General features: G+C 48.1%; 4 protein-coding genes and 2 pseudogenes across 5 annotated transcripts; 5 read left to right on the top strand and 1 right to left on the bottom strand.

The window, feature by feature from the left end:
* The first annotated feature begins 20,462 nt into the window (after window positions 1–20,462).
* Window positions 20,463–31,023, top strand: LOC112895172 (ATP-dependent helicase BRM). Of its 2 annotated transcripts, XM_025963089.1 has the most exons (15): window positions 20,463–20,887; window positions 21,506–22,753; window positions 22,895–24,217; window positions 24,405–24,517; window positions 24,741–24,828; window positions 24,923–25,009; window positions 25,153–25,245; window positions 25,360–25,443; window positions 26,049–26,252; window positions 26,706–26,951; window positions 27,035–28,576; window positions 28,674–28,890; window positions 28,975–29,195; window positions 29,640–29,888; window positions 30,011–31,023. In XM_025963089.1, the coding sequence occupies exons 1-15, from the start codon at window positions 20,750–20,752 to the stop codon at window positions 30,671–30,673; spliced, it is 6,516 nt and encodes a 2,171-aa protein (XP_025818874.1). In that variant the 5' UTR covers window positions 20,463–20,749; the 3' UTR covers window positions 30,674–31,023. The 2 variants fall into 2 exon arrangements, with proteins under 2 accessions (XP_025818874.1, XP_025818864.1); XM_025963079.1 differs by having other exon boundaries at window positions 20,750–20,887; window positions 28,674–29,195.
* A 664-nt stretch (window positions 31,024–31,687) lies between these two features.
* LOC112883513 (F-box protein At5g49610-like) lies at window positions 31,688–32,962 on the bottom strand. Its single transcript, XM_025948817.1, has 2 exons — window positions 32,632–32,962; window positions 31,688–32,532 (listed from the first exon to the last, which is right to left on the bottom strand). Exons 1-2 carry the CDS (start codon window positions 32,960–32,962, stop codon window positions 31,688–31,690), a joined length of 1,176 nt encoding a protein of 391 aa, XP_025804602.1.
* Window positions 32,963–41,575: 8,613 nt separating this feature from the next.
* Window positions 41,576–43,526, top strand: LOC112879839 (high-affinity nitrate transporter 2.1-like). The gene has a single exon (XM_025944257.1). It carries the CDS (start codon window positions 41,576–41,578, stop codon window positions 43,163–43,165), a length of 1,590 nt encoding a protein of 529 aa, XP_025800042.1. The 3' UTR covers window positions 43,166–43,526.
* On the top strand, window positions 43,206–45,145 carry LOC112883505 (annotated as a pseudogene).
* A 5,601-nt stretch (window positions 45,146–50,746) lies between these two features.
* On the top strand, window positions 50,747–52,609 carry LOC112878773 (high-affinity nitrate transporter 2.1-like). The gene has a single exon (XM_025942992.1). It carries the CDS (start codon window positions 50,818–50,820, stop codon window positions 52,405–52,407), a length of 1,590 nt encoding a protein of 529 aa, XP_025798777.1. The 5' UTR covers window positions 50,747–50,817; the 3' UTR covers window positions 52,408–52,609.
* Window positions 52,610–53,198: 589 nt separating this feature from the next.
* Window positions 53,199–55,593, top strand: LOC112883491 (annotated as a pseudogene).
* The last annotated feature ends 38 nt before the right edge of the window (window positions 55,594–55,631 follow it).

Below are 55,631 nucleotides of genomic sequence, written 5' to 3'. Positions count from 1 at the left end.
GTGGGTGGAAGCCAGATCACCGGTGGGAGGCGACAGCCACCTCCGGCAAACAACCTGAGGCAGCCCAACCCTCCACGTCACCAACCTGATCTTCACCAGAAGATCAATGAGGGGCGCGATGCCCGGTCAGTCCTCGACTCGAGGCGACGGGAGCGCGAGGTAGTCGAGCGAGATGATGCTGACTGCAGCGATCGTTTCCCCGCGTTCACTGCGAGATTCAACAACTACAAGTACCCGGAGGGTTTCAAGCCAATTGGCATTACCAAGTATGACGGCAAGCAGGCCCCCAACAATGGCTCCGCTGTTATTCTACTCCATTGAGGTGGCTGGTGGCTCCAACACTACCAAGGTCGTCTACTTTCCGATGGCTTTGAGCCTGCACCGTTGACTTGGCTGGAAAGTCTCCCCAATGATTCCATCGACTCCTGGGAAGGCCTCAAGAAGGTCTTCATCGACAACTTCCAGGGGGCCATATCTCGAGCAGGAACCCGGCACGACCTCGCCCAGTGCAAGCAAGAGCGCAATGAACTCCTCCGTTCCTACACCCACCGTTTTTTTCGATGTGCGGGCCACCATCGCCAACATCTCAGAAGAGGACATTATCGATTGCTTCTACAACGGCCTCACTGACCCAGGTATATATCGTGATTTTGGGCGTAACAGGCCAAAGACGGTTGCAGGTTTACGCGACATGATGCACGACTGGTCTGAACAAGAAGAAAAGATGCGCGAGAGGTTTCCAAGACGTACCGACCTCAACCAGAAGCGCAACAACGACAACCGGGCTGACAAAGGCCAGCGGGATTTTTCGGTTCTTCCCAAAAACGCAAGCCAGACGATCTCGTCGCGGCTGTGGACCGTCCTTCGCGGGGCAAGAAGTCGACCACGCAGGAGCAGTTTGAAAAACTCCTGCAGAAGAAGTGCCCGTGGTGTGTCAACTCCAAACACGCAGCGATCGACTGCTTTCAGCTCAAGCGCACCTTCGGCTCTCCTGGGAACGGCAAGAAGAACAAGTCGACGGGCAAAGAGCCTGAAGACGAGGAACAGGAAGACAAATCTGAGACACCTAAGTTCCAGGATGCCTCCAAGACCGTCAATGTTATCTTTTGGCGGTGACGAAGATTTTTGCTCCAAGCGGGAACAGAAGTTGCTGCTACGAGAGATCCTATCAGTTGAACCAGCGGTACCACGACCACTCCGATGGTCGGAGGTCCCCATATCATTTTCCCGTGATGATCAATGGACTAGCTTTTCCGAGCCTGGGAAGTTCCCACTGGTGCTGGATCCCGTGTCGCAGAAGTCAAGCTTACTCGGGTTCTTATCGATGGCGGGAGCGGACTCAATCTTATCTTCGCCAGTACACTAAAGAAGATGGGTCTGGACCTCACCAACAAGCTTACTCCGAGCAAAGCTCCTTTTTACGGTATTGTTCCTGGCAATGCCGCGCATCCGCTTGGGACAGTTGTTCTTCCAGTCACTTTCGGGACGAGGGAGAACTATCGTACCGAGTTCATCAAGTTCGAGGTGGCCAGCTTCGAATCTTCCTACCACGCCATACTGGGAAGGCCGGCGCTCGCCAAGTTCATGGCGGTGCCACATTATGTCTACTTGCTTCTCAAGATGCCAGGATGTAACGGTGTGCTCACGCTCCGAGGCGACTTGAAGAAGTCCTATGATTGTAACCAAGAGGCCATCCAGTATGCATCGACTTCCCGCGTGCCAGATGCTTCCGCTGAAGTACTCACGGCCGCACAGCAACTCTCTCAAGCTGAGCTGGACATCCCGACGAAGAAGGCGAGTCAATCGGGCGTCAAGTAGACGGGCGAGATGGCTCTCAAGACGATCCAGCTCCAAGAAGGCGATTCATCTAAGACAGCCATCATCGGCGTGGGCCTGGGTGACAAATAGGAACTCGCGCTCGTCAGTTTCCTGCGGGCTAACCGAGACATATTCGCATGGAAGCCATCGGATATTCCAGGGGTGCCCAAGGAGCTGATCGAGCATAGTCTTAATGTGTACCCACAGGCTGTACCAAAGAAGCAACGACTTCGTCGTTTTGCCCCCGATAAACGGGAGGCTATCAAACGGGAAATAGCTAAACTCCTCGCGGCTGGATTCATTAAAGAAGTAATCCACCCAGAGTGGGTGGCTAACCCCATCCTTGTATTAAAAAAGAACAAAGAATGGAGAATGTGTGTCGACTATACCGATCTCAACAAGCATTGCCCAAAGGATCACTTTGGGCTCCCTCGCATCGATCAGGTAGTCGACTCGACCGCAGGTTGCGTATTGTTATGTTTCCTTGATTGTTACTCAGGTTACCACCAGATCGCTCTCAAGGAAGAAGACCAGATCAAGACCGCGTTCATCACCCCGTTTGGGACTTATGCCTACAAGACGATGTCTTTCGGGTTGAAGAACGCTGGCGCCACCTATCAGCGGGCAATTCAGATGTGCTTCGCTGATCAGTTACACCGGAACGTGGAGGCCTACGTGGACGACGTGGTCGTGAAAACTCGAAGTCCCGAGGGCCTCATCACGGATCTGGAGGAAACTTTCGCCAGCCTAAGGAAGTATCGATGGAAGCTTAATCCGACCAAGTGCGTTTTTGGTGTTCCGTCAGGAAAACTGCTCGGGTTCATAGTCAGTAACCGGGGCATTGAGGCCAACCCTGAAAATATTACCGCCATCACTGATATGGAGGCACCTGCCACAATCAAAGATGTACAGAAACTTACAGGGTGCATGGTAGCTCTCAACAGATTCATCTCCCGGCTCGGGGAGAGAGGATTACCTTTTTTCAAACTCTTAAAGCGTCAGGACAAGTTTCACTGGACAAAGAAAGCCGAGCGGGCTCTGCAGGATCTCAAGCAACACCTACAGTCGCCCCCGATCCTCACAGCACCATTGTCGGGTGAGACCCTTTTACTTTACATTGCGGCAACTACCCACGTTATTAGCAGTGTTATTGTTGTCGAGCGCTCCGAGGAAGGCCATGCTTTTGGCGTGCAGCGGCCCGTGTACTTTGTCAGTGAAGTACTCTCGGAGTCTAAGGTGCGCTACCCGGCGGTCCAAAAGCTTCTCTATGGCATATTGATTACTTCGAGGAAATTACGCCACTACTTTGAAGAGTACCAGATCGTCGTGATCACAGACTACCCGTTGGCGGATATCCTACACAACCAAGATGCCACGGGTCGTATTTCAAAATGGGCAGTGGAACTGGGGGCTTTGTCGATCAATTTCAAGCCACGCACTGCAATCAAGTCCCAAGCTCTAGTCGACTTCATGGCGGAGTGGAGGGAAAATCAAGTCCCAAATCCAGTTGACAAGCCAGAGCATTGGACCATGTACTTCGATGGTTCTCTCAAGCTCGATGGCGGCAGCACTGGAGTTTTATTCATTTCCCCAAGAGGCGAACAACTCAAATACGTTCTCCAAATTCTCTGGGAGGTATCCAACAATGAAGCCGAGTATGAAGCGTTACTTCACGGGCTCCGTTTGGCGATATCACTAGGGATCAAGCGACTACTTGTATATGGCGATTCACTCTTGGTCGTTCAGCAAGTCAACAAGGAGTGGGACTGCAACAAGAAGACCATGGAAGCCTATGTACAAGAAATACGCAAGCTAGAAAACAAATTTCTGGCCTAGAAATTCACCATGTGCTGCGGGAACACAATGTTGCTGCCGATGCCTTATCCAAGCTGGGATCAACCCGAGCTCAAGTCCCGGCAGGGGTATTCGTTCAGGAGCTGACGCACCCGTCCATCAGCCCTTCACCACCGGTTTCCACCGCCACTGGCTCCGTACAGCCAGAACGGGAGGTTCTGCTGGTCGGTGAGGACTGGAGAGGACCTTTCATCGACTTCATCCGAGATCTCGTCTTACCGACTGGGATGGACCCCAAAAGCGCTGCCGCCGCCCGCCTCATGCGACGGAGCAAGGGGTTTGTCCTAGTCGAAGACAAACTTTATCGGCACGGCGCACGATCCGGAGTACTCATGAAGTGCGTCACAACAGAGGACGGTCTGGACATATTGCGAGAAATACACGAGGGCGTGTGTGGTAACCATGCCGCCTCAAGGTCACTGGTTGGCAAAGCATACAGAGCCGGTTTCTGGTGGCCTACCGCCGTGTCCAACGCTGAAGATCTGGTACGTCGATGTCAGAACTGCCAGTTCTTCGGTAAGCAAACTCATGTCCCGGCCCACACCCTCATCACTATACCGCCTTCCTGGCCGTTTGCTTGCTGGAGTCTCGACATGATTGGGCCCTTCACAACGGCGCCAGGAGGTTTTACTCATGTTCTGGTGGCTATCGATAAGTTCACCAAGTGGATCGAGTTCAAGCCGATCGCCAAGCTTACCCCAGACAGGGTGGTCGACTTCATCTCCGACATCTTACATCGTTTCGGCTTCCCCAACACTATTATCACTGACTTGGGTTCAAATTTCACGGCCAACCAATTCTGGGAATTCTGTGAAAACTCATCCATCGAGGTCAAATATGTTTCAGTGGCTCACCCAAGGGCAAATGGGCAAGTTGAGAGGGCGAATGGTTTGATTATCGACGGCCTCAAGAAGAGACTTTACGACGTCAACAGCAAAAAGGGCGGGAAGTGGATTCACGAGTTGCCACACGTAATCTGGGGGCTCAGGACTCAACCTTCAAAAGCCACAGGGCAGACCCCGTTCTTTCTTATCTACGGCTCCGAGGTGATTCTCCCAGCAGATATCATGTGGAAATCCCCAAGGGTTGAGATGTATAAAGAAGGCGAGGCGGACGAAGCACGACAGCTGGAGTTGGACTCTGTCGAAGAGGCTCGCTGCTCTGCTCTCGTTCAGTCAGCCCGTTACCTACAGGGAATCCGGCGATATCATGATCGCAACATTAAGGAAAGGTCGTTTAGCATTGGCGACCTTGTCCTTCGTCGCGTTCAGGACGAGTCGGGTTTGCACAAGCTTAACTCAAGATGGGAAGGATCGTTCATTGTCAAGAGGGTTACAAGACCGGGATCTTATCAACTTCGGCACCCCGATGGTCAGGATGTACCCAACTCGTGGAACATCCAGCACCTGCGACGGTTCTACCCCTAAGCAGACTCGTGTCCAATTTCTGTATGCGTCAATGGCAAGTTTTACTTTTCTGGGTCGATTTGGCGGCATTGTGCCACACAACTCGAAATGTAAATTCTTGAATATAATGGTGGCAGCTGTTGGCCACGCTTAAATTTTATATAAAATCGACTACTTGCCAGTGGCACAGGGGTCGTCGCGATGCTAATCGTGCTCTTTCAAACTGGTTAGGCCTGTCTGGCTCGGGTTCTATCTAACTCGTTTGGCTACTCCTGCGGTGGTTACACCTAAGGGTAGTTTTCGACTGTTTGCCATGAGCATCCTAGTCGTTGCGCCACAGACTGCGCGTTCCGGGTCCGAGTGGATCCTTTTTGGCAGGATCTTATTTAGCTCACCCGATGAGCTCTCGTGAAGGGCTAAATCGACTACTCTCTGAGTCGATGCACTCAGAGGTAGCACGCCTATGCTCCAAAGCAGATGGGGCTCTTCGTCTGCACATAAGGCTACAAAGGAACAAAAGTGGTTTCTTATATTACAAAAGTCTTAAGCACTAACGGTTCAATCCTGGACCATGTTTCCAACAATTTTTTCAGCTACAGGCCGGACCTCTAGCAAATACTCGCGGAAGCTTTCATCAGTACAATCAGCAGCTGCACCCTCCGCGAGTACTTCTAGCCGAGCCTTTGGCCAGAAGGACTTTACAAGGCCTAGGGCATGGCCCACGTAAGATGTGGCAGCCTCGGTGACAAAATTGAGGATCTTTTGTGGCGCCCCACGAAGATGATCAAGTAGTGGTTGCCCATCTTCAGCACCGTCTTCTCGGGGATCTACCATCTCTACGAGTTCTTGAGCTGCCACCTTCAAATCATCGAGTTCCTTCTGGCGCTGCTTTTTCTCCTCGCCCAAAGTCTTGATCTGCTGGAGGCAGTCGACGAGTTGCTTCTCTGTGTCGGCCATCACCTTCCGCAGACCCTCGACTTCATCTGCGCGGCGATATAGCATGTTCTTCAAATCAGTAAGCAATTCTTCTTTATAATTTAACAGCTACTTAAGTTCTGCGATGATAAGCAGGTTTCAGATCATGAAGTTATCGACTACGGGTATGACTCCGACAATTGAATTCAACATACCTTGATGGGTTTTCCGCTGTTCCTTGAGTCGGCCTTGGAGCTCGATGATATTCTGCTCGAAGCCGGCTCGCTCCTGCAACAGCTCGTCGATACGCCTGGTGGACTCTTCCAGCTTCGTTGAAGTTTTTTGGTTCATGTCCTACATGTTTTTGGGCGTCAGAGGATATCGACTTAATCATACAGTTACCAGCGGTCTAGTCAAGATTTACCAGAGCAAATGAGTCGATCGCCTTGATCATTTGGCGCAGGCGGCTCAGATTATCCCCCGGGAGGTGCATCTCTTGGAGTATAACGGTGTTTTCCCCTACAGGGGTCGGCAACCCGGGCGCCTCGCAAGAAGCACCCGCACCCTCCAAGGCTGACGGCTGCGAGGTCCCTGCAAAGGACGAGTATTAATATAGCAATGATTGTGGCAGAAGGCAGTGGGATCATTTACCTGCACCGCCGACGGGTACGGCAGTGGTGACCTCGACTTGCTCATTGCCGGGGGCTTCGGGTTCTGTGTGCTGGAGCTCGGGTAGTGGCGAATCAAGCATGATTACATCTGCCCCCCCTGCTGGCTCCAGCGTGTTGGGTTGCCCAGGCGACGGCTCGGAGGCTGGTGGAGCCAACTCGAGTTCGGGTGTCACCGCAGCTGTTGATCTGCTCAAGACAACAGCACAACATTTTTACTGTGATTTTTACACATGGCTAAGGGCAAGGTCCAAGGCATTACTTACCTCTGGGATCGGATCATTGTCGGTTTCCTCCACACCAGCTTCAACGGCTTCTTTGTCACGGTACTTGTGGCTGGAGGAGTTGGCGTACAGGATGAGGGGGCTGGTAGCTCTGGCAGGGCGATGTCCGGGGCACCTATTGCCGGCGGCGGCACTGTTTCAGTCGAGGGCGTGAGCTGCCCCGACCTTGTGCCTGCCACGGCGATAGTTACATCGTCTGCGACAGAAGGTGACGGATCGGCCCTATCGACCTCTATGGGCTCGGCTTCTGGTGCACCTTTTCTGGTGGGGGGCACTTCAGCTACCTTTTGGCGCTGGGAGCCAGGCAAGGAAGACGAGGGGCTGCAAGACAGGGTTGTCATCAGTGTTCAGCAAAACAACTCGACAGTTTTTATAGTTCGACAAACACTCACCCGGCAAGGTCAGTGGCGCTGGCTTTGCGTTTCCTCATATCCCGACGTCGCCGGGGAACGAGAGGTGCGTCGTCCGACCAGTCCACGGATGATCCGGAGGAGTCGTCGGCTTGCACCCTCTCCCCAGCCGCCCGGCTGCCCGTGGCTGATTCGCTGCCAGCAATTTGTTCTTTCTGTGCTTTGGCGGCGGCGCTGGGCAGCATATGGTAAGGCCGGGGCAGATCGGGGTGTGGCGGGTAACTCCGATACAATGCTGATGAATCCTGTATTAAGACAATCAGTTAGTATTAACTCTTCAGATCAAGGGAAGAAGTCGAGAAGTCGAACACTTACTGCTGGTGGTCGATTCTGGGCTGTAAACCCTGCTGAAACATACGGGACAGCATCCACATCTAGTAGAATTCGCCTGACGCGCATAAGTGCAGCATCGTCCCCAAGCTCTTCTGCGCACATACGGGATGGGTCTTCAGTTCCCAAGTACTCGAATCCTAAAGTATGGCGCTGCTGAATGGGTTGGACCCGGCGTTTGAAAAATGATAGCATCACTGATGCCCCGGTTACCCCTGTCTCTTTGTGCGCGGCAATTAACTCGAGCAGTTCTTTGACTTGGTCCATCTCGGCTTCATTTGGCTCCAATGTCCATTCGCCACGCTGAACAGGGGGCCTGCCGGACCGCACAGGGAGTTGGGGGCATGGTTCGCAATGTAGAACCAGTGTTGTTTCCACCGGGGGACATTTGACGGAAATTTGTATGATATGTATTTGTCACTAGCGTGTTGCCTAAGCTGGATTCCAGCGCCCCCTATTGCAGAAGGATTTTTCGAGGTGGGCTGGGGCTTCACACGGAAAAGATAGCGGAAAAGAGCCCAATGTGGTTCAATTCCGAGGAAAGCTTCACAGAAATGAATGAAGATGGAGATATGGCAGATCGAATTGGGGTTGAGGTGTTGCAGCTCAATCCCATAGAAGTAGAGAAGACCACGGAAGAAGGAGCAAGTGGGGAGGGTGAATTCCCGTTCAGAAAAAGAGCAGAAAGAAACGATTTCATCGACATTTTCCATGGGAAATGGATCGCGAAGAGGAAGGCGCCAATTGATGAGATCCCTTTCCTGAAGCAGACCCCCCAATACCAAATTTGCTAAATTATGGCGTGAACACTTACTAATTGCCCATTCTCCAGTTGCTGCTTGCGCCTCTTTCAGGTCCTTCTGGTTGTTTTTCTTCGGGGCCATTTCGAATCCTTGCAGCCACGAGTTGTTTTCACAAGGGCTCGGGGGCTGCGGCGGTGGGCTCGAAGATCTTCGACTATGCTAGGTGGCGGAAGGGCTCGGGCAGGTCAGACTCTAATTGGGATTTTGTTTCTCTCTGATGGCGGCGTCAGATCTGAAGGCACAGGAAAAACCCTAACTGACTGCGAGGTTAAATAACCAGCGGTCAGGCAGTGGTTTACTGTGTGTAAAATGAAGCATCGCGCAATAGGATTAATTGGATACAGGCGGTTTTTTGGCAGATTTTTGTGACCGTTACCCGATTCACCATTTTTTTCTGGGTTAGTTGTCCCGAAAAAAGAGGTTTTTCGGGTTTCGAGTCTAATTTTTGCTAATTGCCTCCTTTTAGACTTTATTTTTCAAAAGGAACTCTTTTTTGCCACGACCTTTGGGATCCTTTTTTTCCAAAAAGATTTGGACTCAAGGCTCGGGGGCTGTAAGACACGTGGCATCGACTACTTATTTTTCGGAAGTACTCGAAGGATAAGAAGGAAAGATTTAAGGCTAGTTTGACCCTCAGCTTGATTCTTTGATTCAACCTGAGGCTCGGGGGCTACTCCATATGGAGTGCGATTGTTCATCGCACCCCATATAAAAGAAAAAATTCGGGGCATGAGCACCTCATAGCTTCGATACAGTCAGAAGAGTACTCGAAGAGAAGTATCAAGATGGAGCTTCGAAAGAAGTCGAAGACAGCTTCGGAAGTACTCGAAGAGTCTGCAGTACTCAGCTACGAAGAGCTCGGGGGCTTGTCAGACCCGGGGCCATGGGGCTGTGTACATCAAAGAGTCCGTATTGGACTAGGGGATAGGACGTGTCCTGTACCTCATTTATGTTGTATTCTACCCGCATGCGGAGTAGAACTAGTCGATACAGAAGGAAACTACTCGAGTTGTACTTGAGTATGATTTCCATGTTAGTATCAGACTAGGATTCATGTAACCCTATCCCCCCGGATATATAAGGGCAGGCAGGGACCCCCTCAAAACATAAGATCACCAGATCAACACCAAGGCAATACAAACCATCATACAGGACGTAGGGCATTACGCATATTGCGGCCTGAACCTGTCTAAATCTTGTGTTGTCTGCACCTTCGAGTTCCTGATCTCGGCGCATCCCAACCTAAAACCTACCACCTTGGGTATACCCCTTGGTGGGCAGCCGGATAAAACCCGACAGAATAGCCCTGAGGGAGTCGAGAATTAGACTGAGAATCAGAGAAGGGATTGGGGAAACTAGAGAAATTGAGATTAGGGTTTAGATATGCAAAATAGTAGATTAAATGTGTTTGGGTTCGATTGGATGCCTTCAATCGGCCTTACCCCTTCATATATATAGGGGGAGGTCTGGACCCTGTTACAAGTTAAAATCCTCGAAGATCCCGCACAAATCGCGAGTTTCCTCTTGGACTCGCACATACCGGACTGTCCGGTAAGCCCCACCGGACGATCCGGTGGCGGCGGACTGTCCCACCTCGAGCCACCGGACTGTCCGGTGGGCGGCCGGCAGCAGGCCTGCCCAATCTGGTGCTCAACAATAAGGGTTCCGCATGCGTAGTAATTTGAGAAAAGGAGGGTGTGACGGTACTTATTCGTGGTGTAGGTATATCTCTATGATGATGAATGAAGTCAACATACGAATGAAAGCAGATCTAGAAAAACCCCAGTCTTTTATGAAGCTTTTTTACAATTTTGGAGAGATCCGCATAAGTAGAAAAGGAGGGTATGATAGTACTTATTCCTGGTGTAGGTTTCTCATAGGAAATCGAGGCCCCACCTTCCTTCTCTAGGTACTTGGAAAGGTAGGTGGGTGGGGGAAAGAAGAGTGGGTAGGTGGGCTTCTTTCACTTGAGTTTCTTCTGTTTATAGAGATCCTTAATGTTGCTGTATCATCATCGTGGCACTGGCACATAGCTAGTGCGGCTTCAATGTCTTCTAAGACGTGGGAAACTTCAGTCTGAAGCAGAGATACCTAAAAAGGGCGTATGGACGTTTCTTCTAGCGCCGATAGGACAACCATAATTTTGCAAACTGGCAGCTATCAAATTGACCACACCTGATCGGAAGTGCTTTCTCCACGTTCTTTCCTTTCAACATATCGGGGCATAGGAGGCTGGTCATCTTACACACTTTTCGGGAGACGGGTGCCATGCTCTTCTTCTGTTTCAATGCCATGCACCGCATAGTACTGCGCGTAGCCTCTTATTCTGTTCGTAATTTTCTTCAAACACAGGTTCAAGGTCGAGGGCACCATTCAGTTTTCATGTAACCAAGGTCCCAGGCTTGGTAGGAAGTGCCGGCGTCGATGACATAGAATTTGACCAAGGTCGGAATTGAACCGAATTGCATGGGCAGTGTAATTGCCCCCAGAGCTTTCTGAGAGTTTTGATTGAACCCATGGACCCTATAGACTTGCGCTCAATGTCATTTGTGATTTTCTTCAAAGGGAGAATGTTTATGTTTGTAGACAACACAACCTCAACTTAAGTGAAGTTAAGCTCCTTGACATACAAGGGTTTATTATGATTAGCGGATCTGTTTATCAGGTCCTCATCCTCAAAGGTAACGGTCGCTACTTGGTCGATGTGCATTGTTTCCATCATCTTTCCTTCGGGGCTTGAAATTCCTCTTGTTTTTCTAGTGCTTGAATGAGGAAATAGGAAAATGAACTCTTTAGTTTAATGAGCGTGCTCGAACCGACTAAATAGAAAAACCATGTTTACGAAAATTCGTAATTTTATCTGGCTCTTTTTCCTGTACTAACTCGAATAAGCGGTGGATCACTATGTTATGTTTTGGCCTTTTTTTTCAACAGAAGCAGTCAGAATCTATGAGTGAAAGCTCGAAGAAAGGGCACTGGGTCTCTAGTCTGGAAAGTGAATCAGCCCTTATGGTCCTACCAGGATGCATGCTACAGAATAAATCCCGTTTGCCTTTCGGAAGATATATTTCTTACTTCTAGAGTGAAAAGTTTTTCACTACTTTATCTTTATCACATGTTGTAATATATTGTAAAGCATCTTGGAAAGCCCTTGATATGCTTTCTTCCTACTTGCCCGCATCAGAGCAAGCAGAGGTGGAAACAGCAAAGTCAAAGGTCAGATATAGCCTTCCCGCGCGGAATCGCCCTAACTAGTCATAATGGTTTGCGGAGGTATGTAAGTCTTAGAGGGTTTTTTTTCTGTAGAGTTTTTTTCACGATGCAATGGCTTCGAGAAAAAAAAAGCTCTTCCACTGCATAAATGTGTGCAGTGAAACAGCCACTTGCTGCTTGGCACAATGTTGAGTTACCATGCCTGGTGACTTTTTTTATAAAAAAAACATATGTATGCCATTGCACACATTGTGACTCCGAGGTTAGGATGTAGCTGGAGAGACCTAGATAAGCTTGGCTGCTATGACAGGGTACGTAAGTAAACCGTCGAAGATGTGCTATCGTACCAAAGAAGAGGGCAAAAATTGCAGCAGCAAAAGGCGAGAGTTGATGTCTGTCAGGCTCAAGATCCAGGTGGTAAGGTGCAGGAAACAACGGCAGTATTTTCAGAGTAGAGTGCTGGCCTGTCTCCATGGAGGTCTCCGATCATGGCGGCGCCTTATCCCGGTCGGGGCCAAACACGCAAGTCGCACTCCACCTCCACCAACCTCTCCCCCTCGATCTCATCGGAGTTTGTTCGTGATCCTCGAAGCCATTGCCGTGGATTTGTTCATGAATCATGATTCTCACTTTCTCAGCGATGCGCATCACACCCTCCAATCAATGTCGGGCGCAGACGGCGAGCGCGTGCCGTCTCCCTGAAGCCTCGGAACACATCGTGCACCAGTATGTGCCTCTCGCCGAGGTGCTTGTCCTCGACCTCCACGCTGTTGACGCGGACGGATCCCGCCGGGTGTCGCGGGCGCGCGACAGCCTTGCTTGGCGAGCATGGCCGTCTTCCCGTTCCAGGCGGGACGGGCTGTATAGAGGTTAGAGGCAGTCCGGCGGCAGCTCGACGGCCTCGCGGACCTCCTGCATATACGCGGCATCACGTGACAGAGGTCACGGCGGCGTGGTTGCCGCCGATGATGGCGGCCAGGCGCCGGCGGCGGACCACCCAGGGCTGGACGGTAAATGAAACACCGTCCACCCCTAGGTTCGTTATGGACCGTTGGATCAGGCTTGCCCCGCCGAGATTGACAAGCGCTGTCGCGGAAGGGTCCCTTCCCAACCTTTCCTCGCTCGACCAAGTCCGCGCCGGCCGCCCACGCCACGCACCGGTCGCCGCGCATCCCCGGCAGGCAGCCGCCCCGCCCTGCTCCAGCGGCCGTATCCCACTATCCCAGGCGAGCTGGAACACGTCCCGGCGCACCAGCACCATGGTGAGCCCGTCGACGAGCTAGCAAGGCGCCGTTGGTGGCGCGGGTGAACGTAACGCCGCAGAGGCGGCGGCGTACGATGGCCTTGGTGGTCACTCGGCGAGCATGGTCCTGCGAGTGCCGAGGGCGATGGAGCTAGCACACCGAAGCCTGCGAGGAGCTCCGGTTGCGTCGGCGGCGGCTCGACGGCCTGGTGCTTACGTGCCTCGCACTCGCACCCAGGACCCAGCGATCAGATGTCAACAACTACTCATCACGTGGCACGCACCCGGCGTCCCTGCTGAACTGAACAGGGCAAAGGCATGTCTGTACACCTCGCTACGGCCCTGAGAGCAGCTGCAAAGGCCAAAGGGACGACAATGTCGTTGAAACATGCAGGCTTTACTTTGCCCCAAGACTTGTTCACATAAACTGTGTCTGTGTGTGGTTACTGGAATGAGAGACGAACGAAGTTTCAGCTTTCACAAGCAGGAGCACTAGTCAGGTGTCCCCACTGCATGCCGACTGAACAACCAGCCAGCTACTGCTGCCAGACCAAACTGATCTCTGGGGTCTGGGCTCTGATCTGGCCAAGAAAGTAGAGAGCTGAGCCCAGATTATATGTCGTGTGGGCACGATAGAAACGTACAGCAGGTCATCATGTCCAAGAACACAGGGGGACATGACATCCCCCTTCCCCATCCCTGCAGAGGCTGCAGCCATGGGCCGGAGTCATTTGTGATGAGGCAGCTGCTGCTGCTGCTTCCTGCCTGAAGCAGCCAGCCACTGCTGCCGCCGGCGACCTCGGAGTCGGAGGCCGTGTGATGCACTCCTATATACTATGATCCTATCACAGGGCTGCTGGAAGCCTGAAACGTAGTACTGATGCATCTGTCTCGCGAAAATGTTAGGCTAATAATTCACCCATCCACCACTAGCTTTGCATTGGCTACTGCAGTAGTTCAAGTGCTTGCTACTACGACCGTACCCTTTTGTCAGTAAGTGTAGCTGTATTATGTCCGCCTGCAGACTGTAACAATCGATAAGTTTCCCTGTTGGATCAAGAGAGTGTCAGGCATGGAACATTCTCAGATGATGCTACTACTCTTACGTGTATACCCCCAGCACGCGACAGACCTTTATTTGAGATGCCCCCAGCTTTAAGCGCAATTTTAGTTGAAGATGGTGGGTACCATGCAACAACCAAGAGGGTAGCTAAATTAGGACGACGCCACGCCACGCCACTTGTTCAATTCAGCACCATGCCCAAACACCTCGACTAGCTCATGAGCAGAATTCTCCGGAACAAAGCAAGGAATGATCCTGATGACCAAAAAGACAGGGCCCATCCCGTCAAGATTGACGCTGAGAAAAGAAAAGGATTAGTATGTACTAGGAGCCAAAAACAAAAGAAGAGCAAGCAACATCTTTGTTGGCCCTAAAGGAAGAGCACTCACTCACCAATGGGGCGCTGCGCTCCACTGTAGTGTTAGCAGGGTCCACGAGGGAGAAAAGGAACAAAAGCTCATTCCTCGAACAACACCCGCCGCCGGCACACGATCCAACGAGAAAAAAGGCAGGCAGCGTCAGGCCGTCAGGGATCCAGGAGAAGGGAGGTGGAGTGAACTGTGAAGCATTTATTTGAGCATATCCATGGAAGATGCCGCCGAAGCAGATGCTCCCTCCCTCCTCGACTCGACTCACTCGTGTCCATCTACCCCTCTTTCTCTTTCTTTCTCGCCCCAAATCTCTTCAGCTATAAATCCAGTACGCCTCGATCTGGATCCAGGCATGAGATGAGATGAGATGAGATAGATCCTGGCACGGTGGTGGTGGCCGCCATGCCAATGCTGCTCTGCTCAGGAGGCTCTGGCGCATCGCCGGCCTTGATGATGAGCTGCTGCCGGCGTCGCGTCGGCGGCACCGTGGCTTCCGCTCTTCCCCGGCAGCGGCGGCGGGGACGCCGGAGCGGAGGAAGGGGGATCTGATTCCTACGCAGTTCGTCTCGTCTGTGGCTTCTCGCTTCTGCAGGGCAAGTCGAATCCTTTGGCATGTACTAGCACGTTGAGTACTTGAGTGACATATACCCGTATGTTCTGAACAAATACACTAGTGCTTCAGCTGTGACCTTCCTGCTTATTATGGTTTCTGAAGATACATCTTTTTTTTTCTTCTACAAACATTCTAAAGATGCAAATTTGTTCAGCGCCCTAGATTGCCGAATAGCCAGCCGTTCGGGGTTGTAAATCTAGGAGTTCATTAGGCCATCAATTTAGATGAAGAAAGAAAGATCAACAGTTTGCAGAATAGTAGTATTAGCAACTAACAGTCTTCAAAGAAGAAAAAAATCGAGTTTTTACTTTTCTTGGACGGGGCTTTTACATTTGCATCAAGGTCAGTTCATCAGTTTTGAGTCACTTTGTAGATCGAGTACGACTGGTCTGAACTCGGATGGAACGAAACAGCTTCATCAGGTTCTGAAAAGCATGCATTCCCTTATTACTCATCGTCGTCGTGTTCACGCACTTCAGCTGTCAGTCTGCCAGCTTCAGTTTAGGGCTGTTGGAATAGCTAGCTTGTTTCCTGTGCCCTAGTTTAGGTTGTTTGGTTCCTTAGAATTTATTTTAAACCATGTCAGTCACATCAAATGTTCGGATACTGATTAGAAAAACTAAACATAAGCTAATTATAAAACTAATTGCATAACGCATAAGACTAGACTTATTCATAATTGTAGCATCATATGAGCTAATCATGGACTAATTAGGCTTAATAGATTCATCTCGCGAATAAGGCTAGTGTTTTGAAATTTATTTTATCATTAGTCTATATTTAATACTATTAATTAGCATCTAAACATCTAATGCAGCGGGGCCGGTGAACTAAACACACCTTTAGACCAATCCTAGAAGTTAATGCACTGCGTGACGTGACACTTATAACTGACAGAAGAAGCTGACACGAAAACTGCGCCAATCCATTGGCCGCCAGAACAAACAGTTGACAGTCCGACAGAACCGTTGACCTGCGATGTACAGCTGGCAGTTGCAGGATCCTTCTTGCCTTTTCCCGAGGTGTACAGCTAGTCAGTGTCAACTCAGGAGACTGCGATGTACAGCCAGTATGATTTCTGTAAAAAAAAACAGAGGCCTAATCTGTTTATTCTCCCGCGCTTATTTGCCCTTCCATACAAAAATGCTACTGTACAGTACTCGTTAACGCAAAGCTAAATAACACGTTTTTTTTCGAGACAGTTTCACAATTCGCAGGGAGGCATCGCTTCACACTTGTTCTTACGTTTGATGTCTATGGGTACACCTACGAAACACGATGTCGTCGTCTCGATGTAACCATGATACAACAACAACAACCACCACTTAGCCTTTTGTCCCAAGCAAGTTGGGGTAGGCTAGAGATGAAACCCACAGAAAACAAGAATAAGAAACACAAAAAGGGCACAAGCCAAAGGAAGAATTAGGGGTTAAACAAAAAGTAACAAAGGTCACGGTTCAGGTACGTTAATTGCTAATCTCCAAGCGCTCCTATCCATAGCTAATTCCTTAGCGATATTCAACTCCTTAAGGTCTCTCTTAACCGTCTCGTCCCAAGTCAGTCTAGGTCTACCTCTACCTCTCTTTACATTATCGCCCCGCTTTAAAACTCCACTACGCACCGGCGCCTCGAGAGGCCTCCATTATACATGTCCAAACCATCTCAACCGATGTTGAATCAACTTCTCCTCGATAGGTGCCACCCCGACCCTATCTCGAATCTCTTCGTTCCGGACTCTATCCCTTCTTGTATGTCCGCAGAACCAACGCAGTAGGCCAACATTCGGCACCGTATAGCATCGCCGGACGAATCGCCGTCCTATAGAACTTACCTTTTAGCCTCTGTGGCACCTTCTTGTCACAAAGGACGCTCGAAGCCTGCCGTCACTTCAACCAACCGGTTGAAATTCTATATCTAACATCTTCATCAATGTCTCCATCTTTCTGAAGCATTGATCCTAGGTACCGAAAAGTATCCTTCTTGGCCACCACTTGACCTTCGAGGGTAACGTCCCCATCCTCATACCTAGTCGGGCTAAAGTCGCACATCATATACTCGGTCTTGGTCCTACTCAGTCTGAACCCCCTCGACTCTAACGTGTGTCTCCACAGCTCTAACTTCATATTAACCCCTGCTCTACTCTCATCAACTAGCACCACATCATCAGCAAAGAGCATACACCAAGGGATATCACCTTGTATGTCCCTTGTGACCTCATCCATCACCAAAACAAATAGATAAGAGCTCAATGCTGACCCCTGATGTGGTCCTATTTTAATTGGAAAGTCACTGGTATCGCCATCACATGTTCGAACACAAGTCATCGCATCCTTGTACATATCCTTGATGAGGGTAATATACTTAGTTGGGACTTTGTGTTTTTCCAAGGCCCACCACATCACGTCTCTCGGTACTTTGTCATATGCCTTCTCTAGGTCAATAAAGATCATGTGTAAATCCTTCTTCTCCTCTCTATATCTCTCCATCAACTGTTGTACTAAGAAAATCGCCTCCATGGTCGACCTCCCAGGCATGAACCCAAACTGATTTTGGGTCACCCTTGTCAATCTTCTTAGACGATGCTCGATAACCCTCTCCCACAACTTCATCGTATGGCTCATCAGCTTAATCCCTCGGTAGTTAGTATAACTTTGAACATCTCCCTTATTCTTGAAGATCGGTACTAATATACTTCTCCTCCAATCCTCCGGCATCTTGTTTGACCAGAAAATTAGGTTAAAAAGCTTAGTTAACCATACTACCGCTCTCTCGCCCAGGCATCTCCACACCTCAATGGGGATGCCATCGAGACCCATCGCTTTACCTCCCTTCATTCTCTTCAGAGCCTCCCCGATCTCTGCCTCCTGAATCCTCCTCACAAAGCGTCTGTTGGTATCATCAAATGAGTCGGCCAACTCGAAGGTAGGACCCTCATTTTCCTCATTAAACAACTTATCAAAGTATTCTCGCCATCTATCCTTGATCTCCTCATCCTTCACCAGAAGTCGATCTGTCCCATCCTTGATGCATTTGATTTGGTTTATGTCCCTTGTCTTCCTCTCGCGGGTCCTAGCTATCCTATAAATGTCCTTCTCTCCTTCCTTCGTACCTAGCCGTTGATAAACGTCATCAAAAGCCTGACCTTTCGATACACTTACAGCTCGCTTTGCACACCTCTTCGCTAATCTATAGCCCTCGATGTTGGTTGCGCTCTTGTCGAGGTGAAGGCGTTTGAAACACTCATTCTTCTCCTTAATAGCCCTTTGCACCTCGTCATTCCACCACCAAGTCTTTTTCACTTCCTGCTTGCCTCCCATACTCACACCAAACACTTCTGAGTCCACCTTCCGAACACATGTCGCCATCTTTAGCCACATATCATCTACATCTGCTCCTTCTTCCCAAGGCCCCTCGCCTAGCATCCTCTCCTTAAACGTTTGTGCCTCTTCCCCTCTAAGCTTCCACCACTTCGTTCTCGCAATCTTGGCACGTTTGTCCCGGTGGGCACGTACCCAAAAACGAAAATCCGCCACCACAAGCTTGTGTTGGGGGACAACACACTCCCCAGGTATCACCTTACAATCTAAGCAGGCACGTCTATCCTCTCTCTTAGGAAGGATAAAATCGATTTGGCTCGAGCATTGTCCACTATGGAAGGTCACTAGATGGGACTTCCTCTTTCTAAAGAGGGTATTCGCTAATAGCAGGTCGTAGGCCAACGCAAAATTCAAAACATCCTCCCCCCTCGTTCCTACTACCATACCTGAAACCCCCGTGTACTCGCTCATATCCTACATTAGTCGCACCCACATGGCCATTGAGGTCTCCTCCTATGAAGAGCTTCTCACTGATAGACACGGTACTAACCATGCTATCGAGATCTTCCCAGAACTGACTCTTGGAGCTCTCACTAAGACCTACCTGAGGGGCATAGGCACTGATCACATTCAGAATCAAATCTCCAATAACCAACCGCACTAGGATAATCCGGTCGCCTTGCCTCCTAACATCTACAACTCCATCCTTAAGGGTCTTATCGATCAAGATGCCTACACCATTCCTACCCGAAGTTATCCCCGTGTACCAAAGCTTGAAGCCAGAACCCTCCACCTCCTTCGCCTTTTGGCCCTTCCATTTAATCTCCTGCACGCATAGAATATTTACACGCCTCCTAATTGCTACATCGACTAGTTCTCTTAACTTACCTGTTAGAGACCCTACGTTCCAACTACCTAGACGAATCCTAGTTGGCTCGGCTAGCTTCCTTACCCTTCGCACCCGTCGAGAGAAATGCGAAGACTCTTGCTCATTTTTCACTACACCTGGGCGCAGATGTAGCGCGCCACAGAGGTTGCGACGACCCGACCCTTGCTCACTTATCATCGTACCCGGATCACGATACGACGCGCCCCTAAGGGGATGACGACGCGACCCTTGCCCATTTAACACCACACCCGGGTTCTGATGTAGCGCGTCGCTAAGAGGGTTACGCCCCAACGAATTTCTTATGGGTTTCATTTCCATTAGAGTGGCTGATTTTTTACGCTAGTTCGCCAAACCTAACACAACCCTCCACATTTTCTCATCGCGGGTTTGGGACCGGCAACGACAGTGTTTCGGTGTAACCATGATACAAACGGAAATCTCCACGTGGAAATATATGGAAATCTTTTTTTTTCTGAAAAGAAAAATGTATGGAGATCTCCACAGAAAAAGATCAAAATTACTTCACCATAATGTACATTTAGGAACTGCCAAGGAGTTTGTTGCCCATCCCTCTCCTTTTAATTACTCACATGATCATGACTTTACTCCATGGTTGTGGTGTAGTACCACAATGAGCTGTGACCTAGGCTCTGTTTGGATCCCATCTTATAGACTAAAGTTCCAAATAAAATAACTAAAAGTGACTTATACGTTTTAGTTCCATTAGTCCCTCCCCAAAGAGGAGCTAAAAGGAGAAGTCATGTGGGCCTGCCCCTCATTTATTAGTCCCTCCCCGTTATTTTCGTCACTCGATCCAAACAGGAGGTAACAGTTGTTTTAGTTGGTGGGATCCAAAAGTCTAAAAAAACCGAAAAACAAATAAATGGATACTAATTGTCGTATATTTATGGCAATCCAATTCTCATGCGGAATTCAACACTCCTACTAATACTTTAAGTTAATACCATTCGCTCAGACGTGCTATATGGAGTATACCGCTGTCCTTGAAACTCTAAATCTTAACCGTTTTCTTGTCGCCTTGTGCCATTCCAAACTTATCCCAATTTTTAAGGAAAGAAGTAACCTGGTTAGGACAATGCCATTAGCTCGGACAAGCTGCCCGAGCCACAAAAGATCATGGTCACAAGGCTCAGTATAAATTTATAAATTTTTTGAGGGGCTCCATGAAAATATCCCTGTATCTCCCTTTTAACTTAAAGACCCTCGAGCTCGATATAATTTAAGATCCGAGCACCCAAACTGGGTCTCCTTCCCCTTCCCCGGCTTCTCGCGTTAAAAAAACCAGTCGAATCCAAGGAGACAAAAGACACAGAAATCTCCATTCCCAAACCCGGATTAGGGCTTGACTGCCCCCACCAGCCACCGGAGCCCCGCAGCCCGCCTCCGGGGGGCCATCTCCGGCGACGATCCGGCGACCCGCGGCGCCGCGCGGGCCCGGTCGACCTAGATCTGCCGCGGACGCATGAGGGAACCCCGAATCGGCCAGATCTAGAAGCTTGCGCGCCCTCCCGGGACCCCCGGGCCTGCCACCATGCAGCCCAGCGGGGGGCCCTCCGGCAGCTCGCGGAGCTCCCCGGCGACGTCGCCGCGGCCGGAGCAGCCGCAGCCGGGGACCCCGGCGTCGGCGCAGCAGCAGTCCCAGCAGCAGCAGCTAGGGTTTAGGAGCCAGGTAGGCCTTGCCTTGTCTGCCCCACCCCGGCTCTGTGGGATTCGAATTTATTTTGGGTGGTCGTTTTTTTTGTTCTCGGGGGCGATGTGATTGGTGGGGAACCGTGCGCCTGCGCGCGCGTGGTTGTTGGGATTCGGGAAAAAAATCTTGCGGCCGTGGCGAAAAGCCCTCCCGTCTTTACATGGCCTGCCGCAAACGGCAACGAGGTCTTCTCAACCCTCCCGCAGCGCAGGAGTGTCAGTGCGGCTGGTTGGTTGTCTTGTCTTGTCCCATGGTGTTCTTCCGCTGGTCGGGTTCCGTTTCGATTTGGGTTTGCATGTGTTGTGTGTGTCTCCAGGTTCCCCAGCCCGTGGGGTTTCGTGTAGTCCCCGGTTTCAATTTAGAATTGTTGTCTGATTCTGATCCCGTCTCAATTCAGTTTGTTTTTTTTCCCCGAGTGATTTGGATAACCTCTGCTCTTTAGTGTGGTTGATGCGAATTTTTGTTTGCTTTTAGAAAATCCCAACCATTCAATCGGTTTTGTTTGCTTGTTGTCTTGATGCTGTGTTACAACTGGGTTTTTTCGGTTCTTGGTTTTGCGAGGTTTTAGACTTCTGAACGGGTCACATTCTGTTGCAGGGAATGATGCATCACCACGAACAGCAGCAAGCATACCAATCCGGTGCGCCACCTGGCATGATGGGACCAGGCGGCAGCGGTAGCTTCCCTCAGTCCTCCAGCGCAATGCCACCGTTCCAGGGTCAGAGGAACCTGCCGCTATCTGGCGGACCACAGGGCATGGTTGGAGGTCAGATGCACAACCAGGTGGCAATGCAGCAACAATACCTGAAGCTTGCGATGCAGCAGCAGCAGCAGCAGCAGAAGGTGGCCCAGGGTATGCTCCTCCAGCAGCAGGCCAAGATGAATATGCCGGGGTCATCATCAAGAGACCAAGATATGGTTAACAACCCTGCCAAGATGCAAGAGTTTATGGCCCTTCAGATGTTTAAGCGACAGGCTGAACATATTCAGCAGTCGGAGAAGCAGAAAGAGCAGGGACAACCAAGCAGTAATGAGCAAAGAACTGGTGATATGAGGCCTCCTATGCCTCCTCAAGGAGTACCTGGACAGCAGTTGCCGTCAGTGGGTATGATCAGGCCCATGCAGCCAATGCAAGGCCAGGTGGGCATGGGCAGTGCCGGTGGTGGCCCATTAACGCCATTGCAGTTTCAAGCCATCCAAGCCTGGGCAAAGGAGAACAACTTCGACCTGTCCAATCCTGCAAACATGAGTGCGATTTCTCAACTCCTGCCGATCTGGCAGTCCAGCAGGATGGCAGCCATGCAGAAGCAAAATGAGGCAAGTATGGCTGCGCAGCAGCAAGCAACGTCCTCGCAAATGAACAGCGATGCCCCAGGGCATGGCAATGTTGCCAGTCAGGGTGCCCCATTGAAGGCTAGGCAGCCCATTCCCCCGAGCTCAGTTTCTGGTGGAGAAGAGGCTAAGATAGTGAATTCGAGCAACTTGCAGTTGCAACAACAGTTATCTGCCCATAACAGGGATGGCTCAAATGCTGTGAGGCCACCTATGACAGTGGGTAATGGTGCACAGACGATGCATATCCCACAGAGTTCTGGGCATGTGAATAAGGTTCCTGAGCAATCCAATCCAAAAAATGTCCTTGCAAATTCAGAAGCGGTGCAGATGCAGCATGCGAGACAGATGCAGCAGCTTAACCAAGCTGCTGCCCCTACAGCAACCCCTGGCGAAACAGGAGGGTCACAGGCCCCAACTCCAAGTGCCCGGCCGCAAACGGGGCAAACGGGTTTCACAAAAAATCAACTTCATGTACTGAAAGCTCAGATATTAGCTTTTCGGCGTTTAAAGGTACAATAAAGATAAACCTTAAAAGTCTATTTTGTTTATGTTTATGAGATCCAGCCCGTAATTTTAAGATGCGGTTCAGCTGATCAATCTAATATCATTGCGGTTTTCTTTTTTGCTCCTTTTATTGTCCCTTGATATCAGCGTGGTGATCGTACACTCCCACCAGAAGTTCTTGAATTAATTGTAACTGGACGGCCTCCTGATTCACAAGGGCAGCAGATTTCTGGACCTCAGGCAACGCCTAACCGCGAAAGGCCTGGTGTAAGCAATGTGGATGAACATGGAAGGCAAATGGAGACTGGTGATAAAGCTCCTGAAAAACAGGCATTGTTGAAGGGACCCTGTTTACCAAAGGTGGAAGTTTCTGCTTCAGAAGACAAAGCTAGTCCTGCCAGTGGTCCTGGTCCCATGCAAGTGATGAAAGCTTCTCCGAAAGAGTCTCTTAAAATTGGACCAGTTTCAGTACCAGAGCATAGTAACAATACTGTGATTAAATCCGAGCAGGATCTAGAACGGGGTATCCAGAGAACACCTGGGAGAAGTGATTACAATGCTGAGAGGGGTAAATCTTTACCAGCAGAAAGTGATTCAGTAGATGCTGAGCAGACAAAAAGGGCGGCCTCGACAAGCAGTGCCCCAGTTCCAAGAGATGTTCCCAGAAAATACCATGGTCCATTATTCGATTTCCCATCCTTCACTAGGAGGCACGATTCCTTGGGACCTGCAAATTACAACAGTAATCTGTCACTAGGTTATGATGTGAAAGATTTATTAGCTCAGGAAGGAATGATAGTTCTTGGTAAGAAACGTGAGGATAACTTAAAAAAGATAAGTGGTTTGCTTGCTATTAATCTAGAGAGGAAAAGAATCCGGCCTGATCTTGTCTTGAGGCTACAGATTGAAGAAAAGAAGCTCAAACTCCTAGAACATCAGGCTCGGCTCCGAGATGAAGTTGAGCATGAGCAACAAGAAATAATGGCAATGCCAGATAGGATATACAGAAAGTTTGTCAGACAATGTGAACGTCAACGTTTTGAGCTTGCAAGACAAGTTCAGCAGATGCAGAAAGCCTCGAGAGAGAAGCAGCTGAAATCCATTTTCCAGTGGCGCAAGAAGCTTTTGGAGGCACATTGGGCCATTCGTGATGCTCGAATAACTCGTAATCGAGGGGTGGCCAAGTACCATGAAAGGATGTTGCGAGAATTCTCAAAGAGGAAAGATGATGATAGGAACAAAAGAATGGAGGCATTGAAAAACAATGATGTGGAAAGATACCGTCAAATTTTGTTGGAACAGCAAACTAGTGTTCCTGGTGATGCAGCTCAAAGATACAATGTTCTATCTTCTTTCCTGACTCAGACTGAAGAGTACCTTTATAAGCTTGGAGGAAAAATAACTGCTGCCAAGAGTCAGCAACAAGTAGAAGAAGCAGCAAATGCTGCAGCTGCAGCTGCACGGGCACAGGTATTTGACACTCTTCGCTTTGGGCTAGTGAAACAGCTTTGTCCCCTACCCCCTCCTCTTTTGGTTTCTTATCGCTGAATAGCAAAGCTTCCTGTAGACATTATCTAAAGCATTTGTGCCTCACTGCTGCATGTAACCAGGTTCCTTATTGCTAGTCCTATACATGAACATGCTTCTTGTTTTACAGGGTCTATCTGAGGAAGAAGTTAAGGCTGCTGCACAATGTGCTGGTCAGGAGGTTATGATAAGGAACACATTCTCTGAGATGAATGCACCAAGGGATAATACATCAGTTAACAAGTAAGAAATCGACAAAGTTGAAAATGTACTTGTATCAGAATTTTTTTTTCCAAGTTGCTGTTTCTTTACTTTAGAATTTAGATATGAACCTGGAGTAAATTTATGCTGCATTTTTGGAGCCTGCATTTTTTCCCCTATTTGCGGTAGGGTTTATCAGATTAGCTTCAAAACATACTTTTTCACTCTTAATAAGTTTTTTCTTATACCTCTTTCATATTTTTAGGTACTACAATTTAGCTCATGCTGTTAGTGAAAGTGTTACCAAGCAGCCATCACTGTTGCGAGCAGGAACTTTAAGGGACTACCAACTGGTAGGATGTCTACTTTTAACTGAAGTAATATTCATTTTCTTTGTATTAATGTCCTGTCACAGGAGATTTAAAATTCATTTTGTTGGTTATCTAGGTGGGCCTACAGTGGATGCTTTCTTTGTACAATAATAAGTTGAACGGTATTTTGGCTGATGAGATGGGTCTCGGCAAGACTGTGCAGGTGTGTAGCATCCCTTTCTTATTCTGGTTTGCTTGCTGTACTCCTGTTATATCACAACATTTTTCTTATCATCAATGCTTCCTCTTTTCATTCAATCCAATGCTGCTAGTTTATTTGTATGTCTGCGCTATTTGTTATCACAGGTTATGGCATTGATCGCATACCTGATGGAGTTTAAAGGGAATTATGGCCCACATCTCATAATAGTGCCAAATGCTGTCTTGGTCAATTGGAAGGTATGTCTTCCATGTCATTTCATGCTTTGAGGAGCTATTTTTTACTTTCCATTTCTAGATACTGTATTTGTTGTAGAAACTTAAAGTTTGCTGTGATATCTGTTCTTGGTTCAGAGTGAACTGCTAAATTGGCTGCCATCAGCATCTTGCATCTTTTACGTTGGTGCAAAGGACCAAAGGCAGAAGCTGTTCTCTCAAGTAAGCTACCTTTTCTTCTGGTAGCTTTTCATATGTCAAGCTTGTACATGCATTTTATTTTAGCAAAATTGCTGATACATTTCTTGTTGTGAACAAACACAATCAATTCCAATGACTTGCCCTGCCATCTCTTAGTTTGAAAACTTTCTAGAAGGGGATGGGCCATAATCATGCACTGTTTGATTTTGAAGGAACCACCTACTAAATTAGTATCATCACCCTTATTTTGCATACAGTGCTTACCTTTTATTGGATCTGTTTTCATGTCAACTGTATCCATCCTAAATATATAAGAACACATCAGCAAACATGCTTTAAACTATTTGGAGTAAGTTAAATTATGCTGTACGCGATTCCATTTTAGTTTTCTAGATCGGTCTATATCAGTCCCTGTACAGGTGCATTTTTGTGCAGTACAGGGGTATCATCTTCTTAGTTGAATGGCTGCTCTTATCAGTTGATCCCTGTTTATTCCTTGACTGAAAGTAATGCTTGCCACATTCTGTTACTTTGCATTGATAAGCTATCTTATAGCAAATACATGCGTATTTTCTTGTATTAGCTCTTGTAAAAATTTTGCTTCTAATTTTTGACTCGTCTCGCAGGAGGTTATGGCCATGAAATTTAATGTTCTTGTAACAACATATGAATTTGTTATGTTTGACCGTTCCAAGCTTTCAAGGGTTGATTGGAAGTACATTATAATTGATGAGGCGCAGCGGATGAAGGACAGAGACTCAGTCTTGGCGCGTGATCTTGATCGCTATCGCTGCCAACGGCGCCTCCTTCTCACTGGTACTCCTCTACAGGTAAACCAGATAAATGTGTATTGCTATTGTTGCCAGCATAGCTTTACTAAAAAAAGAGGCTCGCTTTATAATCTACTACCTCCATCCCAAAATATAACAACTTTTAGACTTAGCCAAAATCAAACATTTTCATCTTTGATCAATAATATTTCCAAAAATGATTACTTTTAAATAGAAAATGTTACATATTACGATAGTTGGTTTCATTATGAAAAAACTAATATCGTTTTTATATTGTCAATCTTTATGGGTTTTTTTTACCATCTACAGTCAAAGTTTGAAAGGTTTGACTTAGAGAAAATCTAAAGATAGCTATATTCTGGGATGGAGGTAGTACTGATGATAGGAGCCCCTTCTCTTTTTTACCAGTATAGCTATTTTATCATGTCATTAATGCACCTTTTTTGTTGTAGTTTTTTGTAGTTATTTAATGCATTTGGGAATTGATTGCAGAATGATCTCAAGGAGCTTTGGTCCCTCTTGAACCTGTTGCTTCCAGAAGTATTTGACAGTAGTAAGGCATTTCAAGATTGGTTCTCTAAGCCATTTCAGAGGGATGGTCAGACACATAGTGAAGAAGAAGATGATTGGCTTGAGACAGAGAAGAAAGTAATAATCATTCACAGGCTGCATCAGATTTTGGAACCTTTCATGCTACGTAGGCGTGTGGAAGATGTTGAAGGCTCACTTCCACGGAAGGTGCTATCCTTTTTTCGCATGTCACTCATTGGTCAATTTGTTTGGTAAGTTTGCAACATTATTAATCCGGCATGCTGTTGCAGGATTCTATTGTTTTGAGGTGTAGAATGTCTGCCATTCAAGGAGCTATATATGATTGGATCAAATCTACTGGTACTATTAGAGTTGATCCTGAAGATGAGAAACAACGTGCACAAAGAAATCCCATGTACCAGTTCAAGACATACAAGAACCTCAACAACAAGTGCATGGAGCTAAGAAAAGTTTGTAACCATCCTCTTCTGTCATATCCATTCTTGAATCATGGGAAAGATTTTATGATCAGATCTTGCGGGAAGTTGTGGAATCTTGATAGAATTTTAATTAAGCTTCATAGGGCAGGCCATCGTGTTCTCCTTTTTAGCACAATGACAAAACTTCTTGACATCATGGAAGACTATTTGCAATGGAGGCGACTTGTTTACAGGCGAATTGATGGAACAACAAGCTTGGAAGATCGAGAGTCGGCGATTGTTGACTTCAACAGGCCTAATTCTGATTGTTTTATATTCTTGCTTAGTATTCGTGCTGCTGGTAGGGGTCTGAATCTTCAGAGCGCAGACACTGTTGTAATATATGACCCTGATCCAAATCCACAAAACGAAGAGCAAGCAGTTGCTAGGGCCCATCGTATAGGGCAGACTAGGGAGGTGAAGGTTATTTACATGGAGGCTGTTGTTGATAACATATCTAGTTACCACAAAGAGGATGAGTTGAGAAATGGAGGGAGTGGAGATTTGGAGGATGATCTTGCTGGGAAAGATAGGTACATGGGATCAATTGAGAGTCTCATCCGCAACAATATCCAACAATACAAAATTGATATGGCAGATGAGGTCATTAATGCTGGTCGTTTTGATCAAAGAACAACCCATGAGGAAAGGCGGACGACTTTAGAGACACTCCTGCATGATGAAGAGAGATATCAAGAAACTGTTCATGACGTGCCTTCATTACAGGAAGTGAACCGAATGATTGCTAGGACTGAACGTGAAGTTGAACTTTTTGATCAGATGGATGAAGACTTTGATTGGACAGGGGATATGATGAAACATCATCAGGTTCCAAAGTGGCTTCGTGTTAGCTCTACTGAAGTAGATGCTGTTGTGGCAAGTCTATCCAAAAAGCCGTCTAGAAATATGTCGTCTGGTGGCATTGCTTTAGACACTAATGATACACCTGAGAAGAGAAGGGGTCGGCCAAAGGGTACTGGCAAGTATTCCATCTACAGGGAGATTGATGATGAAGATCTTGAAGAATCGGATGAAGATTCTGAAGAGAGGAATATCACCACACCCCTGCCTGATGAAGGGGAAATAGGGGAATTCGAAGATGAAGAGGACAATGATGATTCGGTACCTGATAACAAGGATGAATCAGAGGAAGAAGAGCCTATCCATGATGGCAGGTACAATTTTACTGATGGATTAGGTAGCAGAAAAGCTAACAGGATGGAAGAAGCTGGTTCCACAGGTTCTTCTTCTGGAAGCAGGAGATTACCACCACCTGCACCTTCCTCATCTTCAAAAAAATTGCGGTCCCTATCTGCTCTGGATGCCCGCCCTGGTTCTTTGTCAAGGAGAACTGTATGTGTTGACATATTGTTGTTATGTCTTTTTTGTTTCTCCTTGAATTTATATGTTAGTTAACTAGCTCATCATACTTTTAACTGGTAATTTGCAGCCTGATGACCTAGAGGAAGGTGAGATTGCAATGTCAGGTGACTCACATATGGACCTCCAGCAGTCAGGGAGCTGGAATCATGAACGTGATGACGGTGAGGATGAGCAGGTGTTGCAACCAAAAATAAAACGCAAAAGGAGTATCCGTGTTCGTCCAAGACCTAATGCAGAAAAGCAGGAAGATAGATCTGGCGGAGAAGGGGTCTTCCCCCAGCGTGGTACTCATCTTACATTTCAAGGAGATTGTGATTATAATTCACAATTTAAGTCTGACCTAGGTGCCCATCCTTTTGCTGATCCAGCTGCCAGGCAGCAAGACGCAGTTCATCCTATAGTCAAACAGAAGCGCAACATGCCATCTAAGAAGGTTTCGCCTGCTTCTAGGACAGGGAAATTGACTTACTTGTCTGGATCTGGTGAAGGATCTGCTGAACGCTCCAAGGAAAATTGGAGCAGTAAGGCCATTGACTCTGCTTCCCCAGAGTACCGCGGCACAAAGATGTCTGACAGTATGCAAAGAAAGGTATGCACACAAACTTACGCTCTTTGTGCAGTACTGCATTTATGGTGATTTGTTCTATTAAATGTTCTTCAAATTGAACGGGATTCTCTGGAGGAATTATCTGTAGAATTGAAAAGCTTTATCATGAAAGCACCTTTTTGCAAAAAATAATTTTAGTTTTGACAAGTTATGCTTAATGTGCTACATATTTTAACATCTGGGTCGCATGCAGTGGAAGTGTTTTTTTGTTAGCTGTATACGTATGCAATTGGAATTTAACATTTAGCATTATTTTGTGGCTCGTTCTGTTTCTTTGGCATGCCATATAGTATTTATCAATATTGTCTCAGCAGGGATTCTTTTGTTCCTTTGGCTTGTCATTGGCTCGTTATGTTTTACCCTTTTGTATATATACACTATCCCATATGGCTGAGCTGAAGCTGTTTTCGACCTGAATACCTGCAGTGCAAGAATGTGATAAGCAAGCTATGGAGGAGGATTGACAAAGAGGGTCATCAAATCATACCTAATATATCTTCTTGGTGGAGGAGGAATGAAAATTCCTCATTCAGAGGTCCAGCTGGTAGCACCCTTGACCTACAGAAAATTGAACAGCGAGTTGATGGATTCGAGTATAGCGCTGTAACCGAGTTCATAGCGGACATGCAGCAGATGTTGAAGAGTGTGGTTCAGCATTTCAGCTATAGGCATGAGGTAGTCCTACTGTTTTGCATCAAACATTGGTTATGTTTGTCATCTGTGCTTCTACTAGTTCTGAACTTGTGGTTGGTGTTGTAGCCTAATAGAATATTAATTTACTCCAATTAAAAATGCAGGTCCGGATAGAAGCTGAGACCCTCCATAACTTATTTTTCAACATAATGAAGATTGCCTTCCCAGACTCAGACTTCAGCGAAGCTAAGAATGCGATGTCATTTTCGAATCCTGGAGGAGCTGCAAGTGGCGTTGCTGGGCAGTCGACAAAGCACGCTGCTTTGGGCCATAAGCGGCGTGCTAGCACCAGTGAAGCAGAGCAGCATGGTTCGGGACATAGCAGGCATAATCAGCCTAGCGAGGTTCCTAGCCGGCCTCACAGTTCCAGATCTGATAGAGATTCGAGGCATTCTGGATCTGGCAGCAGGGATCAACTCCCGGATGGTGCTGGGTTATTGCACCCAAGCGATATGTTCATTGTTAAGAAGAAAAGACAAGAACGGCCAAGGAACAGCATTGGTTCTCCATCTAGCTCAGGCCGAGCTGGGCCGCTCTCACCAACCAACCCTGGGCGGCTGGGCCCAGTGCCCTCACCTAGAGGTGCCAGGATGCCATTCCAAAGGGATGCGCATCCGTCCCAGCAGTCGATGCATTCTACTGTTTGGGGTGCGCATTCAGATCATGGGGGGAGTTCCTCGACACCCGGCATTGGGGACATCCAGTGGGCCAAGCCAGCCAAGCGACAGAGGACTGACACTGGCAAGAGGCGGCCGAGCCATTTGTGAGGACTCTTTGCATCGCGGTGTACATTCTCTGGCATCCTTGATTGGTCTAACCTGTGAAGCGTGGACTCCAGTGGTGGGGGGCTCGTTCGCGTCATTTTGGCACCCTGTCGAGTCCATCCTTTGCATATATGACCGCCATGCTGGCCTTTTGTTGCTGTGGGCATCAGGAATTTTTTCCTTGTATGTTAGGCTCATCATTCTGTAAAGGGGGGGAATTCTTATGGTGGTGTGGTGCAGCTAGAAAATGCATTCACGTAGCATTGAATATGAGAGGATCAGCCGGCCTTGATAATAAATTAGCTGTTTATTCCCATGTTTTATGGGTCTAGTATCAGAGTGAATTCTGCGAATTTGGTATCATCGCGTCGGGGGCAAGCTTTGTTGCCCTCTGGCAACTCTTGATTACTTGTGTACCCAAAGCTTGTCTGCACTGTGATGATCCAAAGTCAGCGGTCACGTCACGGCCACGGCATCATGTTGCACATCTTCTGGAAAACCTCATTATTTCACTAGAATGGCTCAGTCCCTCGTATCCGTTTTGCCGCGACAGCTTTAAACTCCCGCCTGGAACAATGTTTGTCCCGTTTATTCTAGTAGAAGTTGGAAATATTTCGCTGCAGAGTGTTTATAGCTTGCCTTGGCAGCAGATTCTTGTGATGAGACACATTACATTTAAAATTTAAATGCGAAACAAACGGAGTTTTAGTTGGAGCATTTGCATCAGTGAAAATTTCAGAAAAACAACAAACATGCATTACAGCCAGCCTACTCAACAGCAGCACCTCACTCTTTCAAATTCATGTCCAAGAGTTGAGCAAACATCCAGCATGCATGCAGAGTATTAGCTGGAGAATATAACAGAGAAATGTGAACATCTGATCATGATCATGATCATGATTATCCCTACCTTCAGAGAATGGGAAAAGAAAAGCTAGTTGATTCCAGCTTCATCTACAGAGACTGCGCGGTAGCATGCATAGCGCAGACGTTGAAAAATGCAACCACCAGCACGAACTAGAGCCCCTCGAAGAATGGCGGTTCAACATCACCATCGGCAATCTTGGGCTCCCGAAAGATAGCATGAGGAAGAAGGGTCTCCTTCAGGGCATGCCTAACCACCGGTGCCTCCTCACGGAACTGAAACTTCCGAAGCAAATTCCCATTCCTGTCACAGTGCAATAGCAGCTTGTTCGAGCACTCGATCAGCACATCCCCTTGCGGTGAGACAACATGTGGAAACCAGTCTATATAATGCAGATCAGGTATTTCCATCACTGGGATTCTGATCCGGTATATCTGGACCCAAATCTCGTTGCGGTAATCCTCTAGACGCCAGAGCTCTAGCGTTGGCCTGCCGACCTTGGAGACGGACATGGCGAGCTTGCGATCCATTTCAAGCAGCTGCGTGCTCCCTTCTCTGATGGGGTTGGGAGAGCTCATCCAGCTGAACACCTCGGCCTCCGTGTCGAACACCAGCATGTGGTACCCTTGGCGCTCCTGCGGCGGCCAGTGCAAGTTGCAGCGGAGCTGAACGGGCGGCGAGAGCGAGACAGGATCCAGCCCGATGCTCAACGACCCCACGTGCAAGGTCGCCGGCGGCGGGATGGGGCGCCCGATGCCCCTGGCCTCCTCAGCGCCGACCCTGAGAACGTAGTAGCGAGTCCAGGTCGCCCCATCATCTTGGCCTGTGTGGACCAGCATACGGTACTCGCCGGAGGAGACGTGCGCGTAGAGCCCAATCACGGTGCAGTTGCTGAGGTCCGGGAGGGCGACCCACTGGCGCGTCGCGGGGTTGCAGATGTACCAGATGTTGATGAAGGAGAGCAGGAGGAGGCCGTCGATGGAGCCGTGGACCGTGATCCGGGGACGATAGTGTTGGCCGTCCCCCACCTCCTCGCCGTCGCCGTAGTAGATGTGGTCCTTGGTGAAGGCGTAGATGGGGGGCGCGTCGGCACCTTGGATGTTGTCGATGAAGTCGTAGTACTCGCTGTCGGTGAACCGAAGGACGGGGCGTAGCATGTCGGAGCGGAGGTGGAGGGCCTCGACGCAGTAGTCCCTGAACCGGATTGAGCGGTCGGGGAAGGCGTCGCGGCCGAAGCAGATGAGCGGCTGCGGCAGGTGGAGCAGGTGGACGGCGGCGAGGAGGGGCTGGTAGGACGTGACGTCGCGCAGGACCTTGCAGACCGAGCGGAGGCGCAGGACCGACCTCGCAGGCAGGCGGCGGATGATCTCGATGACGACGCGCGGGGGAGCGTCGCGGAAGAAGGCGGCGGCATCGGCCTGCGCCATCTCCTCCGCTCGGGGGCGCGCCTGCTTCTCCGCGCGGCGGGTGGTGGGGTCGCAACCGCGAGACGCAAACGCAGTCAGTGTGGCGGCCGGCGGCGGCGCTGCGCTGCGTGATTCGAACGAAGACGCCGCCCCTCCCGGCGCTCCGATCCGCAAAATGAGCGCGCGGAGGGTTCATCTCTGCTCTGGATCATGCATGCAGGCCGGATTACGACACCAATGGCTTGCATGGTCCGCAAATTTCAGATTGAGTTGCCAGCAGCGATGCAGGTCAATGCATGCATGGTATTTCAGATTGTGTTTTCAGTCCTGGTGGCCCCTGCACGAGTGACTGCAAGACTACACTCATGCAATGGGGAATTGATTCCATGAAAAAGTCAAAGCTGATTTTTTCCAATCTTCAGAGTTGCAGCGAAGTCAAATGAAGCTGAACGTGAAAAAGACATTTGCTGCCTGGCCACTATTGATATAAGAGTGCAGCCAAAGAGATTCTTGATAATGCACTTAGGCTGAATCTATCTGATGCCCCTAGTTAGATCCCCTGACAGAGGAGAAATATAATGGTAGGCATTCATCGGTCATTACAGCTCCTAGGGCTTGGAGCAGCTGCATCATTCACTAACTGACATCATTCTCGTCTCGCTCTTTTTTCCTTTTTAAGTTCCCATTTGAACATTCGTCTTCTCGTTCTTGAGCATAGACGTAATCTTTTCTTGACCTAATTGAAGGCTCGGTTAGTTGTGTGTTTTAACCTGTCATGTAATCTTTTCGGTTTTCACGGACCTTCTTGTCTCCCTTTCTTTTTTGGACTACGTACTGGTCTCTGGGCCTTAATTTTGACAGGACGGGCTGACACCGTGCGAATTTTTTTTAAAAAAGGGATAAAAAAAAACTAAAATTCGAAAAAGGGGTGGCCGTTGGGAAAATTTAGAGAAATGGGTGCTTCCCGCCCACTGAACGGGCGGGACGCGTGGGGCCCGGGACATCCCGCCCACCCAGAGGGCGGGATGTCACCCGAGGGCCTCTTCGCAAATAAATTATTTGCGAAGAGGTCCCTGGGAGGGCATCCCGCCCAACCAAAGGGCGGGATGTCCCGGGCCCCACGCGTCCCGCCCGTTTAGCGGGCGGGAGGCATCCCGCCCTTTGGTCGGGCGGGAGGTCCCCCCACCGGCTATTTAAGCCCCAACCTGCCTCAAAAATGCCATTTTATCCAGCAAAAATCAGAAAAAAGAGAAAGAGAGAAGAGGAAGAGAGAAGAGAAAGCGGCGAAGCCCTGTCCACGCGTCGATTTTGAGGTATATTCTCGTTCTAGCCATATAAGTACTTGAAAATAGCTATAATTTAGGAAATATTTGTTATAGTAGTTATGTTTTGAATAGTTTTAGTATTTTCATTTGTTTTTAGTATAATTTATAATCTGAATAGTTTAGAATCTGTAAAATATAATCTGAGAGTCGCTGAAATTTAGGATCGTCGTTCGTTGTGTATTAATATGTAGTATAACTAGTTTATTAATGATTGACAGATATGTCTTCCGAGAAGGGTATTTTCAGTATATATTATGGAGAAGGAAATGTGATTTATGGGCCGAATGGGGTAGATTTAAGTGAATTCAACTGTGCGGTCAGAGGAATTACCAGACCGCACGAGAGGACATTTGAATCCCTATGCAACTGGTTAATGAGGGGACTAAGGATTAATCAGGAGACACACACTGTGAGTGTTCAATGCGTCATAAATCGTACCACTCACGCTTTGATCTGGGAGCTTATGCCACTTGCAAGCAACGAGAACTGGCTAACTTATCTGCAAAATGCAAGTCATTGGCAGTGGCCACTGGTACTCCTTGTCAGTGTGCACCAAAACCCTCCTTTGATAAACATTGAAGCTGGTCCGGGGGATGAAAATATTGATGAAGAAGTCGAGGAGGCAAACATTGAGGCAGGTGGCACCGCAGCACCTCAATGCGTGGCTGATGAGGGGGAGAACATACCCTTTATTGTTGAACAGCTGCAAGACGAAGAACGTGAATTGGATGAAGCAATGAATGCCGATTCGTCTGATGATGACGATGATGTGCCTCAAGATTGGGTAAGCAGCGACTTCAGTCATCTTGTCGTAGATGACGGATGTAGCTGGCCTTCGGATTGCAGTGAGAATGAAATTATCCAGGGTGCAAGGTACCACTCAATTGAAGAGGTGAAGGAAGTTGTTAAGTGCTGGTCTCTCTCTCTTATGCGAGAGTTTAAGACAGTCGAGTGCAAATCTCGTAAGTACGATGTGGTATGTGTGAAGGATGGCTGTCCATGGCGGGTGCATGCCTACAAGGGTAAATGGAAAGATTATTGGGAATGCTCCATTGTCACTCAGCACACTTGTCATTTGCCTGGGGTGCAGAAGAGCCATCGCAACCTCACGTCGCAATACATCGCAAATGAGATGTACGGGACGATAGTACAGAACTTGTCATATGAACCAAAGTCTATTATCAGGTACATTCAGGAAAAGTACAAGTATACCATCTCATACAGTAAGGCGTGGAGTGCAAAACAAAATGTGTTGGAGATGAGCTTTGGTACGTTCGAGGCTGCATATGATAATGTTCCTCGAATGCTGGCCGTCCTATGTCAGAGAAATTCTGAAAGCTACTATGACCTGAAAACTCTAGACAGAGGAGAAGGTCCGCCCCACATATTGCAGCGGGTCTTTTTCAGCTTGGGTCCATGCATTAACGCATTCCATCACTGCCGGCCTATCCTGTGCATCGACGGGACCTTTCTCACAGGAAAGTATAGATTGCAAATGCTGACAGCTATTGGAGTGGATGGAAACAATCAATTGCTGCCTGTTGCTTTTGCTTTTGTTGAGAGTGAGAACACAGACAGTTGGTACTGGTTTCTGGAACGGGTTAAGCTTGCAGTCGTTCGGGATAGGGAAGATGTCTGCCTGATTCATGATCGTCACGCCGGCATACTGAGGGCAATTCTAGATTTGCAGCAGGGGTGTGTGGAGACCGGAGAGCCGCCCAAGTGGCGTGATATTCGCAGTAGGTGGTGCATGAGGCATATCGGTGCAAACTTTTTCAGGCAATTCAAGAACAAGCACCTTATGGATATGTTCAAGAGGCTATGCAAGGAAACGAATCAGCAAAAATTTAACAAGCAGTGGCAGAAACTTGATGAACTGACCGGGAAGAAAAGAGCCGAGGACGCATCAAAAAACATAACTGCACAGGATGAAGCAGAGGCTTTGTGCTCTTTGCCAACAGATACTGCACGTACTCGCAGAAAGTCTGGGTCAGCGGTGAAAAAATTTTCTGAATGGATTGAGAATGAACCTAAGGAGAAGTGGGCGTTACTTTATGATACCGATGGTGCAAGATACGGTATAATGACCACCAACTTCGCCGAAGTTTACAATTGGGTGCTGCGAGGTGTTCGTGGGCTTCCACTGGTTGCAATTGTTGAATTCATTGTCCGCGGGTGTACCGATTACTTTCGGGAGCGGTTCAATAAAAATCAGATATTCATGCGAGATCCAGACAGAAATTTTGGATTCAAGGTAACAGAATACATGACTAAGAAGGCAGAAAGCGCCCGGCTACACCATGTACGGCAATGTGGAACACAGGAGCTCAAGTTTGAGGTATCTCCTAAAGATAGGGCGCGACATGGCATGAGGCGTCAAACTCCTGTAAAGGAGTGCATTCTCAAGTTCGATGGAACTTGTTGTTGCTCATGCATGAGGCCCAAGTTGCTGCACTTACCTTGTTCTCATGTAATGGCTGCTTGTGCAGATATTGGACATCCTGTCGATATATATGTTTCACATTACTTCAGAAAAGAGACAATTGCTAGCACCTGGCAGTATGAGATCTATGGGTTCCGTTTGGTTGGATCGTTCACTGAGACAGCGAATCCTGTTATCTATATTCCAGACCCAAGATCATCACGGGTTAAGAGAGGACGCCGTCAGTCACGGCGTATTCGTAATGATATGGATGAGTCAGAGCTCCGTCCGAGGATACAACGCTGCAGTGCATGTAATCAGATTGGACACACGTATAAACGTTGTCCAACCAATGATGCTGGCCCCAGTTGTGCTGAAGCTGGCCCTACAGGTGATGCTACAGATGGAAGACCTCCGGTTGCATCAAGAAGTGGGAGACGTCGCCGATCGAGTGCTAGTACGTCATCAGGCATCATTTAGTTGTAATTTTATTTAAACGTTATTTGCTCATATGTAATATTTGCTGCGTTGAGATTCTATCAGACCTAGATACGTATTTGTAATATTTGCCGCATTGACTGAAGACACAATATTTGGATTCATGTATTTGTAATATTTGTAATGTTCATTATCATATTATTTTATTTTAAATGGCTTCATGTATTGTACTATCGTAATATTTAGATTCTACGTTGCAAACGTTATCGTTTAACTATCTTCGTACGAGTTTTAGATACCGTAATCTTCTTTGGAAAATTGAATTAAAATTTTATGTGCATACATAAGAGTATGGCGAATGAATCTTATATTTGAAAAAATTCTGAATTTCAAATAGTTTCTGAAACAAATAATCTAAGAAAAAATATAACAAAAATGGACCAGAAGCATAAGATTATAGGTTTTAGAACTTTATAGGTTTTAGAACTTTGACTATATATTAGATATTAAATAATATCACATTAGAGAATAACAATAGATTTTAATTAGAAAAGGGTTATAATTAGGTTTAGTTAACATTTCAAATTTGAAAAATTCAAGACAAAAGAAGTTAAATTTACATCAAATTTGAGTTTGAAACTTTGCACAAAGGTACCTAGAGTTTATAGAATAGTCATACCAAACTTCATAAACAACAAAGCATGAAATCCTAAAGTTATGCATAAACTTTTCTTAATCTTAGTTTTAAAATAGGAGTAAAAGTATTTTGTTTCAAACTAAACTCCATTAACAAAAGTTATAGAGTTTGAAATCTACTTTCTAACAAAACTAGTTTTGCTATTTTTGGATTTTTCTGTGAATTGTTACGAATTTTGGAAGCCAGAAAACACATACACATGAAATAACAGTGCACCGGGAGGCATCCCGCCCAGTTGCCGGGCGGGAGGCATCCCGCCCAGTGGCCGGGCGGGAGGCCTGCTTCAGGGACCACTTCGCGAATAAAAAAAGTTTTCTTATTCGCGAAGAGGTCCCTGGAAATTTTTTTTGAGCATCCCGCCCTATGGTTGGGCGGGATGCTTCTTTCCGCCCTCCCAGCGGGCGGGAGGCACCCATTTCCCTAAATTTCTCCAACTGGCACCCCTTTTTCGAATTTTGTTTTTTTTTTTATCCCCTTTTTAAAAAAAACTCGACACCGTGCCGTGCTGTTTGTTGCAACACACATGCGGCCCACTCTGAAACCTTGATCCAGCAGCCCATTATTCAATCAGCACAGAATATAATCTAGTCCCGGGAACGCAGCAGCAACCTGCTGGCTTCTAGTACAGTGTAAACAAAAGCGAAGCTCCTAACTGCCACTGCCACCCCTCTGTCGTCTGCCTCTGCTGAAAAGCCAAAGGCCAACTGTATGTTACCTAACGGTGACGATAAGCTACGATTACTTACCTACCTCCTAATACAACAAACCAATATGCAGTGTGTGTTAATTTGGTCTAGGTCGGTAGAGGTTGCCGTCGGGCATCAAGCCCATCTACACTTGAACTTGAGTGCCTCCTTAAAAACAAAAACCAAAAACTTGAACTTGAGTGATGGGAAAAAAAACCCCAACAAACTAAAATGGATCTCGCACAAACTAATTACTCCCTCATATCCAAATCCAAATTGTAGATCGTCGTTTTGGTATTTTCTAGATGCATATATAGTTTTTGCTATGTCTAGATAACATTAAAATTTACACACTTAGAAATACCAAAATGGTCTATAATTTGAAATAGAAAGAGTAACTTGCTATCACCATTGGTTGTCGACGATTCCGAGTTTGAACTGTCTTGTTTGCTTCCCTATAATGGTGTTGGCAATATATATGAACGTCTGACTGTACACGGATCTAGGCAAATTGTTAGTAAGAAAAAGGTACATATAAGTACCTGTCAACTAATAATAAGCCTTTCCAAAACTTGTATAAACAGCAATAAATTGGATGTATATATATATATATATATATATGAAAAACATGCATCGCATCGATCTTTTAATTGCTCGAGTCAAATGCTGTTGAAAGCAACTGCTAGCAACATGCCAACTTGTTAATCCGTGGAGGAGCCAAGAATCAAGAAGAAGCATGCATCATATCTAGCTTATCTTATAAATTGCGACAACCCTGATAAGTTCAAAGGGTCACATACTACTCACATGCATATTTCTATCTATCCCACTGCCTGTCTAGCTAAGCAGATCGGAGCTACATAACAGAAGCAAACAACGACACGTTGTATGTAGAGAGTTCATCGAAGCTTAGTCCGGAATAATGGGAACAACTTGAACAGAATAAAAAGTCATGCATGGTAAAATATTTTTTTTTACAAAAAGTTCCTGGAAAATTTTAAACATACATGAAATACCAAGTCGATCTTGGCCGGATTTTGCATGTACAGAAGTAATAGTAAGACTGGAGGCCCCATATCGATCCGTGCTAAACTGAATAGTAGATTACCACGAATCATGTGATGCATGCATTTGCAGCTCCTAATATAATGCTCTATGAAAAATAAATATACTATTATTTTCCCTTAGCTTTCAGTCGATTGGAAAAGTTTTATTTCTTTTTGCAAGAATCATGTCACAGTGTCACCATGGCAAATGTTTCTACCTGCTTCATGCATGTTGTCACTCTCACGATTATTCACAAGCACACAAGTTGCCAAGTTGGAGCAATGTGTTGTCCCTCTCGATTATTCACAGGCAGAGAACGAACACGCAAGCTAAGCTGCTCTTGGAGCCTGTGGACGGACCGGAATAATGCGAGCGGTAGATCGATGCCGATCTCTCTGTTAGTTAGCGTCCTCGTCGTTGACAAATATGCATCAAACTAATAAACTCTGCAATATATAAGTGTTTTGCAATTTGGGAATGATCGAAGTCGTCGACCAATACAAAGCGTGCATGCGTCAGCTGATGATGTACATTGCATGTTGTTCGTCCCTGGCCGTTCGATTGCTGCAAAAGATGAAGTAGCTAGCTAGGTTTACTCCAACGAGACAAGCTAGCTAGCTAGTCGGCCCCATGTAAGCCAAGTAATTAAACGGAGCGCGTCAGCCTTCAGCTCTTCTCCTTTCCCTTTCGCACAAAAAAAAAGCTCTTCCTTTCCCTCGCGAGCAACCTACTAGTCCTAATTGGTCATCTGAAGCTTAAACATATCAGTGAGATAGATGAAGAAATTAAGCAACTGTTTCAGATATATTTAGGGCTGAATTGTTAATTAGATGGTTCATTTCACTAGCATGCATGATTGTATGGCAGTTGGAGCACCACAGGGGACTGGAAATATTAGGAGTCACATGTGTGATTGGCAGTCAAACCATCACACAAGGCGGAATATTTTTTTATATTGTTGGAATAATTGTTCTAGCTTTAAAAAATCGTTCGGTGCTAAAAAAATATTTCAAAAAATCATCCAAGTGTGATCTTGTTTTGAAGATTTCGAAAAACAATGGTGCAATTGGATTTTGATTTGGATATATGATTTTGAAAAAGAAAATATGACTATGTGACACCTTGACCGCTAGTCACACGCGTGACTTCTAATAGCCCCCTAAGAGACGGCTGAATGACTCAGTGACTCCTACAGTACTAGTATAATTAATCTTTTAGCTTGATCATTCATACGGATTATCAGGATAAATTTTAACACAAGTGGCTGATCGATTTACCTAATAAGCCTAAGCTTAAAATACAGAAATAATGTCTGAACACAGTTTGGATTACTGTCAAACAACAAAGCTTGTGATCGAGCTGACAGTTGCTGGTGCCCGCACGCAGTATGAATGAAACTTGGGCAAGTTTCAGTCGTCGTCGTCGACCAAATAAAGAAACTAGGGCTTGCCGCAGACGGTAGGTGTGGCCATTTTCTTTTCCTGCAGCAGCTGCCAGCAGCAAGCTAAGAATCGATTCTGGACAGGCAGCCGGTTGGCCCCCAGCAGCAGATTCTGATCCTTGGCCGATCCCACGGGATGAGGCCAGGGCCACCACATTCCAGTTCCGGTGATGCGGCGCCGAGGAATCCAGTATCCAAGCATTCTTTTTGCCAGATACATACTACCTCCCCTTTCTTCTTCCAGCGTTGAGCTCCAATCATAGATTAATCCTGACCTGATCCCCTCAGGCTCAATAATTCACATTGTTAATTCCTTCATGTCGACGATTGAACGTGTCTCGCCGCATCCAAGCAATCTCCACGGCCCGCGTTGCACCAACACGAGTTTCCAGGCGCCACCTTCGTGATCGAGATCTCCAAAATGTCAACTCCCCTGCTAGCTAATAGCTATATATACCCCATCCATGCCGGAGCTCAAGCACAAGCTCCAATCTACCACCTGCACTTGCAGAGCACTCATCAATCACAGCAAGCAAGCTCAAGAAGCTAGCCGCTTGAAGTTGAAGAGGAGATAGGCCATGGCGGACATGGAGCTCGGCGCGCCGGGGAGCTCGCTGCACGGCGTCACGGGGCGCGAGCCGGCGTTCGCCTTCTCCACGGAGGCACCCGACGACGCGGCAGCGAAGTTCGACCTGCCGGTGGACTCCGAGCACAAGGCCAAGACCATCCGGCTCTTCTCCTTCGCCAACCCGCACATGCGGACCTTCCACCTCTCGTGGATCTCCTTCTTCACCTGCTTCGTCTCCACCTTCGCCGCCGCGCCGCTGGTCCCCATCATCCGCGACAACCTCAACCTCACCAAGGCCGACATCGGCAACGCCGGCGTCGCCTCCGTGTCCGGCTCCATCTTCTCCCGTCTCGCGATGGGCGCCGTCTGTGACCTCCTCGGCCCGCGCTACGGCTGCGCCTTCCTCATCATGCTCGCCGCGCCCACCGTGTTCTGCATGTCCATCATCGACAACGCCGCAGGCTACATCGTCGTCAGGTTCCTGATCGGCTTCTCGCTGGCGACGTTCGTGTCGTGCCAGTACTGGATGAGCACCATGTTCAACAGCAAGATCATCGGCACCGTCAACGGGCTCGCCGCCGGCTGGGGGAACATGGGCGGCGGCGCCACGCAGCTCATCATGCCGCTCGTCTACGACGTCATCCGCAAGTGCGGCGCCACGCCCTTCACGGCGTGGCGTCTCGCCTACTTCGTGCCGGGGTCGCTGCACATCCTGATGGGAATCCTGGTGCTCACCATGGGGCAGGACCTCCCCGATGGTAACCTCAGGAGCCTCCAGAAGAAGGGCGACGTCAACAAGGACAAGTTCTCCAAGGTGATGTGGTACGCCGTCACCAACTACCGCACCTGGATCTTCGTCCTCCTCTACGGCTACTGCATGGGCGTCGAGCTCACCACCGACAACGTCATCGCCGAGTACTACTACGACCACTTCAACCTGGACCTCCGCGTCTCCGGCATCATCGCCGCCTGCTTCGGCATGGCCAACATCGTGGCGAGGCCCCTGGGCGGGATCCTCTCCGACATCGGCGCTCGATACTGGGGCATGCGCGCGCGCCTCTGGAACATCTGGATCCTCCAGACCGCCGGCGGCGCCTTCTGCCTCTGGCTCGGCCGCGCCAGCACGCTCCCCGCCTCCATCACCGCCATGGTGCTCTTCTCCTTCTGCGCCCAGGCGGCCTGCGGCGCCATCTTCGGTGTCACCCCGTTCGTCTCCCGCCGCTCCCTCGGCATCATCTCCGGCATGACCGGCGCCGGCGGCAACTTCGGCGCGGGGCTGACGCAGCTGCTCTTCTTCACCTCGTCCAAGTACTCCACAGGCACGGGGCTGGAGTACATGGGCATCATGATCATGGCGTGCACTCTGCCCGTGGTGCTGGTGCACTTCCCGCAGTGGGGTTCCATGCTCTTCCCGGCCAACGCCGGCGCCGCCGAGGAGCACTACTACAGCTCCGAGTGGAACGAGGAGGAGAAGAGCAAGGGTCTCCACAACGCCAGCCTCAAGTTCGCCGAGAACAGCCGCTCCGAGCGCGGAAGGCGCAACGTCGTCGAGGCCACTACCGCCACCACGCCGCCAAACAACACGCCGGAGCACGTCTGAGGCGTACAGTAGTAAACATAGGCGCCTGCTGTTTGTGCGCATGAATGTTCCTACTCGGAGCATACATCATGAGGAAGGTTGTGAGGCACATATGTACTATAGTGAGTACAAATTTCACATTTTGTTGTGTAATAATACATATTGCTGTTGTACGCAGGAAATTATTGTTGTCATACGCATCATATACACTACTAACAAACATGCTATCGATCGTACTAAAGTACTGCTGCCGCCTCTATCAAAAATACCTGTAGGAAGAACTGCTGCTGCCTCTATCAAAAATACCGGTAGGAAGAAGATCCGGTACTCCTACCGGTATTTTTGGGGTGGATAGAAAGGTTGAGGATATTTAAGTACAAGGTGGAAATACCAACCGGTACTAAATTTTAGACATTAGTACCGGTTAGTGTATTTTTGTGTAATAATACATATTGCTGTTGTACGCAGGAAATTATTGTTGCCATACGCATCATATACACTACTAACAAACACGCTATCGATCGTACTAAAGTACTGCTGCCGCCTCTATCAAAAATACCGGTAGGAGTACCGGTAGCTCAAAAATACCGGTACTCCTACCGGTATTTTTGGGGTGGATAGAAAGATCGAGGACATTTAAGTACAAACACGCTATCGGTCTACCCCAAAAATACCAGTAGAAAAATACCTCACCAAGGCCGACATCGGCAACGCCGGCTTCGCCTCCGTGTCGGGCTCCATCTTTTCCCGTCTCACCATGGGCGCCATCGGCGACCTCCTCCGCCCGCGCTACTACTGCGCCTTCCTCATCATGCTCGCCGCGCCCACCGTCTTCTGCATATCGCTCATCGACGACGCCGCGGGCTACATCGTCGTCAGGTTCTTGATCGGCTTCTCGCTGGCGACGTTCGTGTCGTGCCAGTACTGGATGAGCACCATGTTCAACAGCAAGATCATCGGCACCGTCAACGGGCTCGCCGCCGGCTGGGGGAACATGGGCGGCGGCGCCACGCAGCTCGTCATGCCGCTCGTCTACGACGTCATCCGCAAGTGCGGCGCCACACCCTTCACGGCGTGGCGACTCGCCTACTTTGTGCCCGGGTCGCTGCACGTGCTGATGGGCATTCTCGTGCTGACCCTCGGGCAGGACCTTCCCGACGGCAACCTCAGAACCCTCCAGAAGAAGGGTAACGTCAACAAGGACAAGTTCTCCAAGGTGATGTGGTACGCGGTGACCAACTACCGGACATGGATCTTCGTCCTGCTCTACGGCTACTGCATGGGCATCGAGCTCACCACCGACAACGTCATCGCCGAGTACATGTACGACCGCTTCGACCTAGACCTCCGTGTCGCCGGCACCATCGCCGCCTGCTTCGGCATGGCCAAATCGTGGCACGGCCCACGGGCGGGATCCTCTCCGACATCGGTGCGCGCTACTGGGGCATGCGTGCTCGCCTCTGGAACATCTGGATCCTCCAGACCGCGGGCGGTGCCTTCTGCCTCTGGCTCGGCCGCGCCAGCACCCTCCCTGTCTCCGTCGTCGCCATGGTCCTCTTCTCCTGCGCGCAGGCAGCCTGCGGCGCCACCTTCGGCGTGATCCCCTTCGTCTCGCGCCGCTCCCTCGGCATTATCTCCGGCATGACCGGCGCCGGCGGCAACTTCGGCGCGGGTCTGACGCAGCTGCTCTTCTTCACCTCGTCCAAGTACTCCACGGGCACGGGGCTGGAGTACATGGGCATCATGATCATGGCGTGCACGCTGCCCGTGGTGTTCGTGCACTTTCCGCAGTGGGGATCCATGTTCTTCCCTCCCAGCTCCGGCGTCATGGAGGAGCACTACTACGGATCGGAGTGGAGCGAGGAGGAGAAGAGCAAGGGCCTCCAGAGTGACTGCCTCTAGTTCGCCGAGAACAGCCGCTCCGAGCGCGGCAAGCGCAGAAACGCCGTCGAGGCCACAGCGACCACCACGCCGCCAAACACCACGCCGGAGCGCGTGTAGGCAAATATACCTGTGAAGTATTAGAGGGATGCATATACAAAGAAGAAGAGTTTTTGGCATACGTGAAAGAAAGGTAAAGTTGCTGATATATCCTCACTGATGCTTGATTGAGGATCAGTGGTTTGGGAGTTGTGCTTATGTGCGATGGTAAGTCTGTAAAAGAGATGTATGCTAGCATTTGTGTGGGTGCTTGTACCGTCAACACATTTTCTAGCACGTTTTGCATTACGTGCCACGATAAGCACCTTGTTAACAAGAAAACTCTTGCTTGTATTGTACACGCTCGACATATACTTATTTCGGCTGGAATTTGAATTTTTTTCTAGATTAAGGGTAAATTCCGGCCTTCTATATGCACACCGTGGATATATACAGCTAAAGATTACAAAGAGTTCTTAGACTCTAATTTTTAATAATGAGGAGCTCAAAGACACAAGAAGGAAAACTCTAAGACAAAGAAAAATAGAAGACTAAGGCCAGTCTCAAAGAAAAATAGAAGACTAAGACCAATCTTAATGCACAGTTACCAAGACTAAGAACTTGGTAACTGTGTTGGAGAAGTATCATGGCGATGAAACTCTCCTCATATCCTACGAAACTTCCTCTCCTCTCTTCTCTTAATGATCCTGCCACATGTTACCAAATTTGCTGATGTGGAGTGACATTTAATGCCCATAAAACTCCTCATGAAACCCCACTAAAACTAGCGTAAGCTTCATTCTTTTTCTTCATCTGTACGTCGACCTTTGCGTTGTCTTTTAAGCATCTTCAGTCCACTCCAATTAGTCTTGTGCTACGGTATATGTGAATAGACACCACCTGTCGGAGATAGATCCCTATGTACCTGCAAGGAAGCTGCCCGCAAGGAAGGAAAGAGATAGACTCCTACTAGAATTCCTCTGTAACCTAGGACTCTGCTCTGTAATCCTACTAGGACTCCTAGTTTGTAACCGAGTACTGACCTACCCCCTGGGATATATAAAGAAGGGCAAGGTACCTAGATCGGCAGACTCAATAGAGAAACACAACACCCGAACGCAGGGCGCAATATACAACACCCTCAACAGGACGTAGGGTATTACACTACTCTGGCGGTCCTAGCCTCTATAAATTCGTGTCTTGTATCCTCGCTTTTACCATTGAGTTTCTGATCTCAGCAACACCCTACTTACAAATCTACTATCTCTGGGTATCTCTCGATAGGTTATACGGTCGACACCACCGGAATACCAGGATAAGCCATTGTGTTTTTTTATTGAGGAAGATACTGGTTTATAGATTGCCTACATACAAATTAAAAGACCTTCCTTTCATTGTGAGGGCGAAAGAACTGATTGATGAAGATCTAAATATACTATATGCAAAAAAGAAAGTTCAAAAACCGAAAAGTATTGGATTTATCGCAATAAGCTTAAACCAAACAATCAAGTAAGCGCATTATTTCTTTGTCTTAAATCAAACAAAATTGTTAGCAACATATGCCAACTCAGGGTGAGAAAAGAATGAATGACAAGGGAGATGCAGTCAGTGCACTTTCTTAACTTTTTTCAACTTATGCCGTTAACCTTATTATTTTGTACGTATATAGCTAGCTTAGTATATAAATTATTTTCTGACAACCTCGATAAAACTAAATGGTCAGATATTACCACTGCTTACATCTTTATATTTAGGATTACATAAAAAATTTTGTTGCAAAAGCTAAATTTTTTTTGGGGAGTGGGGTTGGGGGGTGTTGATTCTAAAAAATAGTTCCGCTCTAGGTGGGATGTTGATATGTGGGGAACTTTTTAGTGTATTTGGGAAACTGAACACTAAGAAAAAAGTTGATATATACAAAATAGCAATATTTTCTGCAATTTTACATACATAAGTCAATAATTATAAAACTGAAGACACCAGAGTTTTTAATTTGGTAGTCCATGGAACCCTATATGATGCAAAGTGCACATCTAGTAGCACTTATAATGAAAAAAAAGCTACTCCTCGCGCTATACTATTCCTGTAATGATAAGCATCTTGTTAACAACTCTTTGTATTGTACATGTGCTGAAATGCCGCCATTTAAATGTACGTTCTTTATATGTGTAATCGATCATTTAATCACAGTGTGAGTCACTACAAGATATTCAATGCTTCCCAATTTTTTTAGAATGGCCGGTGAATTTATCACTCTTTGAGAGTACATACATACATACATACATACATACATACATACATACATACATACATACATACATACATACATACATACATACATACATACATACATACATACATACATACATACGATGAGATTAAATGCAACAAGGTGCATTATCAAAATGCATCCACCCTGCAGTCGCAACCGAGAGACTACATCGATTACAACTGGGAGAATAATAGACCAATTGCAACTGGACGGAACTGATTGCAATTGGACGCGAACCGGTTGCAACTCAGACCGATCCAGTTGCAACTGGATGCGAACCGGTTGCAACTCAAACCGTCCCGATTGCAACTGGACACGATCCAATTGCAACCAGAACTGTCACAATTGCAACTGAGAGGGTGAGTGCATTCTCTATATAAAATGCACCCAGGTGCATTATAACAAAACACTATATATATATACACAGTTCAACTAGAACCGTCATAATTGCAACTGAGAGGGTGGGTGCATTCTCTATACAAAATATTATATATATATATATAGACATACAAAATATTGTATAGAGAATGTACCCACCCTCTCAGTTGCAATTGTGACAGTTCTAGTTGCAATTGGATCGTGTCCAGTTGCAACTGGATCGGTCTGAATTGCAACTGGTTCGCGTCCTGTTGCAACCGGGTCGGTCTGAGTTGCAACTAGTTTGCGCCCAGTTGCAATCGGGTCTGTCGGAGTTGCGACGGGTTCGTGCCGAGTTGCAATCAGTTCCGTCCAGTTGCAATTGGTCTATTCTCCCAGTTGCAATCGGTATAGTCTCTCAGTTGCAATTGCAGGGTGGGTGCATTTTGTACGGAGAATGCACCTTGTTGCATTTTAGTATATATATATATGAAAAGTTTTATCTACACTCGCTTGTAGCTAATCTCACTATCAGTATACCACCATGCGTATATCCACGTACTTATTTATCACTTTGAGTATGTTTATATACTTATTCTAAGATATTTTAAAGGGATATATACGAAAAATTTCAAAAGAATCCCTATTTTTTAAATATATATTATTATACCTTCGTACTAGTATATAAATTTGAGTATGTCCACATACTTACATACCCAACGTATATACCATCAAAGATGGTCTAGTATGATCATATATACTTCGTACATACCTGATACGCCGTACATCATGAGATATACACGTAGGAGTAGCTACAATCACATGTAGAATCGATTTTTCCTATAAGTAGATGTAGCATAATTTCTATCTTTCTTGACGGTTTTATTACGAAATAGCCAGCCACATATAGTTGCACATCAAGTTAGTTATTGGCAGTTATGTCGATGATAAACCATCGAGAACGAAACGGTTGGCCAATTTGCAAGTAAGGGTTGAGAAATGCTGTTAATCTTGTAGTGCATGTGGATGCACTAATGAAATACCAAGTAAATGAATTGGGCCGCATAAATATGTTTTTTTAATCGAGGAGGATGTTGGTGTATATTGTGAAAACACCAAATTGACACGGTGTACTGGTACACATTTTTTTTTGCGTGTGGTGGCTATGGACTGATTGACAAGATTGGCAAAAAGTAATAAGGAGAAAGAAGTACATAAACTGAGAAGTATTGGATTAATACAACACATGCATTAGTTCTTTGGGTCATCTATATGCAATCAATGCACTTGACCCTTCTCCATATACATATGCACTCAACCATATGTACCTACCTTAGAATATATATTTTTTTGGCAACCCTGATAAGTTTGAAGGGTCAGATATTACCACTACTCTTATCTTATTTTTATTTAGTATTAAGTCAAAAATTTCTTGTAAAAACTAAATAAAAAAGAAGAAAAAGAAAATAATCATAAAAGGTAGTTCTTGTAACTAGGCTTTAACTTTATATTTGGGGGGAGGGTCTACATATGTGCGTAACCTAAAACATTTGCTTGAGTTCTCCGACTCGAGGAAGAATAATATTACTTAGGCTGCAGTATTGCTTGTTTCGATTAACCTAAGGACGCTGGGCAAATATACTGTGGTAAACGGTGAAACTAATGAGATATATTCCGTTCCACTTGTTATTGGCATACTTATTGTTACTGACACATAATTAAGTTTCTGAAAGTACATTTTTACTACATGCGTGTACTAGCCAGGTGATTTGACTAGCTAGTAGCTAGCTGCCGTTATTTGACTTGAAAACAAAGGTAGGTTATTTGACTAGGTGAGGACATTTCCATTTTGATGTTTCTCATAATTAAGGACAAATGAACAAACTGGTTGATGCGGTGATTCGGGACCTCAAGGCAACTACTGTTCATCTGTCGGCGTCGTTGACAATGCAACTCTGCAAGTGCTAGCTCAAACTAACCCGTACAGTCATCAGAAAAACGTTCTCTTTCGTGTTTCATACAAGAAGTTAGTGGCCATATATATACGAACGATGCCCAAAAAGCATGCATGCGTCAGTTGTGTGAATTGTTGCTCTGGCTGTTGGATGGCTGCAAAGGATGCAGCCGGCTGCAGGTTAATTGGAAACAAGTCGGCCCAGTAAAAACACTTAATTCATACGTACTATTGTACTGTATTCTCCAAGTAACAAAAAGAGCACATTTACTTGAGACTAAGGGTCTGTTTGGTTCCCGAATTAAACTTTAGCTCCATCACATCGGACATTTGGACATAATTAGAAGTATTAAATATAGTATAATGATAAAACTAAAGGCTAATTCTCGATATAAATCCATTAAGTCTAATTAGTCCATGGTTTGATCATGTTGTGCTACATTAAACATGTGCTAATAATGGATTAATTAGACTTTAATAGACTGAATTAGCACCCGCTTATGCAATTAGTATTACAGGTAGCTTAAGTTTAATCCCTCTATTTGACATCCAAACATCTGATGTGATCCGGACTAAAAATTAACCTTAAAAAGAAAATTATTTTTATCTGATCCTAATCTGCAATTGCTGCACAGCTGTTCGTGCAGATGAAACGAAGGATGTGAATGGGATCAGGTATGCCTTTTATTTTACTTCAGTTTCTGCTGGTGCCGACCAGGGCAGGGCGTCTTGCTGCTCGATTCTGGACACGCACCCTGTGGGTCCCGCAGATACTGATCCTTGGCTGCTTCAATGGGATAAAGGCCACTCCAGTTCCAGTGATGCGGCGGCGAGGAATCCTTCTTTCTTTTTTGCTCGTTCTTTTTGCAGATGAGCTGCTGACTTCTTCCCCATCTCGACTAATAATTAACCCGCTTTGATTCCATCACACCTAATAATCGACCTTGTTAATTCCAAAAGAAAACTCCACAACCCTCTTCCAATTGGAGAACCGATGCCCTAATGTCAACTCCCCATGGTCGCTATATATACGGGACCCCATGGGTGATGGATCCCAAGCTCAAACAAAGCACCAGCATCTGAAGACTCCGAGCGGTTAGCCACTTAGCCATTAAGCTGCGCCCAGTAGTAGTGTACTTGCTTACTACACGATCCGAGAGGAGATAGGCCATGGCGGACATGGAGCTCGGCGCGCCGGGGAGCTCGCTGCACGGCGTCACGGGGCGCGAGCCGGCGTTCGCCTTCTCCACGGAGGCACCCGACGACGCGGCAGCGAAGTTCGACCTGCCGGTGGACTCCGAGCACAAGGCCAAGACCATCCGGCTCTTCTCCTTCGCCAACCCGCACATGCGGACCTTCCACCTCTCGTGGATCTCCTTCTTCACCTGCTTCGTCTCCACCTTCGCCGCCGCGCCGCTGGTCCCCATCATCCGCGACAACCTCAACCTCACCAAGGCCGACATCGGCAACGCCGGCGTCGCCTCCGTGTCCGGCTCCATCTTCTCCCGTCTCGCGATGGGCGCCGTCTGTGACCTCCTCGGCCCGCGCTACGGCTGCGCCTTCCTCATCATGCTCGCCGCGCCCACCGTGTTCTGCATGTCCATCATCGACAACGCCGCAGGCTACATCGTCGTCAGGTTCCTGATCGGCTTCTCGCTGGCGACGTTCGTGTCGTGCCAGTACTGGATGAGCACCATGTTCAACAGCAAGATCATCGGCACCGTCAACGGGCTCGCCGCCGGCTGGGGGAACATGGGCGGCGGCGCCACGCAGCTCATCATGCCGCTCGTCTACGACGTCATCCGCAAGTGCGGCGCCACGCCCTTCACGGCGTGGCGTCTCGCCTACTTCGTGCCGGGGTCGCTGCACATCCTGATGGGAATCCTGGTGCTCACCATGGGGCAGGACCTCCCCGATGGTAACCTCAGGAGCCTCCAGAAGAAGGGCGACGTCAACAAGGACAAGTTCTCCAAGGTGATGTGGTACGCCGTCACCAACTACCGCACCTGGATCTTCGTCCTCCTCTACGGCTACTGCATGGGCGTCGAGCTCACCACCGACAACGTCATCGCCGAGTACTACTACGACCACTTCAACCTGGACCTCCGCGTCTCCGGCATCATCGCCGCCTGCTTCGGCATGGCCAACATCGTGGCGAGGCCCCTGGGCGGGATCCTCTCCGACATCGGCGCTCGATACTGGGGCATGCGCGCGCGCCTCTGGAACATCTGGATCCTCCAGACCGCCGGCGGCGCCTTCTGCCTCTGGCTCGGCCGCGCCAGCACGCTCCCCGCCTCCATCACCGCCATGGTGCTCTTCTCCTTCTGCGCCCAGGCGGCCTGCGGCGCCATCTTCGGTGTCACCCCGTTCGTCTCCCGCCGCTCCCTCGGCATCATCTCCGGCATGACCGGCGCCGGCGGCAACTTCGGCGCGGGGCTGACGCAGCTGCTCTTCTTCACCTCGTCCAAGTACTCCACAGGCACGGGGCTGGAGTACATGGGCATCATGATCATGGCGTGCACTCTGCCCGTGGTGCTGGTGCACTTCCCGCAGTGGGGTTCCATGCTCTTCCCGGCCAACGCCGGCGCCGCCGAGGAGCACTACTACAGCTCCGAGTGGAACGAGGAGGAGAAGAGCAAGGGTCTCCACAACGCCAGCCTCAAGTTCGCCGAGAACAGCCGCTCCGAGCGCGGAAGGCGCAACGTCGTCGAGGCCACTACCGCCACCACGCCGCCATACAACACGCCGGAGCACGTTTAAGGCCTAAATTTGGCATAGTGTACGTGCTATTTGTGCTTGTACTTATGTTCCTACTCCAAACGTACAAGCAAGTACGTCGCATATGAGAGCAACGGGATAAGGGATTAATGCATAACAATGGAGGGCTGTAGCTACAAGCTGTACAGTAGCTTCAGCCTTCTCCTGCTCCTCCAAAAATAATGGCGGACTTATTATTTTCTTCTTCCAACAAAACCACAATTACTCCTCCTCCTCTATTAATACGTGCCTGAAATAATAGTGGATTTGTTGGAAGAAGAGGCATCCAATGCTTAAATCGGAAATCTGATTTTGAGGGTGGCCGCATCGCAGCGGTCCACTCTTATCTTTCTTGGCTCAGATCCGGTGCTCCGGTGGTTGAGCAACACCGCTTGAGCGGCTGCAAACCCACAAACACGTAGCCATCTTAACCTCTGAGAAATAGATATAATTTTTTAACGATTTGAAAATGTTCATAGCTTAACACCTAATCTAATGTTAGATCTCGGTCTATTCTTGGCAAATATATATGTTTATAGTACTTCCTTTTGTAGCAACATTCAATAGTCAATCCAATGAGCCTTGAAAAGAACCTGCATAGGGATGTGTTTTTTTCCTTGGGAAAAACCACACTATTTGAACTGATCCATAATACACAACATATTGCACCCATCCAAATAAAAAAATTTATTCTCTAAGTTTCTTTCCCTATTGCTGCTAGCCATGATTCCTACAATTTGACACACTAAAAGAGGATTCTAAACCAAAAGAGTTAATTCTACACCATTTTCGAAATGAGCTTAGCAAGATTACAACCAAAGGGAAGGTTCCGAGTTGTTTTGTCAATAGTACATAACAGATGATTTTCTCTTCTAAATTTGTTTTTAGCTAAGTTGTCTTTTGTAAGGATAATATATCCTATTGCATCATAATATGTACATTGTGGCACATATATAGGATATTCTGGTGACATGGCACATATAGTTAAAGAAGAGAGTAGAGAAAGTTGTATCATCATGGAGATACAATTTGGACTCGATATCCAAATTAGAAAACATGCTCACATTTTGGATCCACTCTCATAGACATAAGCATGCATCAATTAATTGTGGAGGCAATTATATATACGCTCACACCATTATTATAAAAGATCCAAATTTCGTATATGCCACCGAAATACTTGTGGCACCTTTCATATTATTGAGTGAAATTGTTTTGGACCATAGTGCCACTACCGTCAAGTTACATGTTCTTTTTGTTTCTTAAATGACTTTAATACCCTTGCCCTTCCTCTCTTATCCCTCCCGCGAGTTGAGCTGAGTAATGGCACAAAAGAATTGCCTCTTAATTGTGTTGCATTGTAAGAGTTGTTTATACACATGTATTCTGTCTTATGCTTTCGATATTATGATATAATAATGCAATGTCATTCCACCTAGCTTACTGTTAAAGCCTCCATTTCTTCCTCTATCCATTGCGAAGATGCATGATACAAATTAAAAATTAAACAATTTACTATTGATTCAGTTCACCTTTCAATTTTCTTGTGACGCATTTGTTCAAGATACTCAAGCATAACTTGTGCTGATCATGGGCCCCGCTACGGATTCCGTACCAAACGGCATGTCGGGGCGCCTGGGAGCTCTCTGCACGGTATGACGGGGCGCGAGCCGACGTTCGCCTTCTCGACGGAGGATGCCACGGCGGCGAGCAAGTTCGACCTGCCGGTGGACTCTGAGCACAAGGCCAAGACCATCCGGCTCTTCTCCTTCGCCAACCCGCACATGCGGACCTTCCACCTCTCGTGGATCTCCTTCTTCACCTGCTTCGTCTCCACCTTCGCCGCCGCGCCGCTGGTCCCCATCATCCGCGACAACCTCAACCTCACCAAGGCCGACATCGGCAACGCCGGCGTCGCCTCCGTGTCCGGCTCCATCTTCTCCCGTCTCGCGATGGGCGCCGTCTGTGACCTCCTCGGCCCGCGCTACGGCTGCGCCTTCCTCATCATGCTCGCCGCGCCCACCGTGTTCTGCATGTCCATCATCGACAACGCCGCAGGCTACATCGTCGTCAGGTTCCTGATCGGCTTCTCGCTGGCGACGTTCGTGTCGTGCCAGTACTGGATGAGCACCATGTTCAACAGCAAGATCATCGGCACCGTCAACGGGCTCGCCGCCGGCTGGGGGAACATGGGCGGCGGCGCCACGCAGCTCATCATGCCGCTCGTCTACGACGTCATCCGCAAGTGCGGCGCCACGCCCTTCACGGCGTGGCGTCTCGCCTACTTCGTGCCGGGGTCGCTGCACATCCTGATGGGAATCCTGGTGCTCACCATGGGGCAGGACCTCCCCGATGGTAACCTCAGGAGCCTCCAGAAGAAGGGCGACGTCAACAAGGACAAGTTCTCCAAGGTGATGTGGTACGCCATCACCAACTACCGGACATGGATCTTCGTCCTCCTCTACGGCTACTGCATGGGCGTCGAGCTCACCACCGACAACGTCATCGCCGAGTACATGTACGACCGCTTCGACCTAGACCTCCGCGTCGCCGGCACCATCGCCGCCTGCTTCGGCATGGCCAACATCGTGGCACGGCCCATGGGCGGCATCCTCTCCGACATCGGAGCGCGCTACTGGGGCATGCATGCTCGCCTTTGGAACATCTGGATCCTCCAGACCGCGGGCGGTGCCTTCTGCCTCTGGCTCGGCCGCGCCAGCACCCTCCCTGTCTCTGTCGTCGCCATGGTCCTCTTGTCCTTCTGCGCGCAGGCAGCCTGCGGCGCCATCTTCTCCGTGATCCCCTTCGTCTCGCGCCGCTCCCTCGGCATTATCTCCGGCATGACCGGCGCCGGCGGCAACTTCGGCGCGGGTCTGACGCAGCTGCTCTTCTTCACCTCGTCCAAGTACTCCACGGGCACGGGGCTGGAGTACATGGGCATCATGATCATGGCGTGCATGCTGCCCGTGGTGTTCGTGCACTTCCCGCAGTGGGGATCCATGTTCTTCCCTCCCAGCTCCGGCGCCATGGAGGAGCACTACTGTGGATCGGAGTGGAGCGAGGAGGAGCAAGGGCCTCCACAGCGCCAGCCTCAAGTTCGCCGAGAACAGCCGCTCCGAGCGCGGCAAGCGCAATGTCATCCAGGCCGCCTCCAATACGCCACGAAACAACACGCCCGAGCACGTATAACGAAATAGATACGCAGCCATCATACATGCAAAAGACAT

Source organism: Panicum hallii, chromosome 1 (genome assembly GCF_002211085.1).
Source record: "Panicum hallii strain FIL2 chromosome 1, PHallii_v3.1, whole genome shotgun sequence".
Taxonomy (NCBI): domain Eukaryota; kingdom Viridiplantae; phylum Streptophyta; class Magnoliopsida; order Poales; family Poaceae; genus Panicum; species Panicum hallii.
Note: the sequence above shows the minus strand (reverse complement) of the source record. Positions and strands in the feature narration are given on the sequence as shown.

Coding starts and splice junctions, on each gene's coding strand:
- LOC112883513 (XM_025948817.1), bottom strand. CDS start 32,962: ATGGCGCAGGCCGATGCCGCCGCCTTCTTCCGCGACGCTCCCCCGCGC. Junction 32,533..32,631: donor CGACTTCATCGACAACATCC/AAGGTGCCGACG, acceptor ATCGTCCCCGGA/TCACGGTCCACGGCTCCATC.
- LOC112895172 (XM_025963079.1), top strand. CDS start 20,750: ATGCAGCCCAGCGGGGGGCCCTCCGGCAGCTCGCGGAGCTCCCCGGCG. Junction 24,218..24,404: donor CTGCAGCTGCACGGGCACAG/GTATTTGACACT, acceptor CTTGTTTTACAG/GGTCTATCTGAGGAAGAAGT. Junction 24,518..24,740: donor GATAATACATCAGTTAACAA/GTAAGAAATCGA, acceptor TCATATTTTTAG/GTACTACAATTTAGCTCATG.
- LOC112878773 (XM_025942992.1), top strand. CDS start 50,818: ATGGCGGACATGGAGCTCGGCGCGCCGGGGAGCTCGCTGCACGGCGTC.
- LOC112879839 (XM_025944257.1), top strand. CDS start 41,576: ATGGCGGACATGGAGCTCGGCGCGCCGGGGAGCTCGCTGCACGGCGTC.